The following is a 72,089-nucleotide window of genomic DNA, read 5'->3' as shown; positions in this document are numbered from 1 at the left end:
AATTAGTGTTCTGCTTACCAAAAAAAAAAAAAAAAAAAAAAATCTAGAAGGTAAGTTAACAATCAAGACCACAAACAATGTTCAAGGAAGTTAACTCACCTAATCTTTAGTGGGGCATGCTTGGAATTAGTTTCAAAAAGAGGAGCTTATTTTTTTTTTAGATTAGATACCCTCCCTGCATGTACTTTAACCTCTGTACTGTTTGTAGGACACCTCCAGTGTCTTAAAAATAGATGTAATAGCAGATGGAGGATTCAGGGATCACTCCAAAACCACTTCTTAACATCTACCGTGTTCTCAGCTGTGTGCAACGTGCTATAGAGGATGTAACAGACACTCAACCAATCTTCAAAAGGTTATATCTTCACTGAGAGACCTGACAGATGTGCATGAACTAGATAGAGAAAAATTGGTGACAAAGTCTTAGAGCTTAGATCTCAAGTCCCAAAGGCAAATCTTGCAGAGTGCTTTCCCTGGCAGCCCAGTTTGGCTGGCTCCTGAAACATTCTCTCCTCTCCAGGGCGTCTAAGCTCTGCACAGGCTGCCTGGGAAGAAATTACACCTTTGGCAAGTAGATAACTGAAGTCAGATCACATTTTTTGTTTCTCCTAGAAGTTTTATTTTTATTTTTAAAAATTTAATTTAATTTTAAGTTCTGGGATACATGTGCAGGACACGCAGATTTCTTACACAGGTAAATGTGTGCCATTGTGGTTTGCTGCACCTATTAACTCATCAAAGACCTAGAAGCAGAAATACTATTTGACCCAGCAATCCCACCACTGGGTATATACCCAAATGAATAGAAATCATTCTATTATAAAGATACATGCACACATATGTTCATCGCAGCACTATTCACAAAAGGAAAGACATAGAATCAACCCAAATGCCCAATACCCATCAATAATAGACTGGATAAAGAAAATGTGGTACATACACACCATGGAATACTATGCAGCCAGAAAAAGGAATGAGATCATGTTCTTTGCAGGGACATAAATGGAGCTGGAAGCCATTATCCTCAGCAAACTAACACAGGAACAGAAAAGCAAACACTGCATGTTCTCACTTATAAGTAGGAGCTGAACAATGAGGACCACATTTTTGTAAATTTTCTTTCTTCCTGCCATTTTTTTTTTTTTTTAAGATTTTACTCTTCCACTTGGCTTTGCCTTTGTTGTAAACATGATTATCTTCCCTGTCCATGTTATTACTCCATTCTGGAAGCTGGATTTTGGTGAGCACCAGGTGGAAGAGTCAATGGATTTCATGATCTTTAAAGTAAGTGTTGAATGGGAAACTGAGACGCATAGTTCTAGTTCAGGCTCTGCACCAACCAGCTGTGTGACTCTGGGCCCCAGATTCCTCTTCTGTAACATGAAGAATCCATGAGCCCCTTCCAAATTTGACAGCTTATGATTACTCTGCATAGGAAACTAGGATGGAGGGAGGCTTCTGCGTCTGACTTCTCTGTGATAGGATACCTTTGGAGAGAAGAATGTTGGAAAAGGCCAGTCAGTCCAATCTTATTTTTCAAAATCTCACAGTACATGAGATTCTATGACAGGAAAAGTAAAATAAGAAACCACAAAGCAGGGACTGGATTCATTTTAAATATTTAGAAATTTTCACAGACATTGTTTACTGAGGTCAGGCCCTCCTTAAGATTCTGTGTGTATCCCCGTTTTAGGTTTCCTTAACTGTGAATCCTGGAAATGTCCATTTAACGTGCTGTCTGATTAGAACACAGACTTATGTTTCAGGGTCTCTCCCTTTGGCCCTGCCAATTAAAAAGTCAGTATTAAAGTATTTTAGACATCGCAGGCAAAATGTCACTACCATCGTCAGTGGTTTACACATCTAGTGACCTCTTTATGAAATTATCTCTCAAAGGTTTTTCATTTCCATGCAGAGGTTTAATACATGTTAATTTCCTTTTAAAAATTCTACTCTCAATCCATTCAATTTTTAGCTTTTTTTTTTTTTAGGTGGAGTCTCGCTCTGTCGCCCAGGCTGGAGTGCAGTGGCACGATCTCGGCTCACTGCAAGCTCCGCCTCCCGGGTTCCCGCCATTCTCCTGCCTCAGCCTCCCGAGTAGCTGGGACTACAGGCGCCGCCACCACGCCCGGCTAATTTTTTTGTATTTTTAGTGGAGACGGGGTTTCATTGTGTTAGCCAGGATGGTCTCGATCTCCTGACCTCGTGATCCGCCCGTCTCGGCCTCCCAAAGTGCTGGGATTACAGGCTTGAGCCACCGCGCCCGGCCCAATTTTTAGCTTTTTAAGACAATTCGATGATTATATTGTGTATACATCTTGTTCTGTTAACCTTTAATAGCCTTGGATTAAAAATACAACAACTGGCCGGGCGCGGTGGCTCAAGCCTGTAATCCCAGCACTTTGGGAGGCCGAGACGGGCGGATCACGAGGTCAGGAGATCAAGACCATCCTGGCTAACACGGTGAAACCCCGTCTCTACTAAAAAATACAAAAAACTAGCCGGGCGAGGTGGCAGGCGCCTGTAGTCCCAGCTACTCGGGAGGCTGAGGCAGGAGAATGGTGTAAACTCGGGCGGCGGAGCTTGCAGTGAGCTGAGATCCGGCCACTGCACTCCAGCTTGGGCGACAGAGCGAGACTCCGTCTCAAAAAAAAAAAAAAAAAAAAAAAAAAAAAAAAAAAAAAATACAACAACTAATCTTTTAAAATCAGAAGACGAAAGTGGTCCTTGCAAATCCTCTGAGTGGACCTCTCATTGATACTCCAAACCAGAAGTAATTAAAGAAACAGAGAACATTTGCTTTCAAGCTAAATTTCTCAGAAAATACTCACCTAGTGATAGAGTCATTGTTCCCGTGAGGATGAAACCTGCCCATGTAAGATTCCTGCCTTCTGTATAAACATCCGGTGTGTGAAAGATTGGTATATGGCAGAAGGATCAGCTGGGTACACAGAGGAGCATGGTGGGGAGCTAAAGGGAGGGCACAACAATGAGGGGATGGCATTATGGCTGTTTTGTAGATCAGGACTGAGGCTCAGAGAGGTTTCATCACTTGTTCCAAGCCACACAGCTCCTCTGTGGACCAAGGTTTGTATTTTCGAGATGTAAATGCTTCTAGCACATCTCTGACTGCTGCAGAGCATCTTATAGTGGTTCATCATATCAATCCTGCCTTATACTATCAAGTGGAATGAGTTTTCTCCACTGAGTGCTAACATTTCTCAACCCCAACCTCAAATCTGTGAAGCTAACCAGGTTCCCTAACAGGCATAAGAAAGAAACTGAGAAGAGGAAAGGAAAATCACAAAGTCTCAACCACTGTCCTTGGAGGAAGGTATGGAGAAGGGGAAATTCATGAGGCCGTAACAAGTCAGAAGGCATTTCAATAATTAGTTAGTTAAATTGGGGTAAAATACACAACAGGATTTACCATCTTAACAATTTTTAAGTGTATAGCTAAGTAACAATAAAATACATTCACATAGTTGTGCAGCCATCACCACCTTTCGTTGCCCCAAACTGAAACTACCATGAAAACACTAACTCCACATTCTTCCTCCCCATGCAGTCCCTGGCAGCCACCATTCTACTTTCTGTCTCTATGAATTTGACTACTCTAGGTACTCTAGGTGCTGTATAAGTGGACTTATACAGTATTTTTATTTCTGTGACTTAGCACGTCACTTAGCATTTTCAGTCCCATTTTATAACATAGCTGACTGTTCTAAGGGCTTGTTGTAGATGCTTAACCCTGGGACCCTTTAATCAGAACCCTGGGACATAACGAGTCTGCACAAGCAGAGGTAGACGTCAGGTACTCTTTAGGCATAGGAGATGTAGTGGAAGCATATATATTTTGAGAAACACAGATCTGGGCTCGAATAAGAGCTGTGTGGCTTTGGGCAAGTGACTAGACCTCCCTGAGTCTCCGTTTTTTCTTATCTATAAAATGTCCTCTGATTTTTCTTGTAAGCATTCAATCAACATGTGCTAGATCAGCAAAAACACTTCAAGGCAGCAACACTACAAAATCGAGGCCTATGTCGGGAATAACATCAAACAGCTGATATTTGCCATTTTGTTCACTTGTCTCAGAACACATTTTGGGGAAAACCGAGGGAGAGAACAAACTCAAGAGGGAGCAGAATGATGATCGTCCTCAGGCCTGCCAAGGATGTTTCTGTTTCTAATGATTGAGGAGAGCTCTTTGATTTCTGTGATTCCAGGCTGTCGGCTCCTGTGCTTTAAACTACGGCTGCTACAAAAAATGTGACTGAAATAATTTTCCTGGGATTTTCCCAGAATCAGAATGAACAGAGGGTCATTTCTGTGATGTTTCTCCTCATGTGCACAGCCGTTGTGCCGGGCAATGGCCTCATTGTGGTGAACATCCTGGCCAGCAAAGGGCTCACCTCCCCCATGTATTTCTTGCTCAGCTACGTATCCTTTGTGGAGATCTGTTACTGTTCTGTCGTGGCCCCCAAGCTTATCTTCGACTCTTTTATCAAGTGGAAAGTAATTTTCCTCTTTCCGCCGGATGATGGCGGCTCCATCTCTGTGGTCAGCTTCTCGGTGCGGATAGCTTCCTACCTGATCATCCTGCACTCCCTGAGGAGCCACAACTCGGAGGCCCGGCGCAGGGAACTCTCCACCTGTGCCTCTCATGTCACAGTTGTGGGCCTGTTCTTCATGCCTTGCTCCTTTGTCTGCATGAGGCCCTGTGTCACCCTCCCTGCAGATAAGATAGTCGCCGTATTTTACACGGTGGTCACACCTCTCTTAAACCCCGTCATTTACTCCTTTAGGAATGCTGAAGCGAAAAACGCCATGAGGAGACGCGTTGGGAGAAAAGTAATTCGGGAAGAGAAGTAGATGATTTAGTTAGGGAAAATAGGAGGAGCAGGGGAGAGGAAATTGGGGCACCTAAGATCTCACTCTGCATCTACCTTGCCCAATGGAGTGAGTGGCCTTGGGCCAGTTACCTTCTTTTTTGAAGTTTCAGTTTCCTCATCTTATGGGGTTGGACAAGATGGAAGGGGTCTCTAGGATGGAGTAAGAGGGATCTTCTCGCACTGTGCTTCCAAATCTGACAGTGGTGTCGAGACAGATTGGCTGGTCTAGAGAGAATAAACTCTTCCAGAAAACCAGGTCAGCCTGGGAATGGTGAAGAGGGACGTAGGGGTTGAGAATGACTGTCTTGGGGAGCAGTAGTCAATATGTCCTACCAGTTTGAACATTCACATGATTGGAAAGTCTCTTGACTTGACATACTGAGGTTGTGCTGAAAGGGTTTGGGGCAGGCAAGCTGACTGAGAAGGGTTTAGTCCTGAGAATGGAAGACGTTGACTCTTGTCAAGAGATTCGCATGAGCTCTTACTAGCATTAGACTCAGGGTTCTCAAGAATCCAAAAGAACCACAGGGAGATTTTAAGCAAATTGAAGGCACTGGATGATAATATCGACTTTGTAGGCACAGGTTTTATTTTCCATGTATCATTAACATTTTGTTTCCTATTATAAAAATCCCTCCTGTTCATGTTTGTTCCCCCTTTAACTCCCTGTTTTCCCTCCTTCTGCCTCTTATTGTTTAACCTTTTCCTTTTCTCAGTCTGTTGGCCTCTTGGCTTCTTGTAATCATATACATGGTTAGAGCTGACATAGTTGCATTTATCATATGTAGGGCATTATGACATGTAGGTATAGGAGGGGGTGTTACTGCCCCTATTTTACATGGAGAATTTACTCAGAAAATGTCTAAAATTACATAGTAGGTAGAGTGAGGATTTGAATTCACATTGTCTGATTCTGGAAGTTATGCTCCTTTTTTAATCATCCCACATCTGCACCATCAGGGAGTCTAGCCCACACCTTCCTTTTAAATGGTAGGAAACTCTTAGAATCTTTAGTGCACCCGAAAGTCATTTGTATTTTAAATCTTTTATTCTATATACAATCTTATAAATCATTTTAAAAATATGACTTTGATGACTTTAGATCATCATATGACATTGATATTGAAAACTTAAGTTGTTCATAATATTCTCTCATTATCCTTTTTTTTTTAATTTATTTATTATTATTATACTTTAAGTTGTAGGGTACATGTGCATAACGTGCAGTTTTGTTACATATGTATACTTGTGCCATGTTGCTGTGCTGCACCCATCAACTCGTCATTTACATCAGGTATAACTCCCAATGCAATCCCTCCCCCCTCCCCCCTCCCCATGATAGGCCCCGGTGTGTGATGTTCCCCTTCCTGAGTCCGAGTGATCTCATTGTTCAGTTCCCACCTATGAGTGAGAACATGCGGTGTTTGGTTTTCTGTTCTTGTGATAGTTTGCTAAGAATGATGGATTCCAGCTGCATCCAAGTCCCTACAAAGGAGTCAAACTCATCCTTTTTTATGGCTGCATAGTATTCCATGGTGTATATGTGCCACATTTTCTTAATCCAATCTGTCACTGATGGACATTTGGGTTGATTCCAAGTCTTTGCTATTGTGAATAGTGCTGCAATAAACATACGTGTGCATGTGTCTTTATAGCAGCATAATTTATAATCCTTTGGGTATATACCCAGTAATGGGATGGCTGGGTCATATGGTACATCTAGTTCTAGATCCTTGAGGAATCGCCATACTGTTTTCCATAATGGTTGAACTAGCTTACAATCCCACCAACAGTGTAAAAGTGTTCCTATTTCTCCACATCCTCTCCAGCACCTGTTGTTTCCTGACTTTTTAATGATTGCCATTCTAACTGGTGTGAGATGGTATCTCATTGTGGTTTTGATTTGCATTTCTCTGATGGCCAGTGATGATGAGCATTTTTTCATGTGTCTGTTGGCTGTATGAATGTCTTCTTTTGAGAAATATCTGTTCATGTCCTTTGCCCACTTTTTGATGGGGTTGTTTGTTTTTTTCTTGTAAATTTGTTTGAGTTCTTTGTAGGTTCTGGATATTAGCCCTTTGTCAGATGAGTAGATTGCAAAAATTTTCTCCCATTCTGTAGGTTGCCTGTTCACTCTGATGGTAGTGTCTTTTGCTGTGCAGAAGCTCTTTAGTTTAATGAGATCCCATTTGTCAATTTTGGCTTTTGCTGCCGTTGCTTTTGGTGTTTTAGACATGAAATCTTTGCCCATGCCTATGTCCTGAATGGTACTACCTAGGTTTTCCTCTAGGATTTTTATGGTATTAGGTCTAACATTTAAGTCTCTAATCCATCTTGAATTAATTTTCGTATAAGGAGTAAGGAAAGGATCCAGTTTCAGCTTTCTACTTATGGCTAGCCAATTTTCCCAGCACCATTTATTAAATAGGGAATCCTTTCCCCATTTCTTGTTTCTCTCAGGTTTGTCAAAGATCAGATGGCTGTAGATGTGTGGTATTATTTCTGAGGACTCTGTTCTGTTCCATTGGTCTATATCTCTGTTTTGGTACCAGTACCATGCTGTTTTGGTTACTGTAGCCTTGTAGTATAGTTTGAAGTCAGGTAGCGTGATGCCTCCAGCTTTGTTCTTTTGACTTAGGATTGTCTTGGAGATGCGGGCTCTTTTTTGGTTCCATATGAACTTTAAAGCAGTTTTTTCCAATTCTGTGAAGAAACTCATTGGTAGCTTGATGGGGATGGCATTGAATCTATAAATTACCTTGGGCAGTATGGCCATTTTCACGATATTGATTCTTCCTATCCATGAGCATGGTATGTTCTTCCATTTGTTTGTGTCCTCTTTGATTTCACTGAGCAGTGGTTTGTAGTTCTCCTTGAAGAGGTCCTTTACATCCCTTGTAAGTTGGATTCCTAGGTATTTTATTCTCTTTGAAGCAATTGTGAATGGAAGTTCATTCCTGATTTGGCTCTCTGTTTGTCTGTTACTGGTGTATAAGAATGCTTGTGATTTTTGCACATTAATTTTGTATCCTGAGACTTTGCTGAAGTTGCTTATCAGCTTAAGGAGATTTTGGGCTGAGACAATGGGGTTTTCTAAATATACAATCATGTCATCTGCAAACAGGGACAATTTGACTTCTTCTTTTCCTAACTGAATACCCTTGATTTCTTTATCTTGCCTGATTGCCCCAGCCAGAACTTCCAACACTATGTTGAATAGGAGTGGTGAGAGAGGGCATCCCTGTCTTGTGCCAGTTTTCAAAGGGAATTTTTCCAGTTTTTGCCCATTCAGTATGATATTGGCTGTGGGTTTGTCATAAATAGCTCTTATTATTTTGAGGTACGTTCCATCAATACCAAATTTATTGAGCGTTTTTAGCATGAAGGGCTGTTGAATTTTGTCAAAAGCCTTTTCTGCATCTATTGAGATAATCATGTGGTTCTTGTCTTTGGTTCTGTTTATATGCTGGATTATGTTTATTGATTTGCGAATGTTGAACCAGCCTTGCATCCCAGGGATGAAGCCCACTTGATCATGGTGGATAAGCTTTTTGATGTGTTGCTGAATCCGGTTTGCCAGTATTTTATTGAGGATTTTTGCATCGATGTTCATCAGAGATATTGGTCTAAAATTCTCTTTTTTTGTTGTGTCCTTGCCAGGCTTTGGTATCAGGATGATATTGGCCTCATAAAAAGAGTTAGGGAGGATTCCCTCTTTTTCTATTGATTGGAATAGTTTCAGAAGGAATGGTACCAACTCCTCCTTGTACCTCTGGTAGAATTCAGCTGTGAATCCATCTGGTCCTGGACTTTTTTTGGTTGGTAGGCTATTAATTGTTGCCTCAATTTCAGAGCCTGCTATTGGTCTATTCAGGGATTCAACTTCTTCCTGGTTTAGTCTTGGAAGAGTGTAAGTGTCCAGGAAATTATCCATTTCTTCTAGATTTTCCAGTTTATTTGCGTAGAGGTGTTTATAGTATTCTCTGATGGTAGTTTGTATTTCTGTGGGGTCGGTGGTGATATCCCCTTTATCATTTTTAATTGCGTCGATTTGATTCTTCTCTCTTTTCTTCTTTATTAGTCTGGCTAGTGGTCTGTCAATTTTGTTGATCTTTTCAAAAAACCAACTCCTGGATTCATTGATTTTTTGGAGGGTTTTTTGTGTCTCTATCTCCTTCAGTTCTGCTCTGATCTTAGTTATTTCTTGCCTTCTGCTAGCTTTCGAATGTGTTTGCTCTTGCTTCTCTAGTTCTTTTAATTGCGATGTTAGAGTGTCAATTTTGCATCTTTCCTGCTTTCTCTTGTGGGCATTTAGTGCTATAAATTTCCCTCTACACACTGCTTTAAATGTGTCCCAGAGATTCTGGTATGTTGTATCTTTGTTCTCATTGGTTTCAAAGAACATCTTTATTTCTGCCTTCATTTCGTTATGTACCCAGTAGTCATTCAGGAGCAGGTTGTTCAGTTTCCATGTAGTTGAGCGGTTTTGAGTGAGTTTCTTAGTCCTGAGTTCTAGTTTGATTGCACTGTGGTCTGAGAGACAGTTTGTTATAATTTCTGTTCTTGTACATTTGCTGAGGAGTGCTTTACTTCCAATTACATGGTCAATTTTGGAGTAAGTATGATGTGGTGCTGAGAAGAATGTATATTCTGTTGATTTGGGGTGGAGAGTTCTATAGATGTCTATTAGGTCTGCTTGCTGCAGAGATGAGTTCAATTCCTGGATATCCTTGTTAACTTTCTGTCTCGTTGATCTGTCTAATGTTGACAGTGGAGTGTTGAAGTCTCCCATTATTATTGTATGGGAGTCTAAGTCTCTTTGTAAGTCTCTAAGGACTTGCTTTATGAATCTGGGTGCTCCTGTATTGGGTGCATATATATTTAGGATAGTTAGCTCTTCCTGTTGAATTGATCCCTTTACCATTATGTAATGGCCTTCTTTGTCTCTTTTGATCTTTGATGGTTTAAAGTCTGTTTTATCAGAGACTAGTATTGCAACCCCTGCTTTTTTTTGTTCTCCATTTGCTTGGTAAATCTTCCTCCATCCCTTTATTTTGAGCCTATGTATGTCTCTGCGTGTGAGATGGGTCTCCTGAATACAGCAGACTGATGGGTCTTGACTCTTTATCCAGTTTGCCAGTCTGTGTCTTTTAATTGGAGCATTTAGTCCATTTACATTTAAGGTTAATATTGTTATGTGTGAACTTGATCCTGCCATTATGATATTAACTGGTTATTTTGCTCATTAGTTGATGCAGTTTCTTCCTAGCCTCGATGGTCTTTACATTTTGGCATGTTTTTGCAATGGCTGGTACCGGTTGTTCCTTTCCATGTTTAGTGCTTCCTTCAGGGTCTCTTGTAAGGCAGGCCTAGTGGTGACAAAATCTCTAAGCATTTGCTTATCTGTAAAGGATTTTATTTCTCCTTCACTTATGAAACTTAGTTTGGCTGGATATGAAATTCTGGGTTTAAAATTCTTTTCTTTAAGAATGTTGAATATTGGCCCCCACTCTCTTCTGGCTTGTAGAGTTTCTGCTGAGAGATCTGCTGTTAGTCTGATGGGCTTCCCTTTGTGGGTAACCCGACCTTTCTCTCTGGCTGCCCTTAAGATTTTTTCCTTCATTTCAACTTTGGTGAATCTGGCAATTATATGTCTTGGAGTTGCTCTTCTCGAGGAGTATCTTTGTGGCGTTCTCTGTATTTCCTGGATTTGAATGTTGGCCTGCCCTACTAGGTTGGGGAAGTTCTCCTGGATGATATCCTGAAGAGTGTTTTCCAACTTGGTTCCATTTTCCCCCTCACTTTCAGGCACCCCAATCAGACGTAGATTTGGTCTTTTTACATAATCCCATACTTCTTGCAGGCTTTGTTCATTTCTTTTTCTTCTTTTTTCTTTTGGTTTCTCTTCTCGCTTCATTTCATTCATTTGATCCTCAATCGCTGATACTCTTTCTTCCAGTTGATCGAGTCGGTTACTGAAGCTTGTGCATTTGTCACGTATTTCTCGTGTCATGGTTTTCATCTCTTTCATTTCGTTTAGGACCTTCTCTGCATTAATTACTCTAGCCATCAATTCTTCCACTTTTTTTTCAAGATTTTTAGTTTCTTTGCGCTGGGTACGTAATTCCTCCTTCAGCTCTGAGAAATTTGATGGACTGAAGCCTTCTTCTCTCATCTCGTCAAAGTCATTCTCCGTCCAGCTTTGATCCGTTGCTGGCGATGAGCTGCGCTCCTTTGCTGGGGGAGATGCGCTCTTATTTTTGGAATTTCCAGCTTTTCTGCCCTGCTTTTTCCCCATCTTTGTGGTTTTATCTGCCTCTGGTCTTTGATGATGGTGATGTACTGATGGGGTTTTGGTGTAGGTGTCCTTCCTGTTTGATAGTTTTCCTTCTAACAGTCAGGACCCTCAGCTGTAGGTCTGTTGGAGATTGCTTGAGGTCCACTCCAGACCCTGTTTGCCTGGGTATCAGCAGCAGAGGCTGCAGAAGATAGAATATTTCTGAACAGCGAGTGTACCTGTCTGATTCTTGCTTTGGAAGCTTCCTCTCAGGGGTATACTCCTCCCTGTGAGGTGTGGGGTGTCAGACTGCCCCTAGTGGGGGATGTCTCCCAGTTAGGCTACTCAGGGGTCAGGGACCCACTTGAGCAGGGAGTCTGTCCCTTCTCAGATCTCAACCTCCGTGTTGGGAGATCCACTGCTCTCTTCAAAGCTGTCAGACAGAGTCGTTTGCGTCTGTGCAGAGGTGTCTGTGTGTCTTAGTTTACTGTGCCCTGTCCCCAGAGGTGGAGTCTACAGAGACAGGCAGGTTTCCTTGAGCTGCTGTGAGCTCCACCCAGTTCGAGCTTCCCAGCAGCTTTGTTTACCTACTTAAGCCTCAGCAATGGCGGGCGCCCCTCCCCCAGCCTCGCTGCTGCCTTGCCGGTAGATCACAGACTGCTGTGCTAGCAATGAGGGAGGCTCCGTGGGTGTGGGACCCTCCCGGCCAGGTGTGGGATATGATCTCCTGGTGTGCCTGTTTGCTTAAAGCGCAGTATTGGGGTGGGAGTTACCCGATTTTCCAGGTGTTGTGTGTCTCAGTTCCCCTGGCTGGGAAAAGGGACTCCCTTCCCCCTTGCGCTTCCCAGGTGAGGCAATGCCTCGCCCTGCTTCAGCTCTCGCTGGTCGGGCTGCAGCAGCTAGCTGACCAGCACCGATCGTCCGGCACTCCCCAGTGAGATGAACCCAGTACCTCAGTTGAAAATGCAGAAATCACGGGTCTTCTGTGTCGCTCGCGCTGGGAGTTGGAGACTGGAGCTGCTCCTATTCGGCCATCTTGCTCCGCCCCTATCCTTTATTTTCTACAGAATTGTAGTGATATCCTTTTGCCTTCCCAGTATTAAAAATTTGTGCTTTTTTCTTTTCCATTTCATTTGTTTTGTTAATATTTGCAAAGGACCATTGTTTCACTTCATCTAAAATTTTTCTGTTTTTATTTTCTCTGATTAATATCTGTTATCTTTCCTATATCCTTCCCTCTAGATTGTATGAGGAGTCAGGTAAAAACTTAGCTCGTTGATTTTAGACCTTACTTCCTTTCTAATATAAGAATTTAAAACTAGGATGGAACTGGAGATCATTAGGCTAAGTGAAATAATCCAGACATGGAAAGACAGACATCACATGTTATGACTTATTTGTGGGATCTAAAAATCCAAACAATTGGACTCACGGACATAGAGAGTAGAAGGATGGTTACCAGAGGCTGGAAAGGGTAGTGGGAGAATGAGGGGGAGGTGGGGATGGTCAATGGGGAAAAAAAGTAGAATAAATGAGACCTACTATTTGATAGCACAACAGGGTTACTATAGTCAATAATAACTTAATTGTATATTTTAAAATAACTTAAAGAGTGTAATTGGATTGTTTGTAACTCAAAGGATAAATGCTTGAGGGGATGGGTATCCCATTCTCCATGATGTGCTTGTTTCACTTTGCATGCCTGAATCAAAACATCTCATGTACCCCATAAATATATCTATCTACTATGTACCCACAAAAATAAAAAATAATAATTAAAGAGTTTTAAACTATAAACTTTAAAAAACAATACTTTAGCTGCATCCCACAAAATTTCACAAGTATTTTTATCATTCAGTTTAAAACATAATCTCATTTTTAATGATTTCTCCTTTAACCAATGGATTATTTAAAACTATGTTGTTTAATTTTCAATTATTTGGGATTTTTCCTTGATATCTTGTTGTTATTGAATCCTAGTTTAATTCCATTGTGGTTAGAGAGTATTCTGAATAATGCCATTCCTTTTACATTTGTTAAAACCTGTTTCATAGCCAAACCTAAAGTCTATCTTAGTGAATCTACAATGTGTGCTGGAAAAGAATATGTATTTTTCAGTTATAGGATATAGTGTTCTATAAATATCAATTTGGTTAGGGTGGGTGATATATTGCTCAGATCTTTTATGTTTCTACAGATTTTCTTGGTCTAATCATACTACCACTTTCTGAGGCAGTAGAGTTGTTACTGCAAAGGGGTACCATTCTGGACCCCAAGAGAATGTTCTCGGATATTGCACAAGAAAGAATTCAGGGCTACTCCATAGCCTAAAGTGAAATCAAGTTTATAAAGAAAGTAAAGGAATAACGAATGGCTACTCCATAGGCAGAACAGCAGCTTGCGCTATGGGACTAAGGATACTTGGAGTTATTTCTTGATTATATGCTAAACAAGGTATGGATTATTAGTGAGTTTTCTGGGAAGGTAGTGGGCAATTCTTGGAACTCAGGGTTCTTCCCCTTTTAGACCATACAGGGTAACTTATTGATGTTGCCATGGCATTTGTAAACTGTCATGGCTCTGTGGGAGTGTCTTTTAGAATGCTAATACATTGTAATTAGCATATAATGAGCAGTGAGGATGACCAGAGATCACTTTCATTGCCATCTTGGTTTTGGTGGAATTTGGAGGGCTTCTTTACCACAACTTGTTTTGTTAACAAGGTCTTTATGACCTGTATCTTTTGCTGACTTCCTATCTCATCCTGTGACTTAGAGTGCCTAACCTCCTGGGAAGGCAGCCCAGTAGATCTCAGCCTCATTTTACTCATCCCCTATTCAAGATGGAGTTGCTCTGGTTCAAACGCCTCTGACAGAGTTAATTTCTCCAACTACGATTGTGGAAATGTTTATTGATTTCTTTAAACCTGAGAAAGAAAAAATTGCAGATGAAGAAATGACATCAAGAGAAGTTAAGTCACTGTTGAAGGTTATATATCTAGCAAATAGGAGAGTCAGCCTTTAAACAAGGCAGGTTGAATCCCTGGCCCATGTTTTTAAGCCCCATGTTATATAACTCCTTGTCTTACCTACCTCGCAGGGTGAAAACGCTTCGAAATGCTATGTACACGTAAGGTGGTAGTCAAGGGGCTAGTTTAGTTCAAACTTGTCCCTGCTACTCGCAAGAAAACCCAGATGACTTCATGTTTAGTACCAGCTATTTCCCCAAATAGATGGCACAAAACCATGCCCTATTGTAGTTGCTTATTAACTACATGCAGAATGAATGAGTTTGTGATGACTGAGTACAGGAGCCTAAAGCAAAAATAAAAACAGTGGCTTTCATAGCTTCCAAAGTTAGTCTGAACCACTAAGTAAACGTGACAAGGGGGTATGGTGTCTCCATGGCCCACTCCTCTAATTGGAATGCAATGCCCCTGGGGTCTCATTAGCAAGCCTCAAGGTACTTTTACTAAAAACGAATGTGCTGTAACTCCTAAAGTAGTGGCACTCAAGTTTAGCGATGACTTTGGCTGGGGTGATACCACATGAGCTTCCTTGAACCCTCTGCGCTTAAAAATTCACTGCAACTCTCTAGTTCTCTGGTCAGGCTTCTTGACTTTGGCTGCTTACTGGAGAAGGGTGAAGCTCACTAAGGTCAGTTCTCATGTAGGCTTGGTCTTGACTGTCTAGAATAAACCTGAACTGAACAGGAAACGTTGTAGAAAACAGATGTCTTCACTTGCTTTGTTCTGTTCTGTTTTGTTCTCCCTGTTCTGTTCTCAATGCCCACATGGAAGTCCTGCTGCACAGTATCTGAGTGTTTCTCAGGATCCTGCTTTCAAATGCATCAAGTGGGAGTTTGACATCTGAGTTGATTTTTTTTTTTCTTCTGATTGCCGAGGTATCACTGGAATTCTTCTCCTTAACCATTTTCTTAACCATTACTCATTAGTTGCTGAGAACATGGCCTCTTGGTGATCAGGTGGTCCCACTTCCTTGGTCAGGAGTATTGTATGGCGACTAAGAGGATAGCGTTAACGTCCTGGACACTGGGTTACATTTCCTGCTCTAACCGTTACTGCTGTGTGAATTTGACCCAGTCACTCAGTCATTTGAATCCTCATGTCCCTCATCTGAAAAATAGAGACAATCATAGTAGCTTCCTCGAAGTGATGTTGAGTGGATTAAGTGAGATGAGGCATTTAAAGTGCTCTGCACAAGTCCCGGCACACAGCAAGTATTCAATAAGTACAAGCAAATGTTACACTGCTGTGGTTACTGGTCTCTCTACTTGTGGTCAAGTTAAAGCTCAGAAACTACTTTCACATGTATTTATTCTTTAGAGGCTTGCTAGATGGACGCCCAGACCATGACAGGGGGCTGTTGAAGGCATAGGACTGCAGCAAAGGATGTGTACTTAGAGTAGAGGGGTCAGAGTTTACAGACCAGGGAATGGGCTGCTCTGGCGTGTGTCCCTGATGCCACACTAACTTTTTGCAAATTAGAGCAATCCGAGAGTGTATTTTCATTGAAGTGTAGTCTTAGAACACTTTCTCCAAAACCTAGACCCACCTAGCAATGAGCTTTTTCATGTAAATGAGTTCTTTGAATACCTGAAGCTTAAGAGGCTTTTAGAAGACTTTTTACATTTTAATCTTTTAAGGTAGAAATGTTTCTAAATTGCATTACAGATTCCTTTTGTATTTCAAGACAATGTATTTGAAAACTGGTGAGAGGACAAATTCAGTGTAATGTGAATCTCAATCCCCCACCATTTCCCAGGAAAAGTAGTGAAGGGAATTAGTAAAGATGTAAAACAACTTACTTGCTTTCTAGCTAGTCTTAAATTCATCAAATACGAATTCATCATTAAAGTCATCAATATCAGTGAAATTGATGGGGGGGGGGGGGGGGGCGGATATTTCTGTTTTTCCAGCTTAGAATCACAGCACTTGGTCTAACCTTCACCTTTTTGTTGATGCTGACTCGTTTGTGTAAAGTCAAGTCCAATGTTCATGTCTCTAAAGTTTTTCAGTGGTGTGAGACTGGAGACAGTAGAAGAGTGTAGCAAATGAGCATTGGTTTTGGAATCAGGCAGATTTGCTTTCAATTCCTGTTATATGGTACTTGCTATGTCTCACCTAGAGCAAGTCATGTAAAGCTAAACTTCTGGAGTTTCCTTTTCTTCATTTGTGTAGTGAGGATGTTGTTCGTTATCTTTAAGAATTGTGATAAGTGTGAACTAGGATAGTTGGTGAAGCTCATCAACAGTGCCTGACCCACACCATCTCCACAATGATGGTGGCAGCCTGAGGGATAAGAAGTGGGAAATCTTTTTTTGTGCTCTACTCAGTCTTGTTCAGGTATTCACAGACTACAAGGTTCAAGGGGATGTTTATGGTTTAAGGATATGAGGAAAGAGAGAGACCCTCTCATATTTTATTTTGTTTTATATTCAGTACCTGTTTTAAGAAAAAAACAAGGAAGTAAAACCAAAGACAGGCAGCCCGGCGCCAGGCCTAAAACCAGGCCTGGGTCTGCCTGGCCTAAACCCAGTAGTTAAAAATCAACTCGTAACTTAGAAACCGATGTTATTCATAGATTCCAGACACTGTATGGAAGAACACTGTGAAACTCCCTGCCCTGTTCTGTTTCTCTCTGACCACCGGTGCATGTAACCCCTGTCACGTATCCCCTAGATTGCTTAATCAATCACGACCCTTTCATGTGAAATCTTTAGTGTTGTGAGCCCTTAAAAGGGACAGAAATTGTGCACTTGGGGAGCTTGGATTTTAAGGCAGTAGCTTGCTGATGCTCCCAGCTGAATAAAGCCCTTCCTCATATAACTCGGTGTCTGAGAGGTTTTGTCTGAGGCTCATCCTTCTGCAGATAGTGTGAGGATTTTGGAGAGTATGAGAAAAGGAAATGGATAGAAATGAGTCCTTGACGGAGAGGTTGAAAGTGCTGGAAGCCCTTTAGGCCCAAGAAGGGTAGTCTGGGTTGGGAGCTAATGATCATTGTTTTATTAGTATCTTCTTTAATTCCTAGAATGGCAAATGACATTGTCTTTACATTGTATTGAGATTCTATCTGTCCTAATAAAGTTCATGCCCTCCACCTCAACCTTCCAAATTTAGGGAATCAATCATAGGAAAAACTGCCAGAGAGCTACAGAGCGAGGCAATTTACTGTAGTATAAAATTGGGAGTAACTTAAAAGCTCATATATAGAGAAATAGTTAAATAAATTATAGGATTTTTAAATAATACACCATTAAAACATCTTTTGAAGAATATCGTCTTGTGGAAATGCTTAAAGTGTTAAGGGAAAAAGGCTGAATATAAAACTACGTATATACTCAATTCAAAATTTGTAACTCAGATTCTGCTAACCAACATTTTACTCTGTTTCCATAAGTTCAAGTTTTTAAGATTCCACATGTAAGTGGGATCATGCAGTATTTGTCTTTCTGTGCTTGGCTTAACACAGTACTCTCCAGATTCATCCATATTGTTGTAAATGACAGGATTTCCTTTTTGATAAAGGTGGAATGGTATTTTATTGTGTATATGTACCACATTTCCTTTATCCATTCATTCATTGATGGGCATTTAGGTTGCGTTGGTATCTTGGCTATTGTGAAAAATGCTGCAACGAATATGGAAGTGCATACCTCTTTGACATACTGATTTCCTATCTTTCGTATATACATCCAATACTGGAATTACTGGATCACATGGTAGTTCTTTTTTTAAATCAATTTTTTATTTCTAATTTTAGTGGGTACATAGTATCTATTTATGGGTTATATGAGATATTTTGATGCAGGCATGCAATGTGTAATAATCACATCAGGGTAAATGGGGTATCCATCACCTTAAGCATTTATCCTTTGTGTTACAAATAATCCACTTATACTCTTTCAAGTATTTTTAAATGTACAATTAAATTATTTTTTACTGTAGTCATCCTGTTGTGCTAGCAAATACTAGGTCTTGTTTATTCGATTTTTTTGGTACTAATTTACCATGAATTAGTATTTAATGAACTTAAAAATAACTAGAAAGCAAGTAAGTAGCTTTACATGGTTGGCAGTTTCCTTGCCAATCCCCACTACCCTTCCTAGCCTCTGGTAACCATCATTCTACTCTTTAGTTTCACTGAATCTCAATCAGTCCATTTATTTTAATTTTTAGCTTCCACATATAAGTGAAAATATGTGAAGTTTGTCATTCTGTGACTGGCCTATTTCACTTAATGTAATGTCTTCCAGTTCCATTCATGTTGTTGCAAATGACTGGATCTAATTCTTTTTTATGGTTGGATAGTACTTCATCATGTATATATACCACATTGTCTTTATCCATTTATTTGTTGTGAACACTTAGGTTGACATTATCTTTATTCATTTATTTGTTTGTGGACACTTAGGTTGTTTCCAAACGGTGGCTGTTGTAAATAGTGCTGCAGTAAAAATGGGAGCACAGCTATCTGTTTTATATGCTGAGTTCCTTTCTTTTGAGTATATACCATGGAGTGGGATTGATGGATCACACGGTAGCTCTATTTTTAGTTTTTTGAGGAGGCTCAAAACTGTTTTTCACAGTAGTTGTACTAATTTACATTCCCACCAACAGTCTACAAGAGTTCCCTTTTCTCCATATCCTTGCCAGCATTTGTTATTGGCTGTCTTTTGGATATAAACCATTTAAACTGGGGTAAGATAACATCTCATTGTACTAATTTACATTCCCACCAACAGTCTGCAAGAATTCCCTTTTCTCCATATCCTTGCCAGCATTTGTTATTGCCTGTCTTTTGGATATAAGCCGTTTAAACTGGGGTAAGATAATATCTCATTGTAGTTTTGATTTGTATTTCTCTGATGATCAGTAATGTTGAGCACCTTTTCATATGTCTGTTTTCCATTTGCACGTCTGTTTTTGAGAAGTGTCTTTTGCCTATTTTAAAATCAGATTATTAATTTTTTTTCCTACAGAGTTGTTTGAGCTACTGATATATTGTGATTATTAATCCTTTGTCAGATAGAGAGTTTGCAAATATTTTCTCCCATTCTGTGGGTTGTCTCTAAACTTTGTTGATTGTTTTCTTCACTGTGCAGAAGCTTTTTTAACTTGACATGATTTTATTTGTCCATTTTTGCTTTGGTTGCCTGTGCTTATGGGGTATTTCTCAAGAAATCTTTGCCCAGTCCAAAGTTCCGGAGAGTTTCCCCAATATTTCCTGTAGTAGTTTTTATAGTTTGAGGTCTTAGGTTTAGTTCTTTGATCTCTTTTGATTTGATTTTTGTATATGGTGAGAGATAGGAATCTAGTTTTATTCTTCTGCACATGAATATCCAGTTTTCCAAACACCATTTATTGAAGAGACTGTCCTTTCCTCATTGTATGTTCTTGGCACCATTGTAAAAAATGAGATCACTCTAGATGTGTGGGTTTATTTCCTGGTTCTCTATTCTGATCCACTGGTCTATGCATTGGGTTTTTATGCCAGTACCATGCCATTTTGGTTACTATAGCTCTGTAATATAATTTGAAGTGAGGTTATGCAATTCCTCCAGTTTTGTTCCTCCAGTTTTTTGCCTAGTATAGCTTTGGCTATTCTCAGTCTTTTGTGATTCCATATAAATTTTAGCATTGTTTTTTTCTATTTACGTGAAGCGTGTCATTGGTATTTTGATAGAGATTGTATTGAATCTGTAGATTGTTTTGGGTAGTATGAACATTTTAACAATATTGATCTTCCAATCCATGAACATGGGATATATTTCTATGTTTTCTGTATCCTCTTAAATTTCTTCCATCAATGTTTTATAGTTTTAATTGTAGAGAACTTTCACTTCTTTGGTGATGTTAATTCCCAAGTATTTAATTTTATTTGTGGCTATTGTAAATGGGATTACTTTCTTGATTTCTTTTTCAGACTGTTTGCTGTTGGCATACTGATTTTTGTATGTTGATGTTGTATCCTGCAACTTTATTGAATTTGTTCATCATTTCTATTGGTTTTTTAATGGAGTCTTTAGTTTTTTCCAAATATAAGATCATATCTGCAAACAAGCATAATTTGACTCCTTCCTTTCCAATATGGATGCCCTTTATTTATTTGGTCTGATTGCTCTAGCTCAGACTTCCAGTACTATGTTGAATGACTGTGGTGAAAGTGGGCATCCTTATTGTATTGCAGATCATAGATGAAAGACTTTCAGTTTTTCCCCATTCAGTACAATATTATATATGGGTCTGCCATATATGGCTTTTGTTATATTGAAGTATGTTCCTTCCATATCCAGTTTTTTTGTAGGTTTTTATGATGAAGAGATGTTGAGCTTTATCAAGTGCTTTTTCAGCATCAATTGAAATGATCAAATGATATTATTATTATAAATTATTTTAAATTTTTTGATTATTTTAAATTTTTTGATTAAGGGCAGAATGCAGGATATCATTAAATAATAATGGTAACAGCTTCTCTGTGTACTTCTGGTAGAATTCGGCTGTAAATCCATCTGGTCCTGGGCTTTTATTTTTGGTTGGTAGGCTATTAATTACTGCCTTAGTATCAGAACTTGTTAATGGTCTCTTCAGGGATTCGAATTCTTCCTGGTTTAGTCTTGGGAGGGTGTATATGTCCAGGAATTTATGCATTTCTTCTAGATTTTCTAGTTTATTTGCACAGAGGTTTTTATAGTGTTCTCTGATGATACTTTGTATTTCTGTGGTGATATCCCCTTTATCATTTTTATTATGTCTATTTGATTTCTTCTATCTTCTCTTCTTTATTAGTCTAGCTAGCAGTCTATCTATTTTGTTAATTTTTTCAAAAAGCCAGCTCCTGGATTCCTTGATTATTTGAAGGGTTTTTTGTGTCTCTATCTCCTTCAGTTCTGCTCTGATCTTAGTTATTTTTTGTCTTCTGCTAGCTTTTGAATTCTTTGCTCTTGCATCTCTAGTTCTTTTCAATGTGACGTTAAGGTGTTGATTTGAGATCTTTTCAGCTTTCTGATGTGGGCGTTTAGTGCTGTAAATTTTCCTCTTAATACTGCTTTAGCTGTGTCTCAGAGATTCTGGCACATTGCCTTTTTGTTCTCATTGGTTTCAAAGAGCTTTCTTGATTTCTGCCTTAATTTCATTATTTACCCAGGAGTCATTTAGGAGCAGGTTATTCAATTTCCATGTAATTGTGTGATTTTGAGTGAGTTTCTTAATCCTGAGTTCTAATTTGACTGCACTGTGTTCTGAGAGACTGTTTGTTATATTTCAGTTCTTTTGCATTTGCTGAAGAATGTTTTACTTCCAATTATGTGATTGGTTTTAGAATAAGTGCCATGTGGCACTGAGAAGAATGTGTATTCTGTTGATTTTGGGTGAAGAATTCTGAGTTTGAGTACTGAATATCATTGTTAATTTTCTGTCCTGTTGATCTGTCTAATATTGACAGTGGGGTGTTAAAGTCTCCCACTATTATCGTGTGGGAGTCTGAGTCTCTTTGTAGGTCTCTAAGAACTTGTCTTAGGAATCTGGGTACTCTTGTGTTGGGTGCATATATATTTAGGATAGTTCGCTCTTCTTGTTATATTGATCCCTTTACCATTATGTAATGTCCTTCTTTGTCTTTTTGATCTTTGTTTGTTTAAAGTCTGTTTTATCAGAGACTAGGATTACAACCTCTGCTTTTTTTTTTTACTTTCCATTTGCTTGGCCAAATTTCCTCCATCCCTTTATTTTGAGCCTGTGTGTGGTTTTGCATGTGAGATGGGTCTCCTGAATACAGCACACTGATGGGTCTTGACTCTTTACCCAATTTGCCAGTCTGTGTCTTTTAATTGTGGCATTTAGCCTATTTACATTTAAGGTTAATATTGTTATGTGTGAATTTGGTCCTGTTATCATGATGCTAGCTGGTTATTTTGCACACTCGTTGGTGCAGTTTCTTCACAGTATCATTGGTTTATACTTTGGTGTGTTTTTGCACGGCCTGGTACTTGTTTTTCCTCTCTATATTTACTGCTTCCTTCAGGAGCTCTTACAAGGCAGGCCTGGTGGTGATTAAATCCCTTAGCATTTGTTTGTTTGTCAATGTTTTATTTTTCCTTTGCTTATGAAGCATAGTTTGCTTGAATATTAAATTCTGGGTTGAAAATTCTTTTCTTTAAGAATGTTGGATATTGGGCCGGGCGCGGTGGCTCAAGCCTGTAATCCCAGCACTTTGGGAGGCCGAGACGGGTGGATCACGAGGTCAGGAGATCGAGACCATCCTGGCGAACACCGTGAAACCCCGTCTCTACTAAAAAATACAAAAAACTAGCCAGGCGAGGTGGCGGGCGCCTGTAGTCCCAGATACTCGGGAGGCTGAGGCAGGAGAATGGCGTAAACCTGGGAGGCGGAGCTTGCAGTGAGCTGAGATCCGGCCACTGCACTCCAGCCCGGGCTACAGAGCGAGACTCTGTCTCAAAAAAAAAAAAAAAAAAAAAAAAAAAAAGAATGCTGGATATTGGCCCCAACTCTTTTCTGGCTTGTGGGGTTTCTGCCAAGAGATCTGCTGTTAGTCTGATGGGCTTTCTTTTGTAGGTGACCTGACTTTTCTTCATTTTTTTTCTTCATTTCGATCTTGGAGAATATGATGATTATGTTTTTTTGGGTTGATCTCATGGAGTATCTTCATGATGTTCTCTGTATTTCCTGAATTTATTAAATGTTGGGCTGTCTTGCTAGGTTGGGGAAGTTCTCCTAGATAATATCCTGAAGTGTGTTTTCCAACTTGATTCCATTCTCTCCATCACTTTCAGGTACACCAATTAATTGTATGCTCAGTCTATTAACATAGTCCTATATTTCTTGGAGGTTTTATTTATTCCTTTTTGTTATTTTTTCTCTAATATTGTCTGCAAGCCTTATTTTGGCAAGGTCATCTTCAAACTCTGATATGCTTTCTTCCACTTGATCAATTGGGCTATTGATACTTGTGTATACTTCACAAAGTTCTCATGCTGTGTTTTTCAGTTCCATCAGGTCATTTATGCTCCTCTCTAAACTGATTATTCTACTTAGCATGTCCTGTAACCTTTTATCAAGGTTCTTAGCTTCATTGCATTGGGTTAGAACATGCCCCTTTAACTCACTGGAGTTTGTTATTACCTACCTTCTGAAGTCTCCTTCTGTCAATTTGTCCATCTCATTTTCTGCCCATTTCTGCGCCCTTGCTGGAGAGGCATTGCAATCATTGGGAGGAGAAGAAACATTCTGGCTTTTGGAATTTTCAGCGTTTTTACACTGATTTTTCCTCATCTTCATGGACTTATCTACCTTTGATATTTGAGGCTGATGATCTTGGATGGGCTTTTTGTGGAGGAGTCTTTTTTGTTGATAGTATCATTGTTGTTGCTTTCTGTTTGTTAGTTTTTCTTCTAACAGTTAGGTCCCTTTTCTGCAGGTCTGCTGCAGTTTGCTGGAGGTCCACTCCAGACCCTGGTCACCTGGGTATCACCAGTGGAGACTGTGGAACTACAAAGATTGCTGCTTTCTCCTTCCTCTGGAGGTTTCATCCCAGAGAGGCAGCGACCTGATGCCAGTCAGAGGTCTTCTGCATGAGGTGTCTGTCAACCCCTGTTGGGAGACCTCTCCAAGTCAGTAGGCATGGGGGTCAGGGACCCACTTGAGGAGACAGTCTGTCCCTTAGCACAACTGGTGCACTGTGCTGGGAGAATCCCCTTTGTCAGGATCTGCCATTCTCTTCCGAGCCAACAGGCAGGAAAGATGAAGTCGGCTGAACCTGCAACCACAACCATCCCTCACCCAGGTGCTGTGTCCCAGGGAGATGAGAGTTTTGTCTGTAAGCCCTTGACTGGAGCTCCTGTATTTCCTGTAGAGATGCCCTGTCCAGTGATGAGGAATCTAAAGAAGCAGTCTGGCCACAGCCACTTTGCTATATTGTGGTGAATTCGATCCAGTCCAAACCTCCCGGTCTCCTTAGCACTGTCAGGGAGAAACTGCCTACTAAAGCCACAGTAATGGTGGCTGCCCCTCCCCCAACCAAACTTGATCATCCCAGGCCAACTCCAGACTGCTGTGCTGGCAGTAAGAATTTCAGACCGGTGGTCTTAGCTTGCTGGGCTCCATGGGAGGGGGACCTGCTGAGTGAGACTTCTTGGCTTCCTGGCTTCAGCCCCCTTTCCAGGGGAGTGGACGGTTGTCCTCTCTTACTGGAGTTCCATGTGCCACTGTTTTTCACTCCTGTAGCTCAGTGCCTACCCAAACAGCTGCCCAGTTTTGTGCTTGAAATCCAGGGCCCTGGTGGTGTAGGTTCACAAGGGAATCTCCTGATCTCTGGATTGCAAAAATCTGGGGAAAGGCATAGTACCCTGGTTAGGTAACACAGTCCCTCACCACTACTCTTGACTGGGGGAGGGAGGTCCCCTGCCTCTGTCCACCTCGTGGGTGAAATGATGCCCCACTCTGCTTCTGCTCACTCTCAGTGGGTCGCACCCACTGCCTAACCAGTCCCAGTGAGATGAACTGCATACTTCAGTTGGAAATGCAATCACCTGCCTTCTGTGATGGCCTTGATGGGAGCTGCAGACCAGAGCTGTTTCTATTTGGCCATCTTGGCCCCTCCCCTCGTTTTAACATTTTGTATAGTTCTAGCTGAGTAGTGGCAAATTCTCTCAGCATTTGTTTGTCTGAAATAGACTATCTTTTCTACATTTATGAAGCTTAGCTTTGCTGGATACAAAATCCTTGGCTGACAATTATTTTGTTTTATGAGGCTGAAGATAGGACCCCAATCCCTTCTGGCTTGCAAGGTTTCTACTGATTCTAATTGCCTCAGCCTTTCCTCTTTGTTCCTAACCATCTCCTGGCATCTCGAGTATGTAGATATCACTAGCTATCCTTTCTGTGTGGTTATTCTCCATGTTTTTGCTCCTCTGTATTGCTACAGATTCTTTAATGGGCCCTTGAGCCCTCTCAGAGCTATTTTGGTTGTGGATAGCTCGCTCTCTCTCTTTCTCTCTCTCTCTATATATATATACACACACACACACACATATATATATATATATATATAAATAAATTTTTTTTTTTTGGTGATGGGGATGAAGGCTAGTATCTTTCTTACTCCATAATCTTGGTCGTATCTCATAAAACTTTCTTATATCTCATAATCTATGTCTTTGCAGAGCCAGCCAGCCACTTTGTCGGTCATCGGGGCAGATAATCCATGGGTGCCAAGAACAACGTGACTGAGTTTGTTTTATTTGGCCTTTTTGAGAGCAGAGAGAGGCAGCATGCATGCTTTGCGCTATTCTTCCTCTTTCATGTGCTCACTGTCCTGGGGAACCTTCTGGTTATCATCACCATCAATGCTAGCAAGACTCTGAAGTCTCCCATGTATTTCTTCCTGAGCCACTTGTCTTTTGCTGACGTATGTTATCCATCTGCTACCATACCCAAGATGATTGCTGACACTTTTGTGGAGCATAAGATGCTTCACATCCTTCAATGGCTGCATGACCCAGCTCTTTTCTGCCCACTTCTTTGGTGGCACTGAGATCTTCCTCCTTACAGCCATGGCTTATGACCGCTATGTGGCCATCTGTAGGCCCCTGCACTACACAGCCATCATGGATCGCCGGAAGTGTGGCCTGCTAGCGGGGGCCTCCTGGTTAGCTGGCTTCCTGCATTCCATCCTGCAGACCCTCCTCACAGTTCAGCTGCCGTTTTGTGGGCCCAATGAGATAGACAACTTCTTCTGTGATGTTCATCCCCTGCTCAAGTTGGCCTGTGCAGACACCTACATGGTGGGTCTCATTGTGGTGGCCAACAGTGGTATGATTTCTTTAGTCTCCTTCTTTATCCTTCTCATTTCCTATGTTATCATCTTACTGAAGCTAAGAAACCAGTCATCTGAGGGCCAGCGTAAGGCTCTCTCCACGTGTGGCTCACACATAATCACTGTCCTTTTGGTTCTCATGCCCCCCATGTTCATGTACATTCGTCCCTCCACCACCCTGGCTGCTGACAAACTTATCATCCTCTTTAACATTGTGATGCCACCTTTGCTGAACCCTTTGATCTATACGCTAAGGAACAATGAGGTGAAAAATGCCATGAGGAAGCTGTTTAGCATCAAGAAGAACTTAGGGGAGAAGTGACACTCCAGAGAATCTCAATCCAGCCAGGAAATTGGGAGACTTTCCATCTTGTAGCATCTAACACAGCCTTTGTATTTCCAGTCTGATGTTTGCAATGGCAATTATCCTCCTAGCTCTTGTTGTTATAATAACCCCACATATTCTTTCAATCCTTTATTCATTAAATATTTATTGAATGTTTACAGTGAGTGAGAATACAAATGAAAGTAAGATATAGTCTTTCCCTCAAGGAGAGTAGACTCCAGAAGGTTCTTAGTGTGATATTTAAGAGCTCATTCAAGAAACTTGTGAGGGCCTGTGAATGAGGGAGTGTCTGGGAAGTCCAGGTATCTCATTGATAAATGAATAAAATCACTACATAATTCATTTGTGTTGGCTAACACAGTGCTCAGTAAAATTCATTTTTCTTTTAAGAGTAAAGAGCCACTTTACTCTTATCCCTCCATACTCTCAGCAGGCTGATAAATAAGTAAATAAATAAATAAGTAAATAAATAATGTGGAGCGGTCGAGGGATTTACTGAAACTTACACTTTAACTCCAGAGCAGGGCGAGGACTGGAACACAGGTCCCTAAGTCAGCTTTCAGGGTTTTTCCCACCTCAGGACCTCTTGATAAAGTGTGACAAAATGGACACCAAGCAGGAAAGACCAGGAACTTTTGAAGGACCAAGGAATGGTGGTGATGATGACTTGGGATGATGAAGAGAAGAGCCAGGAAGAACAAATTGTCAGCACTTCTTTCAGGGGTGCTGATTCCTCTCTCCAACCCAACAGCGGACTGCAGCCCTCTTTAACCCCTGTTGCTTTGCTCCATTTTGCCGCTAGAGGGAGCCAAGTTTGTACAGGATGCAATTAGAAGAGCTGGATTAGGTAGCTCTTAAACATTCATGGGTCATTTAACCTCATTGGGCCTCAATTTCCATATTTACAGAAGGAGACATTGACAATATGTCTTCAGAAGGCTGTGAGAGGACCTATAAGACTTTGTAAAGACCTACATCAAAGTCTGTTGTTCAATGGTGGCTGCTAGCTGTTTTTAAATAATATCTTCAATTCCCCTTTCTCTTCCTATTCACCGCTCTATCCCTGCCTTTCCCTCAAAGCCCTTGTAACCAACCTATCAGATTATTTCATTTACTCCAAAAGTGTTTATTGAACACTTAGCATTTGCTGGGTGATATTCCTGGGGCTAGAAATACAGCACAAAAGAAAGCAGGCAAAACTCCTTGTTCTCATGGAGTTTGTATTTTAATGTGTGATAAAAGCTGACCCTTACTGAATTCTTCCAATCTGCAGACACTGTTCTAAATGTTTTAATTGTATTAACTTCTTTAATCCTTTCAACAACTTAATGAATGAGGTATAATCGCCAGGAATGTGATGAGGGTTGGGTGAGAGTGGTGATAGTAAGGAGGACTTATTAGTACCATCTGATGCTGAACTAACACAAATGCAAATGTTGATCTTGATTATGAAAAAATAATAGCAATAAAATAGCAGTTGACACCTTGAAAGCATTCTAATATTCTCAGAATTTTTCATGCACCAGCTTAACCTGTGTTGAATAAATAATCCCCTTATAAAACTCCTTGGAGCAATGTGGGAACATGAATGGTTATTCAGGTTAAAAGATAAGCGGAGATACAGACAGGCTAAACTATGTACATAGGCCACACACAAAGACTACTGATTGCTAGTTTAATGCTCTTTCACTACTGCTTTCATACAGTATTTTAAAGTAGAGTGATAGTGGTATGTATGTCTTACACATGTATGCAGGCATGCATGTATGTATGTATATTTATGTAGATGAAGACAGGTATATATGGCACAATCTCAGCTCACTGCAACCTCCACCTCCCAGGCTCAAGTAATTCTCATGCCTCAGCCTCCCTAGTAGCTGGGACTACAGGCACATGCCACCAACGTCCTGCTAATTTTTGTAGTTTTAGTAGAGACGGGGTTTCACCATGTTGGCCAGGCTGGTCCTGAACTCCTGACCTCAAGTGATCTGCCTGCCTCAGCCTCCCAAAATGCTGGTATTGCAGGGGTGAGTCACCATGCCTTGCCTCTACTCTTTTCTTTGAGGAAATTGAAGCACTTACATCATGGATTTGTCAGATCAGAGGTGACCGGAAAGCAATTACTCAGGAATCCCACTCTTTGCCTAGACTTCTGTTTATAGAAGATTGACCAACTCAGGAGCCATTTGAGGGTGTGGAATCATAGGTATGCTTGATATGGCAGATGTTTCTTCCTGCTTCATGCTGGGGAGGGAAAAGGGAGAAATTGGGTTGGAGGAAGTAGATCATGTATTTCAGGGGAAAAAGTCATCTGAGTTTCAGCTACAAGTGAGAAGACTGGGTAAATACTATAGGAGGAGCTGCCTAAGGTATGAGAACTTGGCATTAAGAGAAGAGGCTGCTGTATGATACTGTGGAAATTACACTAGATGGAAAGTCAGGAAACAGGGTTCCAGTTGCAGGGCCATCCCCACCTCCATCCAAGTTCTCAGGGCTCCCATTTCCTGATGCATACAATTAAGGAGATTGTTTCGAATCTCTAAGGACCTTCAGCTCAGATATCCTATGATTCTATTTTGTTCAGGAATATAGATTACGTGAAATCTGGGTCAATCTTATTTTTTCCTCATTTTATTCACATATTTCCTTAGAATTATTTTTAGGTGATTTTATAAAAAGAAAATATTGCAAATAGTTCCCATAGATTTATGGACTTGACACAATTATCACAAGAGGGAAAAACATCAAATTAAGAAGATTTAATTGTGTTTTTCACTACTCTTCCTCTCTAAGAGACAACTCCATTTTAATGTTCCTACTACAGGTATTCTGAAAGTTACCAGTAGATGAAGCTCATTGACTGTTCATTCAGCCACTCTGTCAGTACATTTACCCTTCAGTACTGAGTTTTCCTGGAGGACTTTTTAGTTATAAACACAAACAAGATGTAATTGTTATTATAAATTTTACTTATTCTGCTGTGGTTGGAGAGAGAGCAGAGAAAGGATGTGGTGGTAGGTATGGTATTGGGGAAGGGACTCTGAACTACTCCTCCTTGGAAGGTGAAAGTGTCCACAGTGAAGGCAGAAAAGGAAGGTAGGCTAGAGGTGAGAGGGTACCCCATGGCTGATATCTTTCATAAAAGATTTAAAAATATTATTAGTTAAAAATATTTGATACAAATAATATGTGTATTATTTAATATATGTAATATGTAATAAATAATAAAATTATATATTAATATGTATAAAACATAATTATTCATAATTAATGATCATCTATGAACTTATCAATTTAAGAACATTCCTAATAACTTGTGTCATATGTGTCTTCTCTATTTTATTTCTTTGCCTTAACCAATATTCTCGTTTGGTTTACGACTTCCTTACTTTATGAAAATAGCTTTAACATATGTGTATATATACCTAACCCATATATTGCTTAATTTTTCTTATTTCTAATTTTATAAAAATGGTGTTATACATTTGTAGTCTTCTGATTTGCTGTCTTTACTTAACATAATATTTCAAAAATATTTCAAAAACATAATATTTCATCCTTGTTGTTGCATGTAATTGTATTTCATCATTTTTACTATTGCACAAGATTTCATTGGGTGAATATGCCATAATTATTTTACTACTCTTTTTAAAATATACCTTGGCTGTTTCCATATTCAGCTGTATGAGGGCTGTTATGAGCATTCTTGTCTGTGTGGAAAAGTTTTCCTGGGGCATATACCCAGGGACTGAATTGCTATGTTGAAAGGTATGCAAATGTTCGACTTTTCCAAAAATATGCCAAATTGCTTTTGAAAGCAGTTGTACCAATATTCACTCCCTACAGCAATGTATAGGAGATTCTGATGAGGTACATTCTTGTTCAACACATGGCACAGCCAAAACTTCGTAACATTTTTGCCATCTTGATGGTACCCACTTCACTGTTGTTGCCTTGTTCTTTGTACCTTGTATATTTACTTATATGCATCTATTTTCTACTTTATCTATAGACAAAAGCATGGCATTATTTTACGGTATTCTGACACCTATGTTGAATCCACTCATCTATACCCTGAGAAATGAAGAGGTAAAAAATGCCATGAGAAAGCTCTTTACATGGTAAGAAATTGCAGGTGAATAATGAGTGGTAAAGCAGGAAATAAAAATAACTTTATTTTTGTAAGTGAAACAAACCAAGCCTTACTTTTTTCTATCATGTATAATTGTATTCCATCTTAAGCATTAGTTCATCTTCACTGACTTTTTTTTTTGGTACGGAGTCTCAAAAAACAAATCACGCAGGCTGGAGTGCAGTGGCACGATCTCAGCTCACTGCAACCTCCACCTCCTGGCTTCAAGTGATTCTTGTGCTACAGCCTCCTGTGTAGCTGAGATTACAGGCACCTGTCACCATGTCCAGCTCATTTTTGTATTTTTAGTAGAGATGGAGTTTTTCCATGTTGGCCAGGCTGGTCTTGAACTCCTGGCTTCGAGTGCCCACCTCGGCCTTTCAAAGTGCTGGGATTACAGGCATGAGCCACCATGCCCAGCCTTCATTGACTTTCATTGTTTATTTAGTATTTTCACTTGAATTGTGTAATTTGATTATAAAACTACTATATGAAATATACATGGTATGAATGATTATTATTCCTATTTTAGAAATGAGGAAACTCTGTTTACTGATGTGGTTAGTCAATTAATCAAGATTATCTAGTTTTGAATTGCCTAAACCAAAGTTTCAAATGAGTTATTTTTGATCCATCATCCAGATCTTTAAGTAGCAATCCATGTTGACATCATTTGAGTCTGTGTGATAATTAATTGAGTTGTAGAAACACGAGACAAAATGTTACTTAACACTTAGCCATATATAGCAGGCTCTTCCGTATCCAGGCCTGGCTTCTATTTCTTTTCGTTACTCTGTGTGACATCAGCAATCTCGCTGATACACTATAGCAGAGAGGTTAGGAGTTTGGCTCTGGAGACAGAATAATCTGAGTTTGAATCTTATTTTCTTTAGTTAATTTTAAAAAAGTTCCAGGGTACATGTGCAGGATGTGCAGGTTTGTTACATAGGTAAACGTGTGCCATGGTGGTTTGCTGTACCTATCAACCCATCACCTAGGTATTAAGCCCAGTATGCATTAGCTCTTTTCTCTAATGCTCTCCCTCCCCACCCTCCCCCAACAGGCCCCAGTGAGTGTTGTTCCCCTCCCTGTGTCCACGTGTTCTCATTGCTCAGCTCCCACTTATAAGTGAGAACATGCGGTGTTTGGTTTTCTGTTCCTGAGTTAGTTTGCTGAAGATAATGGCTTCCAGCTCCATCCACGTTCCTGCAAAGGACATGATCTCGTTCCTTTTTATGGCTGCATAGTATTGAATCTTATTTTCTATGCTTGCTAGTGGTATGACCTTGAGTAAAGTGATGAGATTTCTAGAAACCTCTGATGCCTGTCTATAAAATAAAAGTAAAGATATTTTAGATTCCACGTATAAGTGAGGTCATGCAGTATTTGTCTATCTGTGTCTCACTTATTTCACTTAGCATAATGTCTTCCAGGTCCATATACCTCGCCGCAAATGACAGAATTTCTTTCTTTTTCAAGGCATCACCTATATACCTCAATAAAGCTGGGGAAATAAAAAGTAATGATAATACACGTCTCAAAGTGTTATTGTGACAATTAGATTAGATAATCTCTCTAAAGTTCTTAATGCAGTTTCTGGCACGTGGTGAACTCCTAACATGCTTATTTGAAATCACCATGTCCACCTCAACCCTTTCCTAACCTTCTATAAAGAAATTGCTTTCTTTTGTTTTTCTATCTCTTTTAGGCTTGAAATACATGCTGCCTTTAGAGTAATTTTTGTTGTTGTTGAGTAATACAACATGGCATTTCTTTTTATTTTACCTAAGCCTTCTCATTTCAAATTCTGGAATCTAAAATGTAGGTCCACTTGCATTCCATCTTTTCCCTGGTTTTACAAACTCCACCATATCCCTTCCAAAGCTTCACCTTTTAAGATTGTAGGCTCCCATAATTTATATTAAACTTACCCTCTGTTGGACAAATGGTCTGTAATTCCTCATGTTACAACATATTCACTTTTTACACTAAGAAAAAACAACCTACAAATTCACATGAAAAGAAATTTCTCTGTTATAGGAAGAAATATTCAAAATTAATCTGCGAGACGCCATCATCCTAAGTGAACTAGCGCAGGAACAGAAAACCAAAACCACACTTTCTCACTTATAAATGGGAGCTAAACACTGAATACACATGGCCACAACGGAGGGAACAACAGACACCAAGAACTACTAGAGGGTAGAGGGCGGAAGGAGGGTGAGGATTGAAAAGCCACCTATTAGGTACTATGCCAGGCTTATTACCTGCGTGATGAAATAATCTGTACACCAAACCCCGACAATACCTATTTAACAAACCTGCACATGTACCCCTGAATCTAAACTAAAAGTTAAAAAAGTCGCAAAAAGCACAAAATTCATCTCCAAGAAATTAGTTTCCACAACATTTGGGAGATTATCAGGAAATATTTCTTGTTTCATCCCCATAACTCTGTGTCTAATAAAAAATGATAATTGCACAATTTTTGGCAAAAGAAATGTTGCCTTCTTTCACTTTGTCACATTTAGGGAAGCTAATTAATAATAGTTAGCTATCACTGAGACCTTGAATTCTGCACCCATTCATTTCTGCTATTAGATGATAAAAGTATTATTTAATTAACTAAGAAATATGAAATCACCATGAGGATCGCTAAAAAATAGCGTGTCTTTTGGCCAGCTTGCTACTATTTTATCTCAAAAGACTTTTTAGAAAAGCACACTTATTTTAGTTATAACTTAAAGTACCCTGATTTTCGGTACAGTTAAAATATCAAATAGCAAAAAGACTAATACTAGTGCACCCCTATTTTTATTGTCCAAATTATGATGAACGACATCCCCGTTAACTTATAAATATTGCTTACTTTTGAAAAGTTTCAACTTGCTAGATTAAACACATGGGTAAATATTCTGAGTAGTTTTCTAGTAATTAAAAATTATTACTAATCTTGTTTACCAAGATAGTTGTATCTTCATTTTAGAGACCATGTAAAATGTCTTTCCTTCATAATCCATATGTTTTAGCAAATTTAGAAAATAGGAAAATAAAGATGGTCAACATACATCTTCCAACACACTTGTAGAAATCGACTTTTTAGCCCATTACCTAGAGATAATCACTATCAGCATTTCGGTAGATATTCTTCTAGTCCTCATCACGTTTTCTTCTCTTTTCCTCCCCTTCTTTCTCCTCCTCCTCCCTTTTCTTCTCTATTTCCCCCTCCCTCTCTTTATATATGCTATATCATATGATAGGTATGTGACACAAATATATGTGATATGTAATATATGGGATAATATTTTATTTCCATACTGATTTGTTTAATCTGATTTTCATATTTCAATATATGCCTGATATATATCTGCATCATGTAAATTTTTTCTGTGACTCAGTATGGATGACTGTTTAGTATTTATTATATAACCTTACTAAATGTATTTAACTGAACCCCTATGAATGAATTTAGATTGGTTCTAGTTTTGGCTATTATAAAGAGTACTGCAGCAAATACTCTTTCAGCCAAATATTTTTACACATCTAAGACTGCATCTTTAGGGGGAAAAAAACAAACCTAGGAGAGTCGAGTAGAGTCGAGTCAGAGTTAGGAACAAAAGTAGAAAAGAACATTCCCGTTCTAGAGGAATAAGCTCATTCATAAGTTAGAGGCATGAGAAGACACAGTAGGGTGGTCATCATTTAAGGGGTATTCAGAATCAAGAGTAGAATCTTGGCATGTAAATGGATGACTTCACAATGTGATGACTTCACAACGCATTGTAACTACTGTTACAATGCAACAGTAGTGTATGAGCCAGGTACAGTCAGGAGAGGAGTGAAGGGTTTTCAACACTGAGTGGATCAAGGAGTATTACATGCAAGAGGCTATATTTCACTGAATGTTGAAGTATGAGTAAAAGGAGTCGGATGAATCAACTAAAAATGTGAGGAATGAAAAGGGAAATTTACAGTCACAGAATCAGTACGTGCTTTCAGGACACAGTGTATTTGGCCTCAATCCTGTAAGAAAATGTGAAGTCACTTGAAGATTTTAACATAAAATTAGTTCCTACTTTACATGACTATGAAAATAAATTTCAGATGAAAAAAATCCTAAACTCAAACATTTCTTTTTAAAAATTAATAGAAGATATTGTTTGAGCATATATTTATGATCTAGGCCAGAGAAAGCTTTCTGAAATGAGAGAGAAAATTCGGATCAATAAACGTGGCAGTGTAATAAATAAATTGCTTTTGAATGATAAGAAGACACCATAAACAGAGTCAGAAGACCAGACACTGCCTGGGAGAAGGTATTGGCAACATGTGTAATAGCCAAAGAATCAGAATATAAAAAGCACTGCTACAGTATAAGAAGAAAAAGCTAAACAACTAATATATAAATAGGTAAAATGTGTAAACAAAAAATGTACTGTTTATACAAACATTTAAAATACTTTGGTGGCCATCAGGGAAATGCCAATTATAGTAACAATAAGAATCCATTTTCACATATTTCACATATTGGCAAAGACTAAAGCACTTGACAATATCATGTGTGGCCAGAGATGGGAAGTGGCGGCTCTGTCGTACACTGCTGGTGGCACAGTCAGCATGGACAGCTCTTTGGTGGTGTTTGTTAAAGTAAGTACTAACCATTTGGTTCACTCACAGTTATCTATTTAGAGAACAACTAATTTAGATATTCTTAATACCTAAGAATTTCATGAAGGTGTACATGGAAACATGTACAAGGACTTTCACCACAGAATTGTTTGTAATAAAACATAGAAGTAATCAACCAGGGGATTGCGTTGGCAACCATGGTGTATGGCGGATTACTGTATGGCAGTTACAAGAAATGAATTGTATTTTTATTTGTTAATACAGATCAATCTGAAAAACAATGTTGAGTGCAAAGTAAGTTGAAAATGATGCATCTAGTATGATAACATTGATAGAAAATAAACCACTAAACGTCAATAATATTTTCTCTGTGTGTGCATGTGTTAGTACATATTTGTGTGTGTGAAGGCAGAGAATAGTATTTTTTTGGTCATGAGAAGTAGGAGAGCAGAGGAGTCTTTTACTTCTACTTTTTATATCTTAATTTAACAAGCACAATCTATCAGCACATGACTTTGTGTAATTAAAAATGGAAAGAAACCCCATAAAACAGATATGTTAGACTTTAAAATAGTAGCTTATTGATTATAAGAAAATGGCACTTGTTTTTTTCTCTCCTTTGTATTTTTATGTGTTTTTTAAACCTAAACATCAGACAATTTAGATTTTTCTTTAGATGAAGTCAAATAAAGATATTGTGCTGGTGCCCCTCTCCTGATCCCATGAATTCCCTGTGCCTTTACTTACACCGACAATTATTCTCACTTATCTTCCTATTCAAGGCCAGTCTTTTCACTGATCCCCATGGCCCCCTCCCATCACATTACCTCCAAGACCTCTTCACTTCTCAATTATTGCTGTTTTGTCATAACTTCAACTTAATCTACACCCTTGGTTAAGCCTCTGCCAACCTAAAAGGTGGAAACTACACTCTAGGGTTAAATTATTTATTTGTTCAGCTTACAAGTCATCATAGGCAAATAAACTTATCTGATGCTTCGTTTCCTCAACTATAAATGGACATTTTATTCCTTAGGTCATGCCCTTGTAAGAGGAAAGTGTGTATGAAGATGAGTGTTGGGCAGGTGATAGGAGCCTGATAAATAAGTTTCCTTCCTTGCTCTGAGAAAAGGGTCACAGAAGAATAAAGGTTAGAAATAATGTAATCCTCTGAATTTTAAGTAGTGTGGAAAATATACTGGTTAAGTAAAAAGAGAAGACCGGTGTTTGAGATTTTTTATTTTGCAGCTGATTGTTATGTGGCCACTGGCAAGCAACTTTAAAAAATCATTTTTTTTTTCACTTCTCTTGAACCCCTCTCCCTCAAGTGGAATTTTGTTTGAATGAACAACATCAAAATGAATGCATAGTCATATAAAAACATTTGCTACTTTTTTCTTTTGTGATTTATCAGAGGAAAGTAGCACTGTGTAAGTTATGGGCTGTTCCTTCACGTACAAAGTGGTGCAGGTGGAGAAAAAGAGAGTTAATTTCAAAGAAGTTCCCTGATATGTGTGAATCAAAACATTTTGGAGTTATGAATTACTGACAAGTCACTAGCTGGTTCTTTGCAGACACAACATTTTCAGCCTGATCTGTCTTTGAAAACTAGTTCACCTGCAAATTAGTTCAAAAAGTGATATATGCAATAACATTTATTAAAAAAACGAAGGCCAAAGAGTTTCAAGAAGACAATTTCAATGTAAATATAAGACATTTAAGACAACTAACTTGTTTGTTTATATTAAGTGGAAGCAGAATAGAATTTGGCAAAGCATGAGGGGTTTGGGTTGGACAGGCTTAGACCAGAATTCTCTCTAACCCAAATTTTAGCTACTTAACCTTGAACACTATAATTAACCTTTCTGTCTCTTGGTTTCTTAATTTATGAAATGGGAATATCAAGGTTATCATGTTCATTGAGCGGCAGTGAGAATTATTAACAAATAACAGAAAGAATATAAAGTACTTTGCACATAATAAACACTCAAGTAAATTAAAAATAGCCATCATAATTATAAATACAATATCATTGTTTTGTTGGTACTGACAGTTTACTGTGAGTAGGGTCACAATTCTGTTCAAATAATGAAATAGTTTAGACAGAGGTAAATTCCGTGCTTTGAGGCTTAAACAGGTAAGCACAGAAATAACTTAAGGTCACAAATCGCTGCCTTCATGGTGTAGGTCAAAGGACACAAAATTTCAGTTAAATGGGAGGAATAAGTTCAAGACATCTATTGTACAGCATGGTGACTATAGTAGATAACGATATCCTGTATTCTTAAAAAATGCTAAGAGGGTAGATTTTAAGTGTTTTCACCACAAAAAGGATAACTATGTGAGGTAATGCATATGTTAATTCGCTTGATTTAACCATTCTGATGCAGGCCAACCCCAAAATTGGGGCTTTGACCAGCTGTGCGTCATGGCTGGGGTTGTGACTGGTGCTTGGAACACAAGCCCTGCTGATCGACCTCATTTTCCCCTCAGAGATTATGCACTCTTCCTTAATTTTAAAGAGTTGCAGGAGGGTGGAAGGCCTTGAGCTTGCAGTTCAACTAACTCTGAATTGTTACCATAAGAACAACAGGTGTGGTTTATTACTGCACATACTTTTCCTTGTCATGCTACTTATCTGTGTGATTGTGAAACAACAGCTTTAAATCTTCTCGGGGTTCACAAGTGTAGGTGGTGTTCTTCTCTCACACCTGCAGGGACTCATGAGAAAATAACGTTTAATCCTACACAGGTGTACCCAACTAGTGACTCCCTGAAGTTTCACAGCAGCACGGGGGTATTTAACAACACCTGATAGGGGCTTTTTATTTTGGTCGTAATAGATCCTTGGGGAAGCCTCCCTTCTTTCCAGGTTTTCAGTAAGACTAAGTCCCGGATTCAAGAGGGGACTTATTCTTTTCCTTTGTGGGAAAGGGAAATGCTTTATTTCCATATTCTTGAAAGGCCTTTCGAAACTGACCTAAGTTGATCATATGAATGAGCGTTCTAGGTGTCTCCTCATCAAACAGGAAATCTGAAGTTAGAAAGGGCCTTCCATAGGTTATTTCAAATGGACTAAGTTTTAGGGTTCCTCTTGGAGCCCTCCTTATGCACAAGAGGGCTATGGATTGGAGAAAAACTCAGGCCTCCCAGGTGTCCCAACAGAGTTTTGCTAATGTCCTTTTAAAAGCATGGTTGGCTCTTTCTACCTTACCAGAGGATTGAAACCTCCAGGAGGAACGACGACGACAGGTAATGCCCAATGCCCAAGATGGAGGAAACCTGCGGGGTCACCTTCCCTATGAAGGAGGGTCCATTAGCACTTTGCAAGCTTTTTGGTAATTCAAACCTTGGGATGAAATTCTTTAAGTAAGAATTTGGACCCTTCCAATACTTTTTCTGTCCTTGCGGGAAAAGTTTTATCCACCTGGTGAAAATGGCTGTAAGTACTAGCGAATATTGTAGTACTCTGTAAGGCAGTCTGAGTGAAGTCTATTTGCCAGTCTTCCCCAGGGTTCCTTGATGTTATAAAGGTTTGACTAGGTGGCTTCCTGGGTTATTATGGGCACAGAGTTCACAGGTCCTGGTGACCCCTTTTTCAGTCTGGAATAGTCCCTTCTCCAGGAATATTTGGGAAACCAATTTGAAGAGAGAATTCCATCCCAAATGTGAGGAGTTAGGGAAATGCTTAATTATTTTCCATTGCTCAGCCTTGGGGAGAAAGTTTACTGCTTTCTAGCAACTACCATGAGGGACTCTTTTTGTAAGCCTTTCTTTCTGTTCGTTTCATTTCCTCAGGTGCATAGTATGATTCTGCTGACATGGGTGGAGTATAGGCATTAGTGCAGTGGCCAGTGGCACTGATCTTCTTGTAGCAGTGGCCTTGCCTGCTCTGTCTGCCAGAGCATTTCCTCTAATAATAGACATGTCTCCCTTTTTGTGTCCCCTGCAATGAATAGCTGCTATTTCTTTTGGGAGCTGGACAGTATCTAAAAGTTCTAAGAGCTCTGTGATGTTTCATGGGGAACCCCTTAGATGTTAGTAGTCCTCTTTCTTTCTACAAGGCAGCATGAGCATGGAGCATCAGGAACCCATATTTAGAGTGAGTAAATAATATTGACTCTTTTCCCAGTTGGAGGGTCCTTATTAGAGCAATTAATTCCACTTTTTGAGCAGAAGTCTGGGGTGGTAAAGCTTTGGCCTTAATAACTTCTTCTTGGTTAACTATAGCATTACCTGCCTTCTTTCCTACTCCTTTATGAATAAAGCTACTCCTGTCTGTAGACCACAAAACATCAAAGCTATCAGGGGCTCATCTTTAAGGTCAGACCTGCTAGAGTAGGTCTGTTTCATGGTTTTCACATACGAGTGGATGAATTGGGGATGTGTTTCTTGGGATGTGGAGTCTGGGAACAGGGTAGCAGGGTTTAAAACTTAACATACCTTAAAGGTAACATCTGGGGATGTCAAGCAGAAGGGCCTGATATTTAAGTAACTGGCCTCCTATTAGCCATTGATGTCCTTTTGCCTCTAGAACCTTCCGTACTTGATGGGGAGGTCATAACATCTAAATGGTGCTCCAAGGTAAATTTACTGACTGTTTCTACCAATAGAGTGATGGTGGCCATAGCTTGCAAGAATCCTGGCCATCCAGCTACCACCTGTTCCAGCTGTTTAGAGAAGCCACTCGTCTAGGATTATTCCCGAGCCTTGGAGTTAGAACACCCAAAGTTGTCCCTTGTTTTTCAGCCATATAGAGGGTGAAAGGTTTTTCTAAGTTTGAGAGTCCCAAAGCAGGGGCTGTTCCCATCTTTTCTTTTAAGGTTAGAAATGCCTGTTGGCAGGTTCCATCCCAGTTCAAAGGCTCATGATCATTCCCTTTTAGACCTTCATAGAGTGGTTTTGCTATAAGCCCCAACTCAGGAATCCAAATCCAGCATAATCCAGTTATTCCCACAAAGGTTCTTAACTATTTCTTACTCTGAAGGGGCCGAAGTGCCAGGATGGTCTCTTTTTGTTTCTGGGCTAGGGTCCTTGTCCCAGGAGGGAACATGTATCCCAAGTGTTTAACATGTTGAACAGAAATCTAGGCCTTGTGCTTGGGGTGGGCGATACACAATACCCTTGTTTTCTCCCAAAATGAAGGACCTGAATTGTACTTTTATCAGAGTATTCCCTAGTAGGGCTGGAAATTAATAGGTCGTCTATATATTGTAAAATGGATCCATTCTTTAACTATAATTCCCTTAATTATTTTGTCAATGCATTCCCAAAGAGATGAGACTGTCCCTAAGACAGACAGTCCAGGTAAACTGAGATATAGCATGAAGGTTGGGATAGTCCATTCAAAAGCAAAAATATACTGGGAGATCTGGGTGTAAAGGTATGTAAAAGAAAGCACATTTAAATCTAATACTGTGAACCAATTAGCATCTTCAGAGACTTGGGTCAATATTGTGTAAGGGTTAGGAACTATTGGGTAGACATGGACTACTACCTCATTAACTGTCCTCAGGTCTTAAATCTGTATTCCCCATTTTCTTTCTTTACAGACAGGATGGGGGTGTTACATGGGGACTGCCATGGTTGTAGTAGTCCATACTTTAGAAATTTTGCTATCAGGGGTTGTATGACCGATTGTGCTTCAGGTCTCCTGGATATTGTTTCTTCCATGGGTAACCAATATTGGGCTTCAAGGTAACCTGGACTGAGGGTACATTAACAGCTCTACCAGCAACTTCTATTTCCCAGAGGGGTCTACTTGAGAAGTAACATGCAGTGGAAGCGAGGTCTTTTATTTATCTGTCTGTATTAAGTTATGCACTTAGAGCCCTTCGTGGCCTATTGCCTTATCATAAGGCTCCTCAAATTGAACTGTGGCCTGTAATTGGGAATGTAAGTCTCTTCCCAGTAAAGACATAGGGCACCCAGGTTTAAAACCTATGGTCCCGCACATTGTAACCAAGGCAGTGGGTGAATCTCCTAATTCTTGGACATTAATCTCTGTTATGGTATAAGAGCAGGAAGACACTGGCCCTGAGAAATGGGTCAGAACTCTTACCCAATAAGAACTGTCTTCTTACCTACCAAATCAGGAGTTAGCCAAGGCTCCTCTGTGGAGATGGCAAGATGTCCAGTGGAAACCATGGAGGACTTCGGGCCCATTCAGTCCTCTGTTCTCTCAGCCTTTATGAGGGTGGGTGGCCCAGGCTTTCTCCAGAGCCTGAGGAGGTCCCTTTCCCAATGGCCCTCTTGCTTACAGAAAACACACTGGCCCAGGGGACAGCAAGTCAGGGACTCTCACCTGGACATTCCAGAGGCCGATTTCGTGACACTTTCTCAGAATGGGTAATCCTGAGGTGGCACGGAGTTTAAGACAGCCACTAACAATTGTGCTTTTTGGCTATTTCTTTGGATTTTCTTCACCTCCTCTGCCTTGCCCCTATTGTTGTCTACTCCAAAGGCCGTGTTTAAGAGTTGGCTCTTGGGTGTTTGAGGTCCCATTTCTGCCTTTTGTAGTTTCCTCCTAAGTCAAGGGCAGATCCAGTAATAAAATGCACACCTACGAGAGCTTGCCCTTCCCAGGAGTCTGGTCTGCATTAGTATATTTCCTGAGTGCCTCAGCCATACTGTCCTGAAACAGAGCAGAATGTTCTTCTTTCCCCGAATTACTTCTGTAACCTCGTCATAACTGGCTTAACCATACACTTTTCCATACCTTCTCTTAAATAAGTTACCATGTGATTTCTGCATTTGAAATCTTGGGAACCCCTCTGGCAATCCCACTGAGGTCCAGGTCTGGAACTGCATCTCCCTCCACATGATAAATGGCATGGCTTTTGTTTCAAGCAGTTACTCCATCTGCGTATTCATGGGCAGTACCCAGAATCCTTTGTTTCTGTCTTATGGTACAGCAGGTGGACAATATTTGCAAGTCTTGTCAAGTTAAGTCAAAGTATATGGTCAATTTAACAAACTCCTCTGTAAACTTCCCTGGATCCTCCAAAAATGGGCCAAATTTCTCCTTGCATAAAATCCAATCAGACTCAAAAGGAGGCACATGTACTCTGATTGGTCCCCTATATCTGTCAGCTACCTCTTGCAATGGACACAGGTTCAATTTTAGGGGCTGATATGGGGCCTCACTCCTGGTGGTACTGGTTGGGCTTATTTCCTCAAGCAGCAGGGGGTATAGGTTGGGCCTAACTGGCTAAGCGGGAGGGATGTCTGATGACCTTAGGTGAAATCCTGTACTGGAGAACTAGTGGACTCCCCTCAGAATCAGGGAACTGAGGAGGCTCCAGGGGGCATGTGGGCCTCCTAGGGAGAGCATCTAGGAGGGTATCATCTAGGAAGTGCAGCTTCTTGGTATCTGGAAGTAACATGAGCCAGACACATCCTGCAGCTCTCCCTTAAGTGAGGGTTCTGTTTAAGGGCTGTAAACACCTGTACATAAGGGGCCTCTGTCGATTTTCCTTCCTTTTCACAGAATAAGTCCAACTGTAAAATAGTATTATAATGTAAAGAACCATTTTTAGGCCAAATTTCTTGGTCTTCCAATTTGTATTGGACCCAAATGGTATTGTAGCAGGAAATGAATTTCTTTCTCTTGAAGCTGTCAATATGAATTTGCTCCAATTGCCTAAAAGGCACCCTAGTGGTGAGTTTTTCGGGATGCTCACCATCGTCCCTGTGTCTAATGAGGATCTCTACAGAAGTTTCTCTAAGTCTAGTGAGAGCCCAGTTATTTTCCCTTTTAAATTCTCACCTTTTTTTCTCAAGAAAGGTCAGTGGGGAAGTTGTCACCAGTTCCTGCAAAGAGGGTGTAAGTACAGTTAGCAGGGTGTGATGAAAGTGAATTATGAGATATGAGTGAGCAGTAGAGTGATGACTGCATCCACTGGCAAATGGAATACAAGAAAAGAGGTGTTGTAATAAGCAAAGTATAGAAGGAGAGGTGAAAATAGGGTGACAGCAAAAAAGAATGAGTTCATCTCCTTTGCATGAATGAAGCTGGAAACCATCATTCTCAGCGAACTAACACAGGAATGGACAACCAAACACCTCATGTTCTTACTCATAAGTGGGAGTTGAACAATAAGAACACATAGACACAGGTTGGGGAACATAACAAACCAGGGCCTGTTGGGGGTTGGGGGGAAAGGGGAGGGTGAACATTAGGAAAAATACCTAATGCATGTGGGGCTTTAAACCTAGATGATGGGTTGATGGATGCAGCAAACCACCGTGGCACATGTATACCTATGTAACAAACCTGCACGTTCTGCACATGTATCCCAGAACTTAAAGTAAAAAATACAAAATAAAAAATGATAGTTGAGAAAATATGGGATAGAAACCAGTAATTTGTGCCAATAAAATTCTTAGTTTTTTTAACCCCCACCCCCCAAAAATAGGGTGACAGGATTCTCATAGTCTGAATTCCACAAAAAGGGAAGAAAGCATTTTGGTTGAGGAAAAAGAGGGACTAGAGAAGGCCGCTGGAAATGGTGATATGACAAAGACCAAGACTGCCCGTAGGGTGGGACTCTAACCTACAATCCAAGAGGGAATGTAAAAAAATCCAGAGTGCAATGGGGAACCTCTCAAAATAACAAAAGAAACAAAAAGGCCTGAATAGAAACAATCGTCTGAATAGGAGGGTGAACAAAGGGGACACTCTCCCATCCATGAAGGCCAAATGGTGCCAATTGGTCTTAATTTGGGGTTCAGGTAAATGTCTCCCTCAGATCCCTTCAGCTCGTTAGTCCCTTCACATTATTGGTCCCTTTGTAGTCACCAGGAAAGATGATGCAGATGAACCCCCCAACTGTGGCTCAGCCTGGGAAGTTTCTTGGCTTTGTGCCAGAAAGAATTCAGAACAAAGTAAATTTATTAGAGCAACAAAGGACAAGAAAAATGGCTTTTCCATAGACAGAGCAAGGTTTTCCACAGGCAGAGTAGTGCTCGTTGCTTGCTGGCTAGCTATATTTATAGCTACTCCTTAATTATGGTAAGTAGTGGGTGGTTATTCACGAATTTTCTGGAAAAGAGGTGGAGAGTTTCCAGAACCTAGGGTTCCTCCTATTTTAAACCATATAAAGTAACTTCTGGGCATTGCCATGGCATTTATAAATTGTCAGGGTACTGTTGGGAGTGTCTTTTAGCATGCCAATGCTTTATAGTTAGAGTATAATGAGCAACGAGAGTGACTAGAAGTCGCTTTCATTGCCATCTTGGTTTTAGCTGATTTCAGTCCGTTTCTTTACTGCATCCTGCTTTGACCAGCAGGGTTGTGACTGGTGCTCGGAAAGCAAGTCCTGCTGATCCACCTCAATTCCAGAAAGTACACATATTTTAAAACATCATGTTGTACATGATAAATATATGCAATTTTATCTGTCAGATAAAATGCTAAAAAAAGAAATTCACTGCTTCCAATACATATAAAACATAAAGTGAGTGCTTAGGTCAGGACTTTATTCACAGAAAGTGCTTAATAAAAATTAGTTATAATCATTATCACAATTGGCATTATTCTTGTTTTTATATTATCTTATTTCTCATTCTGTTTTTCTTGGGAACTACAACTACATTTTAAAAAATTGTACTTTAAGTTCTGGGATACACGTGCAGAACGTGCAGGTCTGTTACATAGGTATACATGTGCCATGGTGGTTTGCTGCACTCATCAACCCGTCATCTACATTAGGTATTTCTCCTAATGCTATCCCTCCCCTAGCTCCCCGCCCCCCAACAGGCCCCAGTGTGTGATGTTCCTCTCCCTGTGTCCATGTGTTCTCATCATTCAACTCCCACTTATGGGTGAAAACATGCGGCGTTTGGTTTTCTGTTCCTGTGTTAGTTTGCTGAGAATGATGGTTTCCAGCTTCACCCATGTCCCTGCAAAGGACATGAACTCATCCTTTTTTTATGGCTGCATAGTATTCCACGGTGTATATATGCCACATTTTCTTTATCCAGCCTATCACTGATGGGCATTTGGGTTGGCTCCAAGTCTTTGCTGTTGTGAATACTGCCACAATAAACATACGTGTGCATGTGTCTTTATAGTAGCATGATTTATAATCCTTTGGTTATATACCCAGTAATGGGATTGCTGGGTCAAATGATACACAACTACATTTTAAAAGGATACATTTACTTTTAAAAAACGTACTGTTGCTTGCATGTATTTACAAAATAGGCACTGATAGGAAATTATGACAATGCATTTATTTTTAAAAAGGCATTGTATGCAAGATGTGACCTGATATAAAGTCCTGAGAACACAGATAATGTCCATATCTGGTGATGTGCAACTCCATGAGTCGGAAATGCTCTCCTGAAAACATGTTTCTGGGCTCTCCCACAGGAACCACGAGCTCAGTACAGAGACAGATCTTCTGGTCCCTGGCACTGACTCTTCTTTCAGAGGACCAGAACAGGATGGGATCTTTCATTCATCAGAGCTTCTAAACTTAGTTCTGCTCAGGCATCTCCCAGTGGCTCCCACCAGCTCTCTCATTTGTAACTGCAGAGACATTGAAGAGTATTTTCATCTCAGAACAGAAGAGAAAGTAAGTGATGGGATAGACTTTAATTTCCAAAGACCTGGTTGCTGGCTCCAGTAAGTGTCCTAGGTAAGAAAACAACCTACTGTTGTGCTGTCTGTATGTGTAAATGGATGACATTAATGTTAGATTTTGAAATGCAGTGATCTGAGACAGACACTGAATCCTGCTGTGCCTGTGGGGACTGAAGAAGAGTAGTGATGTTCTTGTTATCGTTTGTCAGGAACTGCAGTTCGCTGCACACCTTAGACTCTGGTGACATCCCTGAAGGGTATTCAGTGTTGGAGCAATTTTTATGACTTTTCAGCTGACTCATGGTTTCAATTTAAATCATTTAATTATCATAATTGAAAAAAAATGTAATGTTATTTTCCTTTTACTGATGAAGGAACAGGTAGAGAGGTTAAAAGATTTGCTTACATTGATAAGGCTAATTACTGCGGTGACCAGGTGAGAAATCAAGTCTGTTTGATCCAAGGTTCTTAATCCCTAACTTCAAAGCATCTGACTATATCTGAATCTTTTAGCATTTCATTGCATTCATGGTATGGATTCTTTTCTATAATCTAGATTTGTGATCACTGTCATCCAGTTTCATGACACAAACTTCTATGTCTCTGGCAATTTCCTATGACAGCTGTTTAGTTTTCAGAGCTTTCTTTTCCTTTGCTGGCGTCTAAACCTGATTTTAATGTACAGATATTTTTTGCCTTAACTTTATTGTTATTTTTATCAGTTATATTTATCAAATCTATTTCTTTTGCTCCAGTCAATAATACTTTCCATTCTTGCTGGGTGCGGTGGTGCACGCCTGTAATCCCAGCACTTTGGGAGGCCAAGGTGAGTTGATCACCTGAGTTCAGGAGTTTGAGACCAGCCTGGCCAACATGGTGAAACCCTGTCTCTACTAAAAATACAAAAATTAGCTGAGCATGGTGGTGTGCACCTGTAACACCAGCTACTTGGGAGGCTGAGGCATGAGAATCGCTTGAACCCAGGAGGTGGAGGTTGCAGTGAGCTAAGATCATACCACTATACCCTAGCCTGGGTGACAGAGTGAGACTCTGTCTAAAAAAAAAAAAAAAAACTTTCAATTCTTTTTGTAGATATTGTATACTATAGAGAATGGAGATATAATTTTTTAAAAGTAAGTTTTCATGAAAATGCTCTTTTTAGCCCTTTCATATATAGTTGTTTGTCCTCTTGTAAAATAAAACTTCATTCTAGCTGTAGTGCTGGGTATGAAAGGTGTCAAACATGTTGCTGTCAATCCGTTTCATACCCACAAGCAGGACAACAATGTAAGTTTTGTGAGCCCTTGAAACTTTTGCCCTTGTAAGTTCTTTCCTCCATAAAAAGTATTAAAAGTTGTATTTTCTGAGTGTATTGGTATAAAGAGAAATATAATCCAGTTGTACTTAGATTATATTCATTTTCTTCTTCTTCTTTTAAAGAAATTAAGCATTTCAAGGGCTCCTAAAAGTATCATGGGCTGTTGGCACTACTACTGGGCCTTAATGAATATGTCAGCGCAGCCTACTATATGTCCTCCTAATAAAAATTGATGGAGACAGGATAAGATAATTGACTGTCCCAAGTTTAATCGATCAAGAAATAGAATAACTCTCTATGAAATATCACCAGATATTGTTGCCTAAATGTTTGTGTCATAAGATTTATTTATTATCAGTTTTCATTATGTGCTTCCAGAGCTTCTCAATGACATTTTTCACTTCCTTATTTTTGAGGGTGTAGATTAAAGGGTTCAACATAGGTGTAAATAGGGTGCAAAACACAGTCACAGCTTTGTCAGTGGGGAAGGAGGTTAGAGGTCTTAGATACAGGTATGAACAAGGGACAAAGAATAAGATGACAACAAAGAGATGAGAGGTACAACTAGACAGAGCTTTGTGACGCCCTTCAGAGATATGAGTCCTTAGGGAGCACAGGATGATGACATGGGAAGCAACCAGCATGGAAGAAATGAGGAAACACAATGATCCACTGTTGGCAGCTATCAGAGGCCCCAAGGTGTGAGTGTCTGTGCAGGCCAGCTCTAGAAGAGGTACTAAATCACACATAAAGTGCTCGATGACATTGGGGCCACAGAATGGTAACTGGGCTATGAACAAAGTCTGGATCCCTCCATGCACAAATCCCAGAATCCCAGCCACCCCCATCAGGAATCCACACATAGGTTGACTCATGATGGTTGCATAGTGCAAGGGCTTACAGATGGCCACATAGCGGTCGTAGGCCATGACACTTAATAAGATGATCTCAGCAGCCGCAAAGAAATGTTCTGCGAAGAGCTGAGTCATGCAGCCATTGAAGGATATGGTGTTCTTTTCAGAGATCAAGTCAAAGATCATTTTAGGGGCTATGGAAGAAGAGTAGAAAACATCTATAATGGACAAACAGGACAGAAAAAAGTACATGGGGGAATCCAGGGCTGGGCTGATGAAGATGATGACTGAGATGAGCAGGTTACCTGCCAATGTGATCAAGTAGGTGATTAAAAACATAATAAACAAGAGTTTCTGCAGTTCTGGATTGTGAGTGAGGCCCAGCAGGATGAATTCTGATACATTGTTCATGTTTTTCATAGCTCAGGTTGTGTGTATATGGCTGATCTGAAAAAAAAAACAGTATTTCTGAATGATGATATTTTAAATTCAGTACTAAAATATTTCATCACCTCTTTAGTCCTGGTTTTTGGGGGTGATGGAGCTACTTTGCCACTCACCTCTGCTGTTTTGCAGAGTCGTAAAGAGGAACAGAAGATTAGATTTCTCCTAATTCATATATTAATGAAATAGTGATAATATCTTACAAGTACCACAATAAAACAAGATCTTGTTATAAATATTGACTTCCAAACTTCCTTTCTGGCTCTAAAATTTCACATACGGCTTTCTTTCATTTTTAGAGAGGACAAATCTTATCAATAACAAATGTTTTGAAATTATACTTTCTTTTGTTAGGGTTATTTATGGGTATATGAATCCAGTATGTATATTAGATACTAATATGCATATTAGATACTAAAGTGCAAAGCCTTACTAAATCTAAGCTGCTGTGTTCTGTGATCTGTTGTCCTTTTCTATCATATAAATGCACATGTACACAGATAGAGACAGAGCTGTAAATGGAGATATTTTTCTTTTGGAATGCTGGGTAACTATCGCAATAACAACTCATTGAGGATAATTCATTCAACATCCCTGACTGTTGCATCTATCCCTATAAATCACCCCTTTTTTTCATGCTCACTCTTTCTGCATCTTTAATTGTGGCTATGTAAATGGTGCCAAGTTATACAATTTAATGATATTTCATAAATACATTTTCCTCTTGGTTGGATTTTTATCACATGTAGAATTATACACTGGATTAGATATATTTCCCCACTCACATCTTAACAAATGGAATTAAATGAGTCATGATTTTTTCCCTGAGTTTTCTATTGGCAAGACAGAAATGTTAGGGTCACCTGAGATAATGCAGTTTTCTCTTTTGGCATAGGTTTGGTCAATTAAGATGAACTTGTAGTTTTCATTGCTAACTGGTAAACAACTGGAAATTTATATTGCTAACTGAAAACATTGAATATATATAAGAATGTAGATATTTTTGAATAATCCCAAGAGCTTCAAGAGTAAGTACATGTTGTTACAAAAGAGCGTAAGATATTTTATTTCTTCTCCTCCCCCTTTTCTCCTTCTTTCCCTAACCCCTGGCAAAAGTGTAACCACATAGTTTTCCTCAAAAATTTCTAGAAACAGAAATCAGTCAGCATCATGACCTCTGAACTTCATTAAAGGTGAGTAAAAATATCTTTGGTTTTCAGGAAAACTCAGTTGCTAAGTTGCTTCCTCTTTATTCATGGCTTCTGTAGATGGTGACTATCTGGTTAATCATTCTTAATGGATTTAATTCACCAATTCTAACTTCAATGTAGCAATATGGAAGTCACGAAAGGGGAAAAACATTTCAAGCATGACAAACAGAAATCTACAGAATCAGTGCATTCAGTGAGACATAAATGTTAACCATAATGTTTTAAAAGTGACTTCAGTAGTTCTTAGCAGCATCTGGTCTGGCAACTTTTTTTTTTTTTTGAGACGGAGTCTCGCTCTGTGGCCCAGGCTGAAGTGCCGTGGCGCGATCTCGGCTCACTGCAAGCTCTGCCTCCTGGGTTCATGCCATTCTCCTGCCTCAGCCTCCCAAGTAGCTGGGACTACAGGCGCCCACCATCGTGCCCGGCTAATTTTTTTTTTGTATTTTTAGTAGAGACGGGGTTTCACCGTGTTAGCCAGGATGGTCTTGATCTCCTGACCTCGTGATCCACCTGCCTCGGTCTCCCAAAGTGCTGGGATTACAGGCGTGAGCCACCGCGCCCGGCCTGGTCTGGCCACATTATGCATAGACTTTTCTGTTGATATTTTTATGTCAGTGTGTCCAAATTCATTTTCAGAGAAAAATACTAAACTTTAAGTCGGGTATGTAATGACAAAGACTACTTCACTGAAAACAAATTGGCTAAAACAAGTTAATCTGCTTAAAATTTGAGAGAAAAGATTTAGTTTTCACTGACCTGGATCTAGCTGATTGTGGATTCCTCCATTTTAGATTGAGTGCGGTCACTGCTTTCTTCTCCTGCAGGCGTGGAACACGGCCACAAATAGACTCTACCAGCTGACAAGTGGGATGCTGGAATTCTCTAGACGGCTCTCTCAATTCTGACGTTTCAGTTTATTTTGCTTTCCATTGTCATTCTGAATTTACTAAGAAAACAAGCTGTTTCAGTTAGAAAACTTCATTATCTCTAGGATTTAGTGTCTACTCACTTCCTGGGTTTCCTATGAATGTATAAGCCAATTTTCAAAATATATCTATTTTTCAGATCTCTTAGGACTATATTCAGTCCAAATTAAAAACTAGGAATAATGCAAAATTCTTCAAATTTGGAAAATGCAACTATAAAATGAATAAATGAATCAAATCCACCTGATTGGATATTGTTTTCTCAAATCTATTCTGATGAAATTTTGCTTTCTTGAGTCCCTGAAAAATGTGGTGAGAGAATTCCTTTTATTTCTGATTCAAGTTCTTCTTTCAATTCTATTTTCTTAGAAACCCACTAAGCTCAGGAGTGGTGTCTCCCAAACACATCTTCATCTTTTTGGTTCCTGTCTCTGCTGCTATCATTTGCACACAGGTCCTTTTTTGTAATTCTTTCTTCATTCACTCTAGAGAAATCTTTAAATAGACTCACAGACTTCAGGATTTGGCAATGCATTGACGTTTCAAGTACCCAGAGGATTAGTAATTGGCCTTGCTGGAATGTTTAGCAAAGCAGTAGTCAGGTCCTTCATTTACTCTCACTTGGCACCCACAAACGTCATTAGTGGCTGCTTTTAGAAATGCAATTGAACTTGGGTTAAAGATATGTCTGTGGCTATTGTTTAGGATAAGATTTGGAAACCTTCATTGTAGGGCTGTTTTGCTAATTGTGGCATTGTTGAGCCTAGCCTAGGATATGGGGTGGTTTTAGGCAAAGGTCGGAGTTTAGAGAATACATTTTTTTCTGAACCCATGTCTGGTCTAAGTAGTATGGTTGCTCTGAAGAATGGGGAATGCCGGTATTCAAGGTCATGTGTCTGATTACTCTCGGAGATTGTGAGATTTTTATTAATGACTGACCCAGGGGACTTACATGGCAGAATTTCCAACTACCAAAGATTGGGCAATTTAAAGTGACAGAGATACTGACTTCCTGTAGGATGATTACCTAGAAGACATGTTCTCATGATGAATTCAAGAGTATGTATTTTTTCTTTCTACCCCAAGACAGAATGGTGTGACTTGGAGTAGGTACCATGCTTTCCCACATTGCCATTGAGAATCAGTGACACTCAGCCAAGCACTCATGTATGATGACATCCAGAGGTGGAGAATAGAGACACTCTAGAAGAAGGCTCTGCTACTATCTTCTCTCCTTCAGCTTCTGAGGCGATGAAGAACTGACTGCAACTTTGCATGGAATCACCTTTTCTGCTCTCAACTTTTGGTTTCAAAACAAACTGACACACTCCCAAAGTCCAGGACCAGAAAACAAAAGCAAAACTTTCCTCTATTCTCAATAGAATGGGGCCTTATGGACTGTCCTGGAGCGATTCTCCTACTTCAGTCTCCTGAGTAGCTGGGATTACAGATGTGTGCCATCACACCCAGTTAATTTTTGTATTTTTAGTAGAAACAGGGTTTCACCATGTTGGCCAGGCTGGTCTCGAACTCCTGACCTCAGGTGATCCACCTGCTTCAGCCTCCCAAAGTGCTGGGATTACAGGCATGAGCCACCGGGCTCGGCCTGGATGTTTTTTTTTTAATCCCTTCCATCAGTCTATATCCTTTAAGTGGAAAATTTAATCATTTACATTAACAGTGGACATTGATATGTTTTTGTTTCTGTCATAACGGTAATTGTTACCTAGTGGCTTTGTAGTTTCAGTTGTGTAACTGCTTTATGAGACTCATAAATTTTATACTTTTGCAAGTTTTTATGATGGTGAATGTGTTAGACCATTCTTACATTGCTATAAAGGAATACCGGGGACAGGGTAATTTATAAAGAAAAGAGGTTTAATTGACTCACAGTCCTTCAGGCTGTACAAGCATAGCATTGGCATCTGCTTGACTTCTGGGGAGGCCTCAGGAAGCTTTTACTCATGGTGGAAGGTGAAGTGGGAGCAGGTATGTCATACAGTCAGAGCAGGAGCAAAGTGGGGGGAAGATGCCACAGACTTCAAAATAACCCAGTCTCATGAGAACTCACTATCATGAGAACATCACTAAGTCATGAGGGATCCACCACCATGACCCAAACTTTCATTAGGCCCCACCTCCAACATTGGGGGTGATATTTCAACATGAGATTTGGGTAGGGACAAATATCAAAACTATATCATTCCACCCCTGTCTCCCTCAATCTCATGTTTTTGTCACACTGCAAAATACAATCATTCCTTCCCAATAGTCCCCCAAAGTCTTAACTCATTCCAGTATTAACTCGAAGTTCAAGTCCAAAGTCTCATCTGGAGATTAGTTTCTTCCATCTACAACCCTGTAAAATCAAAATGGGTTATATACTTTCAAGAAACAATAGTAGTGCAGGCATTGGGTAAACATTCCCTTTATAAAAGGGGGAAATCAGCCAACAGAAAGGGGGTATAGGCCCCATGCAATTTCAAAGCCCAGCAAGGCAGTCATTAAACTTTAAAGCTCCCAAATAATCTCCTGTGACTCTATGTCCCACATCCAGTGCACACTGTTGTGAGGAGTGGGCTCCCAAAGCCTTGGGCTGCTCTGCCGTGTGGCTTTTCCATGCTGATGTTGCAAGCTCAACCAGTCTGGGTTCTGGAAGGCAGCAGCTCCCTTCTTATACCTCCACTAGGCAGTGCCCTGGTAGGGACTCTGTGTGGAGCCTTGTTAGAGGTTCTCTATAAGGGCTCCACCCTTGCAGTAGGCTTCTGCCTGGGCATCTAGGCTTTCTCATACGTTTTTTGAAATGTAGATGGAGGCTGCCAAGTCACTTTCACTCTTGTACTCTGTGTATCTGTAGACTTAATCCACATGGAAGCTGCCAAAGCTTACGGCTTGTGCCCTCTAGAGTGGTAACCGGAGCTGTGCTAGGATCCCTTTGAGCTGTGGCTGAAGCTGGAGCAGCTGGGATGTGGGGAGCAGTGTCCATTGCTAGAGAGGTAGTATGATCTTTTGGGTGTGTCACAACACTCTTTTTTCCTATGGTCCCAGAATTCAATGCTGGTTCCTTTATGGATTTACTTTTATTTGGATGGAACTTTATTCCTTTCTTAAGGGTGTGACTGTAGGATATATTGTGTAGGGCCCTTTAGCTTCTGGGTACTTCCAAGGGGCCAAATCTACGAATTTTTTGATGATAGATAGCCTTAGTGTAATGGTTTTCTCAAATACTGTTTTTTGTAGGTGGTAGCAACAGTCAGTAGGGCATGTGAGAGGGATCACTGCCTCGTGCAGAGATCAGCAGGGGGAAGTCTCTTATTTTATTCCCCAGCCCTGTGCACTTCTGTCAGCAGGGATAGTATTGGGTTGTTTAGTTTTATCTGCAGGTCTGTAGGTGGCATTTGTGATACGAGCCAGCTGAGCACTGTGTAGTTGTGTGGGCAGTTTAATAAGCTGTGCAGGTTGACTTCCAAGCCAGTAGGTGGCATTTCCAGGAGAGAGGTAGCAGTGGGATTTTTCCTTGGATTTTGTTCATTACAGAAGGTCTGGGTGTCCTATGTAAGGGGTGGGGCCATGGAACTCCCAGGGCTCCCTGTCCCATGCCCTGCTGCTGCAGTGGTTGGATGGGGCAAAGCCAGGCATGGTTGGGTCTGGGAAGTCCTGGACCAGGCTCTCCAAGGCTGGTGCAAGTGCTGATTCTGCTGTGGGTTTGGGGTCAGGTCTCAGGCTACTGGGGCAACCCTCCAGGGAGGGGGCAGAGGCACTTCTGCTGCATCAAAGTACCTTCATGCTAGGGGGAGGGGTGGCCATGAATCAGCAGCTGGAAGTGGCAGTGGGATCTGCTCCATCCCCAAACCTCCAACCCCATGGGTTTCCCTATAGCATCAAGCCACCAGCAGCTGGCTAGAACCACTAGGCCCATCCTAAGCTATCTGGGTTCAGATGTCAAAGCCTCCCCAGGCCTTGAAACTCCCTGTCTGGGGCAGAAACCTTGAATCTCAGGCCACACCCTTCCTGGTCTGGTCCTATGAAGGGAGGCGTACCCAGCTCCTGTGCCACAGCATGAACCCACACCACACTCTCCTCTCACTTCTGACTGTGGGGGCTCCAGATCACATCAGAGCAGATCACAGATCTCATCTCCATGCTCCTGGATGACATGCTTGAATTGTGCAGGGATAGGACCAGGCCAACAGCCTTGTCCTCGGGGTCCCTGGACTCAAGTGCTGGCTGTGATAGGGAGGGCAAGCTGGTCCCTGGCCACTGGAGGAACACTCAGGTAGGGCAACAGTGGCTGCACTGTGGGCCTGCCACTTGGAAGGGTGGTCCTCTCTCCATAGGAATGGCTAGGCAGGCAGCTTTGGGAGAGACTGGCAGGCATGGGGTATGTGGTCCAAATGACCTCAGTCCCACAGTAGAAGCAGTGGAACCTCTCCTTGAGGCACGTGAGAGCACCTGGCCTCCCCTCTCACTACCTGGCCCAACAGCCAGCAGTGGCAGGGGCAGCCTCAGGGCAGGACAGAGATCCTTGGGTAATGGGCTCCCAGAATGGCACCATGCTCCAGCTGCCCAGTGCTTGGACGTCTGTGAGACTCCATGTAAGTTTGAGAAGCACCTGTGCATGATCTCCAGACAGCTGTCTATGCCAGTCTGGAGGCCTATGGGGGTTGAGGGACTCTCCTGTAGCTAGGATTCTAGAAGTCTGCCCCAGGAATGTGGAGCTCTGGGGTTCCTTCACTTCCCCCTTCTTTGGGTCTGGGGCAGCTCTTGTCTCCCAGCAACCCCAAACAGGCAGCCCCATGTCTCCTTCCTTCCTTCACCCTCAGTGTCTGCTGTTGCCTCTTTGTTGAATTCAGTGCTCTTTCTCAGACGATCTATTTAAAGTATGAATATCTACTTGATATTTTGGTTCTGCTCTGTGGAAGAGGTACACCCCATCTGAATCTAGTCAGTCATCTTGTAGTTGCATATTTTTTAATTGTAAATTTTTTAATACCATGTATTATCTCATAAATGTATTTGTTTTAATAGTTTATAAATTTTGATTTGCTACACACACAAAATTGTTGTATGCAAATAATGACAGTTTAAAATTTTTCCTAGTCATTTTTATAAATGCCACTAATTTCTTTCCTTTGCCTTATTGCCCTGGTTAGATTCTCCAGCACAGTGTGGAATAGATGTAGTTATAATGGATAGTTTTGCATTGTTCCGGACTCTCAGAGAAAGTTTTTAGTATTTCCTCATTAAGTACATTGTTGTCTGTAGGATGTTTGTTAATAGGCTTTATCCTACTGTGGAAGTTCTATTCCTAGTTTTCTTAAACTTTTTAAAAATCATGAACATATGTTAAATCTTATCAAGCTTTTTCTCTATTTATTGAATTGATCACATTTTTTTCTACTTAATTTTGTTCATGCAATGAATTATATGAATTGATTTTTTTTTTGAAACAGGAACTTACTTAGTTGCCCAGGCTGGTGGGCAGTGACACAGTCGCCAATCATTGCAGCCTTAACTTCCTGGGCTCAAGCGATCCTCCCACCTCAGCCTACGAAGTAGCTAGAACTATGGCGCATGCCACCACACCAAGCTAATTAAACTTTTTTTTTTTTTTTTTTTTTGTATAGTCGGAGGTCTCAGTATTTTGCCCCAGCTGGTCTTGAACTCCTGAGATCAAGCGATCTGCCCACCTCAGCCTCCCAAAGTGCTGGGATTACAGGCGTGAGCCACCACATGTGGCCATGAATTGATTTTGAATGTGAAATCAACATTTCATTCCTGGGACAAAACTTACTTGCTCATGATACATTATTATTTTTATATATGGCTGTATTTTATTTGCTAAATGTTGGGTTTAGAATTTTTGTGTCTGTGTTAATGAGAGATATTTATCTGATATTTTTTCTTGTAATGCCCTTTTTCATTTTCTCTAATCCCTGAAAATGTTGATATAAAATTGGTAGTATTTTTTAAGAGTGAAATGTGGAATTCACTGATAAAGATACATAGGATGTAATCTTGATATTTCTGGGAGAAGTAAGGGGAAAATTTTTCAAGAGCGAATTCAGTACATGTATGTTATTCAGGTTTTGCTTGTGTGTTTGTGTTTATGTATGTGTGTGTGTGTGTGTGTTTAGAAAGTTGTGTTTTTCCAAATAAATGATAAATGTCTGAGATAATGGATATGCTAATTACCCCAAATTAATCACTGTATATTATCTGTATCAAAACATCACTATTTATCCCATAAATATATACAATTATTATTTGTCAATAAAAATTGAAAGTTGCTTAGTACAAAATATTTTAAATTTGCATTTTTCTGGTTACTAATGAAGTTGAAAGTTTTTTCATATGTTTATTGACCATTCATTCTTCTTCCTTTGGAAATTGTTCTTGCCCTTAGCCCATTTTGTAGATGAATGATTTCTTATTAACTTGTAAGACTCTTTGCAAATGGAGGATGCATGTATTTCATTTATTCAATCGAAATATTGTTTTTACAGACATTGGTGGATGACAAAAAATAGAAAGCTGTGTTTTTCAAGGCAGAGGTTCATTTCTTTTTAACTGGCAAGGACATTAGCAAAATTCATTTGTAATGTCCTTTTATTATCTTGTTAAGATCTGTAGAATCTACAGCATAGCCTTTTCATTGCCGATTCTCATAATTTGTTTTTTTCTTATATTTTAAAACCCATTTTGCTAAGGACATTAGTTTTATTAATTTTTATACAAAACCCACCCTGCCTTTATGTATTTTCTCTATTTTTAAATTAATTTTATTTCAAGTATATCTGTCTTCTACTTACTATTCATATTATACCACATTTTATGCATTTATTTTGCTCTACTATTTCTAGCTTCTGGAGACGAAAGCTTAGTTCATTTCCTTTAATCTTTTTTATTTTCTAGTAATTGCATTTAAAGCTATATATATATATTTTTTATTATACTTTAAGTTCTAAGGTACATGTGCATAACGTGCAGGTTTGTTACATATGTATACTTGTGCTATGTTGGTGTGCTGCACCCATCAACTCATCAGCTCGTCATTTACATCAGGTATAACTCTCAATGCAATCCCTCCCCCCTCCCACCTCGTCATTTACATCAGGTATAACTCCCAATGCAATCCCTCCCCCCTCCCACCTCCCCATAATAGGCCCCCGTGTGTGATGTTCCCCTTCCCGAGTCCAAGTGATCTCATTGTTCAGTTCCCACCTATGAGTGAGAACATGCGGTGTTTGGTTTTCTGTTCTTGGCGATAGTTTGCTGAGAATGATGGTTTCCAGCTGCATCCATGTCCCTACAAAGGACACAAACTCATCCTTTTATATGGCTGCATAGTATTCCATGGTGTATATGTGCCACATTTCCTTAATCCAATCTGTCACTGATGGACATTTGGGTTGATTCCAAGACTTTGCTATTGTGAATAGTGCCACAGTGAACATACATGTGCATGTGTTTTTATTGCAGCATCTGAGCAATTCTTTAGCTGCATCTAGTATTTTTTTTTTTTGTTTTTACTGCCTTTCAGTTAAAATTCATTAAAAAATTTTCATTGGCACTTCTTTAATATATGAATAATTTAGAATTGTGTTGCTTGATTTGTAAATAATTGGAGGATGTTTAGTTATATTTTTGTTATAAATTTTTAGTTGAAGCCTACTATTATCAGATATGTGTTCTGTATGGTTTAGTCCTTTGAAATGTATTGAATCTTGTACTGTGGCCCAGCATATTTTCTATTGTATGTATGTTCCATGAGCACTTAGAGATAAATAGAATAATCCTACATCTGTTTTCTCTTTCCCCACTCCCTTACTAATCCACCTTCAGCTAACCTGACTGAAACTGTGTGATAAACTCAAGGCTTTTTAGGGAAGGACATTGCTTTATCTGCATTCAAATCAAGTTTTCTTGATTTGTTCTAAAGTTAACGTTTATCATCTTCTGGGAGTGAGTTCAGATGCCATCTGCCACACCACAGCTTAACCTTACACAGCGGAGTTTAACCTTGAGTCTAGTTATGGTCTAGAAGCAACGAGGGATGATGAAGATGGGTCTTGAGGGAAATCACCATTGTTTTGCTGAGAAACTGCTTCAGGGAAGGACATACAATTTCCTTAGGCAATGTGAGGTTAAACCTTCAGTGGGGGTGAAGAGGTTTCTTCCACTAAGGGTGAAGGGAAGGTTCTACTAGAGGTGGGGAGGCCTCTTCAGCTGGCAAAGCAGGTTCATCTTTTCTCTGTTCCATCTCAGTATCCTCCTTCTGAAGCCGAAACGGAGTTTCATCCATGACTCTTTTCTCTCTAATCTTCATCCTGTATCAAGTTCTTTTCCTTAAAATTCATTAATGTATCTTAAACTGTCTCTATTGCTCTGTGTTAGTTTGGGTTTCTTAGATGCAGATCTGAGATGAGAATTTTCATAAAAGTGACTTATAATGAAAAGGGGTTAAGGGAAGCTAGTTATGGTAGAGGGAAGAAAGGACATGATCTCAACTGGAGTCTGGCTTCAGATGTGGTCTCAACTGAAGTCTGCCTTGAGTCTGGAGCCATTGAAGCTCTGGAGGATCCATTGTATTATACAATAACATTTTAAACTTGCATGTCTGTCAGTCATTGGCCACTGCTGGGCCCTGACGGTGGGCATAATCTTCTGGGTGTGGCACCTCCCTTTTTCTGTGGTGCAATTGTCCAGGGAAGGGTGGTACTGTGAGCTGTTAGCAGCCCAGACATAGCAGGTGGGGCAGGAGTTCACTTACCAGGCAAAGGGCATTTGAGTTGGATGCAACAGTGTCCCTAACACTCGGTATCTCTTGGGAGTCACCAAAGTTCAGACCCCCATTTATCCACACCTAAATCATTATAATTACCTCCTAATTGCTCTTCTCTTGGGAGGCTTGACCCTTCAATCCATTTCCCATACTGCAGCTAGAGTTATCATTCCCAAAACAAATCCAAATACGTTTCTTGCTAGTTTAAAAGTACTTTCACTATGTTCTCCGTGGTACTTAGTATTTAGTTTTAACACAATTATGAGACCCTTTTTGATCTTACAAAACATCCTACTTTCCAGCTTTATGTCTTGTATTTTCCCTTTTACAATCTCAGTGTCCTACTCTGGCACACAGTGGGGTTCAATAAATAATTGTTGAATGAATAGATAAATTGATAATTACAGTCATATTGAATTGTTTGGGTTTCCTGCTTACTCTTTCTCATCTTCTGGCCTTTGTTACTTATTCCCTCTCATAGACACACTCTTAGCTCAACCTTATGCCCACTCATTCTGCTGATTCCTTTTCTCCCTTTGGCTTCCTTTTTTTTTCTTTTTTGAGACAGAGTCTTGCTCTGTCAGCCAGGCTGGAGTGCAGTGGCGAGATCTTGGTTCACTGTGACGTCTGCCTCCTAGGTTCAAGTGATTCTCCTGTCTCAGCCCCCCAAGTAGTTGGGACTACAGACATCCACCACCACACCCAGCTAATTTTTGTATTTTTAGTAGAGACAGGGTTTTGCCATGTTGGCCAGGCTGGTCTCGAAATCCTGACCTCAGGTAATCTGCCCTCGTTGGCCCCCCCAAAGTGCTGGGATTACAGGCGTGAGCCACTGTGCCTGGTCAGCTTCTGTTTTTGATGTCTTTTCATCTAGGAATTCTTTTTAGATCTCCTAGGTCTTTGTTGTGTGTCCTTCTAACATGCTTTCACAGCCCTCTAATTCCATGCTCTTACTATTGATAGTCTTATGTTGTAATTCTCTGTTCTCTTCTTGAAGTCTCTCAGAGGATCCTAACTTTTGTGAAAAGAGGACCCTGGTTTCTCTTTATTCACCACTAAGCCCCAGGAACTATCGATGTGCCTGATACGGTCCTGGGGATAAAAACTATTTGTTGATTAAGGAATAAAGAATGCAAGGAATAAGTGGAATACAGTTATCCTGAAACTGCTTTGTGTGTAGCAATATGATTTGAAAAACAGCTTTTAGACTGGGTGTGGTGGCTCACACCTGTAATCCCAGCACTTTGGGAGGCTGAGGTGGGCAGATCTATGGTCAGCAGATCAAGACCATCCTGGCCAACATGGTGAAACCCCATCTCTACTAGCCAGGCATGGTGGCAGGTTCCTGTAGTCCCAGCTACTCGGGAGGCTGAGACAGGAGAATTGCTTGAACCCAGGAGGAGGAGGTTGTAGTGAGCCAAGATCGTGCCACTGTACTCTAGCCGGGCAACAGAGAGAGACTGCATGTCAAAATCAAAAAGCAAAAAACAACAAACAAAACAGCTTTTAATATGAAAATGTTACTAAAAAGCAAACTGATTAAAGAAAAATATAAAGAGCCCATATACATAAGATAATAAAATCTTACTGGGGGTAGGAAAAATATCAAGATAAACTATATGTTCATATGCTGAGAATGCAGTTTCAATTTCTTTCTCATTGTTTCAATAAGAATGAAAAAATGTAGTTTCCCTGTGAGGTCCAACCAGAATTCTTAGTTTGAAGGTAGAAAAAACTGTCCTAGCCTCCACTACTACTTTTGCTTTATATTTTATTGAATTTATTCATTTTCATTAATCCTTTTATTCATTGATTCTATGTTTATGGTATACCAGACATGGTACCTTGTAGGAACTATTGTTATCTATCAGGCAAGTATTTTATGGAGTATAACTGTATATTTAATACATAGAAATTTCTCCTTGATATCAAAACATCTTCTCTATTTGAACCATCACTCTTTCTGGTCGATTATCAGTATAAAAAGAGTAATGTGAGCGATACAAAATGGTTCTGAAGCCTACAAGGACCATTGGAATCATGGTATAAACTTCATTGTTTACCCATCAGATGCTAAATAGTTCTTTGCTCTTATAGCCCTGAAGTAGTTAGATAGCATAATGTTTCAGAAAACAAAGGCCATCAATTTTGATATATAAAAATGAAACAATTATTAATGAAAAAGTTATATTTTTAGTTAATGAACTAACATATACAATGTGTCCGGCATAGTCCCTATCTCAATAAATGATAGCTGTTATGATGATCTGATCTTTCTGTCATCATTGCCTGGCAGGGTATCATGGTAGTTAAGCACATGGTTTGGGAAATCAGTGAGATTCTGGTTACTGTCTATTTGATATTTCTATTTTGACACTGTCAACTTCTCTAAGTTTCCTCTTTGGTAAATGGGGATAAGAGTAATGCCTCTCTGTTTTTTACGGACATTATTACTTAATATAGATATATTTATTTTATTACTTATTTCACATTTATTAGAAGGAAGGCCTATGAGTTTCATACATATGGATGAAGCTGGTGAAACTAAGCCCCAAATTGGTAGAATTTTCCCAGTTTGTGAGAATAATACATGGTTAGGTTTTCTCCTTTTTCTTGAACCCATTTTGACTCCCCTCAAGGCATAATGTATTGATCATAGTGGTTAATATTTTATTTATCCAATAAGAATTCCTTGCTGACATTACCCAAAATGTCCTTTCGACCCTTGCCTCAGTTGAATCATGTTGGGCTCCAGTCACACTTATTTGACACTTGAAATAACTTTCCTACTACACAATTTCCTAATGGCATTTTTCATCTGAGCATTCCTCAAGGTGTAGATTAAGGGGTTTAACATAGGAGTTATCATAGTGTAAAATACAGCAACTGCTTTATCAATGGGTAAAGTAGCTGGAGGTCTTGTGTACACAAATATGCAGGGCACAAAGAATAAGATGACAACTGTGATGTGGGAGACACAGGTAGAGAGGGCTTTCTGCCTTGCCTCTAAGCTGTGGGTCCTTAAGGAGTACAGTATGACCACATAGGAGACTAGGAGCAAGAGAAAGTTTAACAGGCATATGAACCCACTGTTGGCAGCTACGAAGAGTCCTAGAGTGTGGGTATTAGTGCAGGCAAGATTGAGCAGAGGGTTTAGATCACACATAAAGTGATCTATGACATTAGGACCACAGAAAGGTAATTGGAAGATGAAGAGGATCTGTATGGTTGCATGAAGAAAGCCTCCTACCCATGACACACCCACTAGTAGGCTACACACACACTGCTTCATGATGGTGGTATAGTGCAAGGGCTTGCAGATGGCCACATAGCGATCATAGGCCATTACAGTAAGTAGGATGACCTCAACACCTCCGAAAAAATGTTCTCCAAAGACTTGAATCATACATCCATTGAATAAGATAGTTTTCTTTTCATAGAGTGAATCTGTGATCAGCTTAGGGGCATTGACAGAGGAATAGCAGACATCGATAAAGGAGAGATAGGCCAGGAAAAAGTACATGGGGGACCTCAATGATGGGCTGGCAATTATGGTGACCACAGTGAGCACATTTCCTGTCACGGTGGTGATGTAGATGACAGAAAACACAACAAATATGATTTTCTGCATTTTTGGGTTCTCTGTAAGCCCCAGTAGAATAAACTCTGTCACATTGTTTCTATTCGCCATGTATTTCAAATGATGGTTAATTACATTACCTGAAAAGAAAACAATTTTTATTAATACATCTTTAAATTTGTTAAACTTCTCCATTGTAATATGTAATATAATAAATTCTTGGGTTCTACTGGGTTGTGATTTGAGGATTTTTTCTGAGATAGGAAAAAAGTTTTGAGTTTTGGAAGTTTACTCAAATTGCCTCCCTGGTGAGGACTGTGCTAAGAGTTTTGACATAAGAAACTTTCGTGGCACACAGGCAGGAGACCATCTGTGAATATTTAATCATCTGAAATGACTGAAAGTTGAATGATTGCACACATAGTGGCAACTAAGCCTGAAAAGATTATAGAATATATATGTAAAGCATATGAATGCAAAGCTCAAAATTTGCTTTTTTTTTTTTTTTTTTTTTTTTTTTTTTTTTTTTTTAGAAAATAATGAAATGTGAAATGTTATGCACAATATGAGTGAAATGATACAGAGGAATCTGAAGAAGGGGAATTCTTGGGATACATCTCTAGTGAAGGTCTTTGTGGGTTTTTTATGATGTGGGCTGAGATCCAGTAAGGAGCTGGAAGCCAGATAATGGAACTTAGTTAGCAGACTATTTAGAGTAGTTGACATAAGAATAACAGTGCATTTGTGATGAAAATGTAAAGAAAGAATATAAGAGCTGCTATAAAAGAATTCACAATCTATTATCTAAGTCCTATTAACTTTATTATAGCTAATAATATACACCTTTGAATAATTGCTATGAGCATGACATTGTAGAATGTGCTTTGCACACATGATCTCATTGTATCAATTTTACAGATGAGGACACAATCTCAGTGACTAATATTAATAGTTACAGTGTTAATATTAACTAATATTTACTGAACATAGCATGTTTCAAGTGCTTTTACAGACATTTGCTTATTTAATCCTCACCGAAAACCTATGTATTAGTTACTATTGTCTTTTTATACTTATTTACTCATTAGGAAACAGAAGCACAGAGAAATTAAGGTTCCTCCCAAGATTGAGCAGATAATCAAGGCTGCACCCAATATTAAGTTTCAGATTATGCTTGTTAATTTTTTCCCTCCAAAGTCTTAACTCACGCTTTATATTGTTACAATAAACAATGTTGAACTGGTAATTTCCGTTTGATATGGCCATAATTTTTATAATTAATACTACTTCAGAGACAAGTTTATATGAAGCAACTTCATCAGCAGACAGACATACAGACACAATGATATATTGAAACTCCTAAATATTAAGAAAAATGTGGTATTACATTCATTGAAGGGCTGTTTTTGCTTAGTCTCTATGTCAGCACTATCCATTCCTTCTCAACCCCCTTCCAAAGCATGGGACCCTGGCCAGAATCTTCTGCAAAGTGTTAAAAACCTTTATCACAATTGTTAATAGTGTTAGTTTGAGAATCAGAAAGACCAGATTAGAATCCTTGTTTTTCAAACTATAACTTCTTTTAACTGGGGTATATTTCTTGGCACCTTACATCTTAATCTTATCATCCATAAAATGATAAGAATAATATTCACCTCACATACTGTTATGAGAATTAATTGGGAGAACATATATGAATATACTACTGTTAGGGACATACACAGGACTTTCATTTACTTTTATGGCTGTATAAGCCTAGGAGGCACGATAAATTGACAGTGTGATCAATATAATACAGAGAAACATTTGACCATGCATTAAGCTCACGAAGAAAGATCTCCAATTTTCCTTTTCAAGAAGCTACAGGGATTTATATTATTCATAGCAAGTGATCCCAGGAAAGTTTCTCCATGTTGGTGCTTGGACTAATCAGCTGATGATTTGCCATTTAATATTTATATTTACATCTTTTGTGTGTGTGAAGTGTGTTTAAATTTTGTTTTAGTCCTCACAACTTGTCTCACTCACTAAGGAGGTGTCTCGTGGCAAAAGTATGGTACCTGATATCAGAGAGATGGGTTCTATATATTGCTTAATCTCTGTAAGCCTCAAATATTTCAACTATCAAATTAGGTTAATGATATTTACCAACTACCTTTTGAAGAATGGAGTGAGAATGCAAGACTCTATTACTCTATTTGAAAAGTGTTGAAAAATACTGATTACTATACATAGTAAGTAACAATCTTTGGTAAGCTTCAGCGCTATTGAAAAACTTACCTTAGTAGTCCTTGATGATCTTAATGATGTTTAGGGGTGCTCAGACACAATCTTATTTGAAATTATCTTTTCTTGGAATAAGTAAGTTTCAATGTGAAAGGTATTTCACCCTTCAAAAGAGCTTATTCAGATGATTCAACATCAAATCAACAGTTGTTAAGAAAGTCTGTTTGTAAGTCTAAATATTTTCTTCTAGCCTAAAGCCTCTGAACATTTTCACAAAAAACTGCTCTTCTTGACATGGCTCTGGTCCCCTCAGGGCAAGATGAAGAAAGTGTGGAGGAAATACATTTAAATGAGTCACTCAGCTCATGATGAATCTTGCTCTGGAGATGTGAACAACAACAACAACAAAAACAAAAAAACCATTTTTACCTTGTACTGCATGTGTATTTAAAGAGGTTTCTACAAAGATTCAGAGACCTTGTCTCGTAGCTGTTGCTTTCTCTCCCAGGAATTAATTATCTCCTTTGATGGAAAGACTTTGTCTTAGAAGCAGATATCCTGGAGAGACATGTTTGAAAAATGCCCATCCTGAATGGGGAATTGAATTCTCTATATTTAAAACTTAAGCCTGTGAGAGTCCCTTTTTCATATCTGAACCCAGGTTTCTAAGAAAGCTGAATGCCACCTAAATGGCAAGGTGGCGTAATTCCAGAGTGGGCACCTCATGTAGTTTCCCTGTTGACTCATGCTACAGAAAGAGTTGCTGTTTTTTCATCTAATATAAAACCTTTTTGGGAAAAATGTGATTGATTGCTTGAGATCTAGAGCACTGAGGGCATGAAATTAATGGCAGCCATTTTAAAGGACTTGATTCCAAATGCTCTTTTTCTTTCCCTCCTCCTACTTTATTGAGGTATATTTGACAAAAAATTTTTATATTCAAGATGTACTACTTGATGATTTATATATGTATACATTGGGTAATGATCACCATAATCAACATAATTAACATGCTCATCACCTTATATAGTTAATCATTTTTATTGGTATGGTGAGAAACTTAAGCTCTACCTTCTTAAATCTACTGTACTATATAAAAAACTGTAGTAATAACTATAGTCACCTTGCTGTACCTTAGCTCTACAACTTATTTTACATAAATGCAACTTTATACACCTTGACCAACATTCCCATTTCTCCCTGCTCTAGCCCCTCACAACCCCCATACTGTTCACTGTTTCTATGAGTTTTATTATTTTAGCTTTTACACATAAGTGATGACATGCAATATTTGAATTTTTGTGCCTGGGTTATTTTGTTTAGCATAATGTCCTGCAGATTTATCCATGTTTCTGCAAATGGAAGAATTTCTTTTCTTTTTTAAATTATTATACTTTAAGTTCTAGGGTACATGTGCACAACATGCAGGTTTGTTACATGTGTTACATGTGCCATGTTGGTGTGCCTTATCCATTAACTCATCATTTGCATTGGGTATATCTCCTAATGCTATCCTTCCCCCCTTCCCCACCCCACAACAGGCCTCGGTGTGTGGTGTTCACCACCCTGTGTCCAAGTGTTCTCATTGTTCAATTCCTACCTCTGAGTGAGAACATGCAGTGTTTGGTTTTTTGTCCTTGTGATAGTTTGCTCAGAATGATGGTTTCCAGCTGCATTCATGTCCCTACAAAGGACATGAACTCATCCTTTTTAATGGCTGCATAGTATTCCATGGTGTATATGTGCCACATTTTCTTAATCCAGTCTGTCATTGATGGACATTTGGGTTGATTCCAAGTCTTTGCTATTGTGAATAGTGCCGCAATAAACAAACGTGTGCATGTGTCTTTACAGCAGCATGACTTATAATCCTTTGGGTATGTACCCATTAATGGGATGGCTGGGTCAAATGATATTTCTAGTTCTAGATTCTTGAGGAATCGCCACACTGTCTTTGATAATGGTTGGACTAGTTTACAGTCCCACCAACAGTGTAAAAGTGCTCCTATTTCTCCACATCCTCTCTAGCACCTGTTGTTTCCTGACTTTTTAATGATCGCCATTCTAACTGGTGTGAGATGGTATCTCATTGTGGTTTTGATTTGCATTTCTCTGATGGCGAGTTATGGCGAGCATTTTTTCATGTGTCTGTTGGCTGCATAAATGTCTTCTTTTGAGAAGTGTTCATATCCTTTGCCCACTTTTTGATGGGGTTGTTTGATTTTTTCTTGTAAAGTTGTTTAAGTTCTTTGTAGATTCTGGATGTTCGCCCTTTGTCATATAGGTAGATTGCAAAAATTTGCTCCCATTCTGTAGGTTGCCTGTTCACTCTGATGGCAGTTTCTTTTGCTGTGCGGAAGCTCTTTAATTAGATCCCATTTGTGGATTTTGGCTTTTGTTGCCATTGCTTTTGGTATTTTAGACATGAAGTCTTTGCCCACCCATATGTCCTGAACGTATTGCCTAGGTTTTCTTCTAGGGTTTTTGTGGTTTTAGGTTTGACATTTATGTCTTTAATCCATCTTGAATTAATTTTTGTATAAGGTGTAAGGAAGGGTTCCAGTTTTAGCTTTCTACATATGGCTAGCCAGTTTTCCCAGCACCATTTATTAAATAGGAAATCCTTTCCCCATTTCTTGTTTTTGTGAGGTTTGTCAAAGATCAGATGGTTGTAGATGTGTGGTATTATTTCTGAGGGCTCTGTTCTGTTCCATTGGTCTATATCTCTGTTTTGGTACCAGTACCATGCTGTTTTGGTTACTGTAGCCTTGTAGTATAGTTTGAAGTCAGGTAGCGTGATGACTTCAGCTTTGTTCTTTTGACTTAGGATTGTCTTGGCAATGCGGGCTCTTTTTTGGTTCCATATGAACTTTAAAGTAGTTTTTTTCCAAGAATTTTTCTTTTAATGCTGAATAATATTTATACATATATATAAAATCACTTTTCTTATCCATTAAGTTTCCAACAGGCAATTAGGTTGTTACTATATCTTTGTATTGTGAATAATACTCCAATAAACATAGAATACAGGTATCTTTTCAAGATACTGATTTCATTTTCTTTGGATATACAACCAGAAGTGAGATTGCTGGATTAGAAGCTTTCTAATTTTGGGGGAAACCTCTATACTGTTTCCCCAATGGCTGTACCAATTTACATTCTTGCCAACTGTGCACAAGGGTTTTCTTTCCTCCACTTCTTCACTAACATTTATCTTTATTTCTGATATAGCTATCCTACATGTGTGAGGTGATATTTCATTATGATTTCGATTCGCATTACACTAATAATAAGTGATATTGAGTATCTTTTCATATCCTGGTTGGACACTTATATATTTTCTTTTGAGAAATGTTTATTCTCATTCTTTGTCTTTTTTTAATTGTTTTGCTATTGAGTTGTATGTGCTCATTTTGTATTTTGGATATTAACTCCTAATCATATACATGGTTTGCAAATATTTTCTCTCATTCCCTAGATTGCCTTTTCAGTTTGTTGATTGTTTCCTTTGCTGTGAAGAAGCTTTTCAGTTGATGCAATACTACTCATTTATTTTTGCTTTTGTGACCTGTACTTTTGGTATCATATTAAAATATCATTGCCCAGACCAAAATCAAGATTTTCTTTCTCCTGTTTTCTTCTACTAACCTTATAGTTTCAGGTATTGCGTTTAAGATCTCAATCCATTTTCATTTGCTTTTTGTATACGGTGTGACATAAGGGTCAAATTTCATTCTTCTGTTTGTGGATATTCAGTTTTTCTAACACCATGTATTGAAGAGATTCTTCTTCCTCCTACTGTGTGTTCTTGACACCTTTGTTAAAGATGAGTTAATAGATGTATGTGGGTTTATTTCTAGGCTACTACGGAGTTAGAATAGTGTATCTTTACCAATGGGTTTATGCTTTCATATGTTTTCATGTCGTTAGTGTCCTTTCATTTCAGCTCACTTTTGTTTTAAGTGTGAAGAATTTCCTTTAGTATTCCCTTTTAGGCAGGTCCAGTGGTGATGAACTCCCTCAGATTATATTTGGGAAAGTTTTATCTCTTTTTTATTTCTGAACAGTTTTGCTGAGTATTCTGTGTTGACAGTTCTCTTTCTTTTTCTTTCAGCACTTTGAATATATTATCTGACCCTCTCCTGGCCTGCAAGGTTTCTCCTGACAAATCTGCTAATAGTTTTATCGTTCCTTTGTATGTGATAAGTCAGTTTTTCCTTAATGCTTTCAAAGTTCTCTCTTTGTCCTTTACTTTTGGCAATTTGATTCTGTTGTGTTTTGATGAAGACATCTTTATGTCCTCACTTTTGTAGTTCTTTGGGCTTCATGGGTCTGAATGTTTATATCCCTTCCTACATTTTGGGACCTTTTTCTTTATTATCATTTCTTTAAACATACTTTTAGCTTCTCTTTCTTTCTCTGTTCCTTCTGGGCAGCCCATAATACTTACACTGACATACAGGATGGTGTTCCTGAAATACTAAAGGCTTTTTTAACTTTATTTTTACTTTTTTTTCCCTCTGAGTGAGACAAATTTCAAGTGATCTGTCTTCAAGCTTGCTGATTCTTTCTCTTGCTTGGTTGAGTCTGCTTTGCAGCTCTCTCTATTGAATTTTTCAGGTCACTGTTTGTGTTCCTCTCTTGAATTTCTGTTTGATTTCTTTTTATGGTTTATATATTTTTATTGAACTTCTAATTTTGTTCATGCATTATTTTCCTAATTTTTAAAGTTGTTTATCTGTGTTATCATGTATTCCCATGAATTCTTGAAGACAATTATTTTGAATTCCTTGTCAGACTGTTCATATATCTCCCATTTCTTTAGGGTCAATTACTGTTGATGTATTCATTTCCTTTGGTGGTACCATGTTTGTCTGATCCTTCATGATTCTTATAAACTTGCTTTGGTGTCTTTGCATTTGAAGAAGTTGTCATCTCTTCTAGCCTTTACAGTCTGGCTTCTGCTGGGAAAGCCCTTCACCAATCAGCTTGTCTAGAATTCCGATGTGAGCCAACAGTTGAAGAGACTGTGGGCAGGTTGACTGTGGAGGTCTCCAGGCAGATAACCTTGCTATCTGTTTCCACAGGGTTGGCCTTGCATTAGAGTCCAATGGGTACAGACCTGACACATGGGTCTGCAGGTGTGAGCCTGGAGCCTGGGTCCACCAGGGTGAGTTTAGAACCTGGGTTTATGTGGGCTGGCCTGGCACTGGAGCAGGCCTTGAGTCTGCATTTTTGAGGAACAGCTTGGAACTGGGGTCGGGTGTAAACTGAGTCCTCCATGGTGGAGCTGGACCTGTGTTAAGCCTAGTGCCAGGGTCCATGGGTACTGGCCTTCCACAGATGCTCACTGGGGCAGACATCTAGGTTGAATCCATAGGAGTTGGTCTAGTGCCTGGTTTGCATTCCTGACCTGGTGCTAAGGTGGTCTGATAGCCTATTTTCATGAGGACTGGCCTAGTACTGAGGCAGGCCTGGAACCTAGATCCACATAGCAGTCTAACCATAGAATAGACCTGCAACTGGGGCCAGTCTGGCAGTGGGGTGGGTCTGGTTCCTGTATCTACATGAGCTGGCCTTGCAAAGAGGCTGGCCTGAAGCTTTAGTGTGTGAAGGGGTGGTGTGACACTGGTGCAGCCCTGGTGACTTATCTACTTGTGCCAGTCTGGCTTTGGGTTAGTGAGGGCCTAATTGGTACTAGGACTGGTTTTGTGCCTTGGTCTAAGAGAGTTGGCCTAGTGCTGGGTGGTTTAGGAGCCTGGGTCTGTGGGAACCTGCTCTGGCTCTGGGGTGAGCCTGGTGCTTAAGTTCATACAAATAGGCCTTGTGCTTGAGACTGTCAGTGCAGGCCTGAATAGGCATCTGCAGTGAAGCCAGTGCTCACTTCACTATTCTTTTCCACATAGGAGAGCCCTGGGACAGAGACGGTCTCTCTTAGCCTTGTGCGGCATGGGCTTGGGGAATGGGTGACTTCGGTAAAGCAAAGCTGTTCTTCCCCTATTCAGCGCATCTTTTCTTGATTGTGCATTCCACTTGGGTACTGTAAGTTCTCACCTGTGATCTAGAACTCTTGTGAAGGTATTTTCATGTGCAGATGGGATATGTATATTGGTGTTTCTGTGAGGGAATGTGATGTGAAACGTCCTATTCTATCTTTTGACATCACTCCCTTTGTGCATTTTTAATTGAGTTGCTTATTTTTATTTTTGAGATGTAAAGAGTTCTTTACATATTTTTATACAAGATCCTTATCAAATATATGATTTGGAAGTATTTTCTCCCATTTTGTGAATTGACTTTGACTTTCCAGATAGTTTCCTTTGAGGCACAAAAGTTTTAAATTTTGATAAAGTTCAATTTGTCTATTTATTTGTTGCTTGTGGCTGTATTTAAGAAACCATTGTCTAATCCCAAGATCATGATGATTTACCCCTCTGTTTTCCTCTAATAGTTAAATGGTTTTAGATTTTACATTGGATCTTTGATTCATTTGGGATTAATTTTTGTATATAGCAAGAGAAAGGGATCCAAATTTATTCTTTTGTGTTTGGGTATCCAGTTGTCCCAGTATCATTTGCTGAAGAGAAAATTCATTTTCTACTAAATGTCCTTGACTACTATTATTGTCACTTTAATTATATTAAGTTTTCCATCTATGAACAGTAGATGGGTTTTTGTTTATTTTGGTCTTTGTCTTACTTCCTTTGTGCTGCTGTAACAAAATATCACAGACAAATTTATAAAAAATGGTGCTTTAAAATAGCATTGAATCTATAAATTGCTTTGGGCAGTATAGCCATGTTAATGATATTGACTATTCTTATCCATGAGCATGGAATGTTTTTCCATTTGTTTGTGTCATGTCTGATTTCTTTGAGCAGTGGTTTGTAGTTCTGCGTGTAGAGATCTTTCACCTCCCTAGTTAGCTCTATTTCTAGGTATTTTATTCTTTTTGTGGCAATTGTGAATCAGAGTTTGTTCATGATTTGGCTCTCAGTTTGACTGTTGTTGATGTATAGGAATGCTAGT

General features: G+C 39.6%; 4 protein-coding genes across 6 annotated transcripts; 2 read left to right on the top strand and 2 right to left on the bottom strand.

Annotated features, from left to right (window-relative positions):
• Positions 1-4,248: 4,248 nt before the first annotated feature.
• On the top strand, positions 4,249-4,872 carry LOC107127340 (olfactory receptor 4X1-like; the record flags this gene model as incomplete). Its single annotated transcript, XM_015435262.3, has 1 exon — positions 4,249-4,872. A coding segment is annotated over one exon (624 nt), but the record flags the coding sequence as incomplete, so codon positions are not given.
• A 20,456-nt stretch (positions 4,873-25,328) lies between these two features.
• On the top strand, positions 25,329-26,343 carry LOC102128193 (olfactory receptor 4S1). The gene is given in 2 exon segments (XM_015434726.3): positions 25,329-25,682; positions 25,684-26,343. Coding segments are annotated over 2 exon segments (933 nt in total). The 5' UTR covers positions 25,329-25,409.
• An 18,852-nt stretch (positions 26,344-45,195) lies between these two features.
• On the bottom strand, positions 45,196-50,342 carry LOC135967015 (olfactory receptor 4C45). 3 transcript variants are annotated; one of them, XR_010580802.2, is made up of 3 exons: positions 50,300-50,342; positions 48,194-48,335; positions 45,196-45,662 (listed from the first exon to the last, which is right to left on the bottom strand). XR_010580802.2 is itself a non-coding variant. In XM_065528195.2 (2 exons), exon 2 carries the CDS (start codon positions 48,306-48,308, stop codon positions 47,379-47,381), a length of 930 nt encoding a protein of 309 aa, XP_065384267.1. In that variant the 5' UTR covers positions 48,309-48,335; positions 50,300-50,342; the 3' UTR covers positions 45,685-47,378. The 3 variants fall into 3 exon arrangements, 1 of the variants encoding a protein (XP_065384267.1); XR_010580803.2 differs by lacking the exon at positions 48,194-48,335; XM_065528195.2 differs by lacking the exon at positions 45,196-45,662 and having other exon boundaries at positions 45,685-48,335.
• An 11,606-nt stretch (positions 50,343-61,948) lies between these two features.
• LOC102129986 (olfactory receptor 4C13) lies at positions 61,949-62,977 on the bottom strand. The gene has a single exon (XM_015435302.3). It carries the CDS (start codon positions 62,943-62,945, stop codon positions 62,016-62,018), a length of 930 nt encoding a protein of 309 aa, XP_015290788.3. The 5' UTR covers positions 62,946-62,977; the 3' UTR covers positions 61,949-62,015.
• Positions 62,978-72,089: the final 9,112 nt, after the last annotated feature.

This window comes from Macaca fascicularis, chromosome 14, assembly GCF_037993035.2.
Source record: "Macaca fascicularis isolate 582-1 chromosome 14, T2T-MFA8v1.1".
In the NCBI taxonomy this organism is placed as follows: domain Eukaryota; kingdom Metazoa; phylum Chordata; class Mammalia; order Primates; family Cercopithecidae; genus Macaca; species Macaca fascicularis.
The sequence above is the reverse complement of the archived record's forward strand: the minus strand, read 5'-3'. Positions and strand labels throughout refer to the sequence as shown.

Coding starts and splice junctions, on each gene's coding strand:
- LOC102129986 (XM_015435302.3), bottom strand. CDS start 62,945: ATGGCGAATAGAAACAATGTGACAGAGTTTATTCTACTGGGGCTTACA.
- LOC135967015 (XM_065528195.2), bottom strand. CDS start 48,308: ATGAAAAACATGAACAATGTATCAGAATTCATCCTGCTGGGCCTCACT.